This window comes from Wolffia australiana, chromosome 1 (assembly GCF_029677425.1).
Source record: "Wolffia australiana isolate 7733 chromosome 1, ASM2967742v1".
In the NCBI taxonomy this organism is placed as follows: domain Eukaryota; kingdom Viridiplantae; phylum Streptophyta; class Magnoliopsida; order Alismatales; family Araceae; genus Wolffia; species Wolffia australiana.
The window spans coordinates 23579848-23651936 of NC_135835.1; the positions used below are offsets into that span (position 1 = coordinate 23579848).

At 39.8% G+C, this 72089-nt stretch overlaps 4 protein-coding genes, 2 non-coding genes and 2 pseudogenes across 8 annotated transcripts; 6 read left to right on the top strand and 2 right to left on the bottom strand.

Annotated features, from left to right (window-relative positions):
• The first annotated feature begins 365 nt into the window (after nt 1–365).
• On the top strand, nt 366–743 carry LOC144709755 (14 kDa proline-rich protein DC2.15-like). Its single transcript, XM_078583425.1, has one exon. The coding sequence runs from the start codon at nt 366–368 to the stop codon at nt 741–743; it is 378 nt and encodes a 125-aa protein (XP_078439551.1).
• Nucleotides 744–40370: 39627 nt separating this feature from the next.
• LOC144711662 (uncharacterized) lies at nt 40371–44476 on the top strand. The gene is made up of 9 exons (XM_078585664.1): nt 40371–40756; nt 41707–41768; nt 41889–41943; nt 42273–42371; nt 42497–42583; nt 42773–42889; nt 43030–43122; nt 43992–44022; nt 44137–44476. The coding sequence occupies exons 1-9, from the start codon at nt 40661–40663 to the stop codon at nt 44316–44318; spliced, it is 822 nt and encodes a 273-aa protein (XP_078441790.1). The 5' UTR covers nt 40371–40660; the 3' UTR covers nt 44319–44476.
• LOC144711641 (uncharacterized) lies at nt 44311–46874 on the bottom strand. Of its 3 annotated transcripts, XM_078585653.1 has the most exons (9): nt 46702–46874; nt 46578–46616; nt 46232–46507; nt 46110–46168; nt 45858–45995; nt 45650–45715; nt 45444–45509; nt 45309–45368; nt 44311–45233 (listed from the first exon to the last, which is right to left on the bottom strand). In XM_078585653.1, the coding sequence occupies exons 3-9, from the start codon at nt 46500–46502 to the stop codon at nt 45036–45038; spliced, it is 858 nt and encodes a 285-aa protein (XP_078441779.1). In that variant the 5' UTR covers nt 46503–46507; nt 46578–46616; nt 46702–46874; the 3' UTR covers nt 44311–45035. The 3 variants fall into 3 exon arrangements, with proteins under 3 accessions (XP_078441779.1, XP_078441771.1, XP_078441763.1); XM_078585645.1 differs by having other exon boundaries at nt 46232–46616; nt 46702–46873; XM_078585637.1 differs by lacking the exon at nt 46578–46616 and having other exon boundaries at nt 46667–46872.
• Nucleotides 46875–48013: 1139 nt separating this feature from the next.
• LOC144711631 (uncharacterized) lies at nt 48014–49852 on the top strand. Its single transcript, XM_078585626.1, has 3 exons — nt 48014–48313; nt 48386–48461; nt 48535–49852. The coding sequence occupies exons 1-3, from the start codon at nt 48275–48277 to the stop codon at nt 49707–49709; spliced, it is 1290 nt and encodes a 429-aa protein (XP_078441752.1). The 5' UTR covers nt 48014–48274; the 3' UTR covers nt 49710–49852.
• Nucleotides 49853–51521: 1669 nt separating this feature from the next.
• On the top strand, nt 51522–52952 carry LOC144711673 (putative aspartic proteinase GIP2 pseudogene; annotated as a pseudogene).
• Nucleotides 52953–63688: 10736 nt separating this feature from the next.
• Nucleotides 63689–64956, top strand: LOC144709846 (putative aspartic proteinase GIP2 pseudogene; annotated as a pseudogene).
• A 2912-nt stretch (nt 64957–67868) lies between these two features.
• Nucleotides 67869–67939, bottom strand: TRNAG-GCC (transfer RNA glycine (anticodon GCC)). Its single transcript has one exon. It is a non-coding gene; the product is annotated as a tRNA-Gly (tRNA).
• Nucleotides 67940–68769: 830 nt separating this feature from the next.
• Nucleotides 68770–68858, top strand: TRNAS-UGA (transfer RNA serine (anticodon UGA)). Its single transcript has one exon. It is a non-coding gene; the product is annotated as a tRNA-Ser (tRNA).
• The last annotated feature ends 3231 nt before the right edge of the window (nt 68859–72089 follow it).

Sequence of the window (72089 nt, forward strand, 5' to 3'; positions counted from 1 at the left end):
AGCTATCCGAACATCGACAACATGTCTGAAGGAGGTATTTTGAGCGCTAGGGATAGTTTCGTGACTGCCCTTCTGTGGAACCTATTGGCATAGAGCACTTACCTTCGTCTGATAAGCTTGCGTCTAATTCCTCCCGCTACGTATGAAAGCCTCCGTTCACCTGCTCATTTCACAAGATTTCTTTACCTGCCGAAACAGCGCCCACATACCCCGCTGTAATGATCTCTGTTGGCGTCCACCAATCCATTGCTTTTAAAAAAACCACCATAGTTTGTCTATAAATGCACGTCGCAACGTCTGTGTTGAGACAGGTTAAGCAAGCTTTCTCTCCTCATCATTCAACTTGCGCACCAAATTTCAGTTCAATGGCGTTAAAGTGCTGGGCTATCGGCGCTATCCTGTTGCTGACGCTGATAAGCGAAGCAACTGCAGCGGAACAACCACAAGGACGTCGTCCCCCTCCGCCTCCCCCCCCACCGCCTCCACAGGCCCGTTGCCCCACTATGCCGAGCAGGCTGCGCGCGTGCGGACCTGTTCTGGATAGGCTTAAGCGCGGCTTGAGGGCGCCGCGGTTCCCGTGCTGTATTGTGCTTGATACGTTTTCTGCTAGGGAAGGTGCTGCTTGCGTGTGCCTTGCGGCTAGGCGGGGCATCCTGGGTAACAGGGTCAGGATTCCACAGGACGTCTCGCAGATTGTCTCCTTCTGCGGTCGCCGCATGCCTTTCCCCTTCTCGTGCCCTTAACTCTTTGCGAAGAGCACTTTTGCCTGCTGAACCAGCTGCGCCCGTCACATGGACGGCTTGGTTCTCTGTTTATGTTTTGTCAATAGTGTATGAATAAAGCAGGCGGCTGCGTTATTGAATAAGAGTGATAAATACTTTACGTTATCTCCGTTAGACCAGGCAGAATATTGAATAATGAGTTCACATAAAAATGTTTTCTGGATGTTTCTTCGGCTGTCGAACAGCGTGCTTGTCCTCAGATCAGTCCAAGAAAAGACAAGGATGGACCGTTTCCCTACTTGTGAAAGAAAGCAGCGGGATTCCTTGTCCAAATGCGTTTACATGTTGTCGTGGATGATAGCCAATTCAGCACTGTCAGAAGATAAGTCTCAGGAACGTAACCAATTTTTTTACCAGTATAGCGAAGCGATGGTAGTTAACGAAGACTTGCTTATGATCCGAAATCACAGGGGGCTTTGGCTTAGTCTAGAATTACGATTTGACTTTAAGCCCGCCTTGGTTTCTACATACTTACAGTCGGATTTCCTGGCAGCCGCCATCCCCGTTTGCCGCCGTCTTCCCATCACGCCACCCAGTGCTCTCTATCTGATTTCATCCAAGTGTGTTTTGCTTCTATTTCTATTTCCTTCTTTCAAAGACCTGTAATATTAATCCCAGATACAATGATTCATGTGACCGTTCTTGATGGTAATCCGCTTCGGGAGAGCATTCTAACTCTCGTTGCGCCGAGATAAGGTTATGTTTAGGGCATCCTGGTTAATGTGATTAGCACGTGACTCCAGCAATTTTTTATTGTCATAATTTCTATTTTGAGAAAAATACGTGGATAATTTGACGACAGGCGCATACCTTTGAACATTTCCTGTTTATATAGAGGTCAAGAAAACCTTTGGTTAACTTTTGTTATATTTCTGACCAATTATGTTCAATTATAGGATTTAGTTACTCCATAATGATTGATTGTAGCTCGAATCTTGCATAAAGACACTAATAAAACAGAGTCTCTAATTTAGGGACGCAAAGCCCAATTCACTGTTGCTAACTCATCCGCGATCATCAAGCATCTGAGAAGGTTGATGGCCATACAAGGCAGCACGAGTGGATCAAACAATTTTGAAGGAGATGTACTTTTGACATAAATCATCGTAAATCTTAAAGTTTTTCATTAGAATCTGTAAATCAGGTTATCAAATTGAATACAAATACATATTAATAAAAAGTCAATAGATAGTGGTATGATAATATGGGCAGTGATAAGTAAATATATATTATAATGAAAGGAAATAGGGTCTAGTCATTTAAAACGATGTAGAAAAATGCAGCATGTGTATGTGTTGTGCCTCCTAGATGTTATTGAAAGTTCAAGTTTTAGATACTAATAACAAGGATGTAACTGAAGATATATATATATATATACCTAAAGGAGGTTGTAGAAATGGAAATCAATCCTAATTTTATACTTGTTACTCAGATATCACCAAAGACGTCTACTAAAGGAGATAGAGTTCATGGAAATTGTTGGGTCCTAGAGACCTTGACCTGTATGAACATAAGGATTCCATGCTGCGGAAGACTTATAACAGAATCATAATGACATCAATAACATTATGAAACAAATCACATAAGCACGGATTGCATCTGTGATTTCTTAGATCCTAGAGTGAGACGAGTTGAGCTTCTCATGTGTGCAGTCTCTAGACATATCCATCCAATCCAGGGCATGTAGAATCTCCTCCTTCGCCTTGAGGAGCTCCGTTGACCTTCCATCATCGTCGTTATGCCATCCCGGTCACATCAAGAATGGAGACGAGCTATGGGGAGAAGAGAGAAGAAGGGGATGACCCATGAAAAATTCTGGCCTGGGAGAATTTCATTTAGAGCCTTCCCCTTTTTATACTAAATGGGTATTTTTTGACTGAAACCCCCCAAACTTAACTATATCTTTTGACGTCCAAAGGACCATTTGCATGTGACCCTCTAGGTCCATGTATTGGTCTAGTAAATGACTCCCACAACCCAATAACCTTTATTCACCTTCAAAATTAATTAACTATATCATCATATATATTTATTATTGTCTGATTAATTAACCTAATCAATAGGTTGTATCCAGCCCGTGCGGTGCCAAGCTACACCTCCTGCTCTAGAATATACAAAGGTGTGTGTATCAACTCATACATGGAACTTGTTCGCCATTGATTACTTAGGGTATGGTCAACTGCCAAACCCCAATTGGTCATCTGAGTTAGTACTGATGTGTTTAGAAATCGTCAGCAAACTTTTCTCCCATATTTCATTGCTTTGGCCAAGGACGTCATCGCATCATCTTGATTGAATTGTCTCATCTTATACCGAGGGTGGATGATCCCATCTTGATCACTCCATGATTTTCGTAAACTTCTTGATGCTCCCAAACTAAGACTATTTAAAATCCTCTGTTTAGAGACTTGTAGGTCATAGTCAAAGTATAACTATCCATCCGCAAGACATCTTTGTTGTCTCAAGCCTAAGGATCACTTACACAATTATGATGTGAATAAACCTGGTTGATAATTTGGTATAATACCAGTTAGGGATTCATATGGATCGATTCAGTGAATTATTTCCACTAAAGATAACCCATTATCTATCCTTAGTGTCTCCACACTGATGGCTGCGAGACTCGAAATACTGTAAAAATCATATAGTTGATGTGCACATGTCATCATGGCAAGTCCTGAGTTGACAAAAATCAAAATTTGATGACTAAGGGTGTGCCCCTATGCAATTTAATTTAATCGACATAAAAATAATTAGAAAATTTATAAAATCACCAAGGAGTTTTTAATCACTTATTTAACCTTCATTCTTTAGTACCCCTTTTTATTATTTTGTATAATTTTTTTTAATATGTTCATTACAAGAATTCAATTTTATATAATTACTTTATATTTCTCCAATTTTTCAATCGTAGAAACATAATCATAGGTCTTCGTGAAAATTAGCTTCCCTTCATGTGAGCTCCATACTATGATATAGTTATGTTCTATTGATCATATGTCTAAGTAAAACTAGCAGGTAAGCTACAACGGGAGAAAGAGTATCAGTTAATACATCAAATGCTTTGGGTCGCTCATGTTATAGCCCTAATGTTAACTAGGTTTACAGTTATATACATTTTGAGGTATTATAAACATTATGATATGATCCCAAAAGACATCATAGGAAAAAAGGATGATAGAGAATAATATTTGAGAAGAAAGAGGAAGATAAGGAACTGAAATATCATAAATGTCCCCAATCCTATACAATTAAATTTATATCATTTTCAACCTGGAAAACAATTAGAGTGTTCCCCTACCAAACACGTATCTATCATTCATTCCCTTGTTATCACTAGCTTGTCCTCAAATCTGATTTGTATGCCTTGTGGGCCCATTGGACGTGGCAATCCACCATTCGATTATTGTTAGGAGTTGAGTCGGGCCATGGCTAGTTTATCACCTGAGCCGTGGTTAGGTCATGATTATAAAAGCGCAAGACATGTGGTTTGACCATAGTTGCAATGCAGCTCAGACCCAACTGGAGCTCTATTTAAGATTTGGGTTGTCTGAAAGATAGTTTTTGTCAGTCTGGTTCTAGGCACACTAAAGGAGGCCTAGTATGGATGGCTAGATATGGATCAAGGGCATAGATATGATAATATAAATCAATTCATCCAGGCTTAAATTTCTATTCATGAATTAAAAGGGGTAACATCAATTATGAACCTCTATTGAAACACCTTTTTCTCATTTTTAGTTTTCATCATTGGATTTTGCTCCCAATTGTTGTTCAAATATTACTTCATCTTCGAATTGCTACTATTCTTGTCTGACAGGAGTGAGGGAGAAATTTTTAGAGAATTAATAAACTTATTTGAAGAAAAATCACCTCTCTGCCTTTTAGACATGTGACGAGAATCATCCTAATTTTCTCACCCTTTTTTCTAAGTTATTTTTCTGATAGATAACCTAGACCTTGGGCTTTCTAAAAAGATCAACTATGCCCAAAAACTCGATTTCTCGTTCTTCTACATCCATCCTGCTCAGCAACATTTCCTACAACGAAGTCGACCATTTGTGATATGTGTCCCTAGCCGATTCAAGCAAGATATTGGATAATTTAAATAACTGGATATTGTAAGGTTCTGTAATAAAATTATGGATTCATTTATGTTTAAGATTTAATGAATGATCATAATGCCCTTCTAGAATGGTTTTAATCATGATAGTAATGATGATCCATGAATCTGAATAAAGCGTCCATTGATCAATTATTTAAAAAATCATAGATGAAAAATGGTCGTTAAGAGCTAATCTCAAAATATTATTAAAAAGTTTTATGTTTCCCGCATTAAGATCAAAACAGTGAAAATCAGGACATGCTCTTTGGGCCTCATTTAAGTTGCAATAGCTTATAACCAATTATGACATTTGTGTGAAACATTGGGACCAGTGTTTTTTTCCCATATCAAAAACAATGGAAATTGGATTGCATATAAAATGTGGGTTTTCATAACATGCACAAAAAGAAATGCCTGGTATCCTCTCTCCATGTTTTTGAATATACCCTCCACTTGGAACAATATGGAAGGCTTGTAGTTTGCCTGGCTTCCTTGGGGGTCTTGCCATGGGACTTTGATAGCCCATGTAAGTAGCGATGGCAAATGATGATTGAACAGTCACTTTTTGATCTGGTTCTAGGGTGGTTACATGCTGACAGTCCTAGATTTTCGCATCCTCCTACAGCCCTTATATAAAAGTTTGACAAATTATTCTCAATCCATGTACTGACATTTCAAAAAAGATAAGCATTATTGTTCTAAAGTTTTAGAAACGTAAAAAAGCAAAACATTGTGAAATATTTTACATAAATATAATCTCAACATTTGGACAAGTCCCTCTCATTTTTTATTCTGGAAATATACAAAAAGCAGAGGATTAGGCCTCTCAAGATTCTGATAACTAGAAATTGGGGTCAATTTAGGCCATTTAGGGGTTGATATGTACATATCAATATTTATAGTTTTTCTTAAAGTCAGAAAGTGTGTAAAGGGTCAAATTCACAAGGAGTATGTATTCAATCATTGAATTTTAATTTTAATTCGTTTTTAAAATTATCAGTTCAAAATAATTTAGTAAAAATGGTGGAAATTAATTAAAACAATTCTAAAACATTGAAAATATATTTTCCCAATTAAAATATTACTAGGAATTTCAATGGATTTTAAAGCCGTAAAATTTTGATTAATTGTAAATAAATAACTTGCCCAACACTTCACTATTGTCAAGTGACGAGTGATGGCAGTGGTATTAACAGAATGGAATGAATGAAATCCGATGAATAATTGGGATGGAGATGATGTGGGTATATGAAGGCCAGTAGTGGAGAAGGGGAGTGGTATGGATTTACCATCTCTGATGGTGACAGAAATGGACGTGGATATGCCCCAGCGAGTGGCATAGTTCATGATGAAATCTGGGAAAAAAATGAAGATGTGAGTTTTTAAAAAAGAAGATGATGACGCTAACTTTATCGTCACGCGCCCTACATGCCAATAGTTGATTTCTCCTCATGGTTTTGATCAAGACATCACTCATTTAATCCTTCACTTTAGGAATCGAAGAATGGACCCATGCATGATTTTGAAAGAGAAAATCATTATGAGAATCATAACTTGGAGCATAATCAAAAGGTGATTAAAAGGATGGGAAGGGGTTCACAGCTATATTCAAAGTTTCACTTGGAGGTTTTTTTTGGATCATTAGATAGTATGATTTTAAGTTGAATCATTCTGAACAGTCCAATTTTCTCTCTCATTTACTCGTAGGAGTTGGACGAGCTCTGGCCATAGTCGAAGATGATCCACCTCTTAAATCCATGTGTCGTCGAATGACGGTCGACCCTGCCATTGCACAAGAAACTTCCCGTCCATCCGCTTCCCTACAACGTTAATTACCTCCGCCAGTACCGACTCGACATGCTCATGCCTCTCTAGGGACAATATGGTAGGGGGTAGATATGAACTCTCGCTCACATTACTACGAAGGCTCAAGGGGCTGTGACGCTGAACAATGGGTGGCATAGGATGATATCGGAACAGATCGCTAACGCTAAAGGTAGGACAGATCCCCCAATTTGGCAGGATACCCACGACGTAGGCGTTCTCGCCAACCACACGGACTTTTTGATCTGGTTCTAGGGTGGTTACATGCTGACAGTCCTAGATTTTTGCATCCTCCTACAGCCCTTATATAAAAGTTTGACAAATTATTCTCAATCCATGTACTGACATTTCTAAAAAGATAGGCACTATTGTTCTAAAGTTTTAGAAACGTAAAAAAGCAAAACATTGTGAAATATTTTACATAAATAAAATCTCAACATTTGGATAAGTCCCTCTCATTTTTAATACACGCGCCCCGTTCCTCGCATGCACTCCAGCCATACTGCCGCCGTCTGTGTGGGGAAAATCTTTCAGCTGGGAAAGGGGAGGAAAGTCCGCGTCATTTCCCGCGTTTGTAAACGATGAAGAAAGTCCACCAAAGTAAAATATTTCAATATTATCAGAAGTGAACTAGATAAAAAAAACGTAAATGGGGTCCGCAATATAGTGACCCTACCTGGTAGGAAGATAAACATAGAAACTAAACGTCTTAATCTTCGTTCACATATAGAGAAGAAGCACGCTTTGTCTAAATGTGATGCTGCCTACCTTGCACGTCAAACCTATCCAAACACAAACATTTCCTCTGGAGGATGTAACCTCTCGTGGTAATTTGAGGGGTAGGGATAGTACTTTCTCGACTGCCCTTGGGTGAACCTATGGGCATAGAGCAGTTACCTTCGCGTAATGAACTTGCGTCTAATAAACTTCCTCCCAGTACGTATGAAAGCTACCGTTCACCCGCTCTTTTCTCAAGATTTCTCTACCTGCCCAGCTCGCTATCCGCTTACCCCGATGAAATAATCTCTGTTGGCGTCCGCCGTCCCACTGCTTTTAGAGAAGGCGCCATTTCATCCCTATAAATGCCTCCTGCATCGTCTGTGTTGAGACAGGTTTAGCAAGCTTTCTCTCCTCATCATTCAACTTGCCCACCAAATTTCAGTTCAATGGCGTTAAAGAGCTGGGCTATCTGCGCTATCCTGTTGCTGACGCTGATAAGCGAAGCAACTGCAGCGGAACAACGACAGGGACGTCGTCCCCCTCCGCCTCCCCCGCCGCCGCCTCCACAGGCCCGTTGCCCCACTATGCCGAGCAGGCTGCGCGCGTGCGGACCCGTTCTGGATAGGCTTAAGCGCGGCTTGAGGGCGCCGCGGTTCCCGTGCTGTATTGTGCTTGATACGTTTTCTGCTAGGGAAGGTGCTGCTTGCGTGTGCCTTGCGGCTAGGCGGGGTATCCTGGGTAACAGGGTCAGGATTCCACAGGACGTCTCACGGATTGTCTCCTTCTGCGGTCGCCGCATGCCTTTCCCCTTCTCGTGCCCTTAACTCTTTGCGAAGAGCACTCTTGCCTGCTGAACCAGCTGCGCCTGTCACAGGGACGGCTTGGTTCTCTGTTTATGTTTTGTCAATAGTGTATGAATAAAGCAGGCGGCTGCGTAGTTATTGAATAAGAGTGATAAATACATTCCGTTATTTCCGTTAGACAAGGCAGAATATTGAGTAATGAGTTCACATAAGTATGTTTTCTGGATGTTTCCTCGCCTGTCAAACAGCGGGGTAGTCCTCAGATCCGTCCAAAGAAAGACAAGGATGGACCGCTTACCAACTTGTGAAAGAAAGCAGCGGGATTTCATGTCCGAAGGCGTTTACATGTTGTCGTGGATGATACCCAATTCACGGTGTTAGAAGAAACGTTTCTCAAACGCAACCAATTTTTTTACCAGTACAGCGAAACGATGGCAATTAACGATGACTCGCTTATGATCCGAAATTACAATGGGCTTTGGCTTAGTCTGGAATTACGATTTGACTTTAAACCCGCCTTGGCTTCTACATACTTACAGTCGGATTTCATGGCAGCCGTCATCCCCGTTTGCCGCCATTCTTTCTTCAAAGACCTGTAATATGAATCCTAGGGAATGATTCATGTGGCCGTTCTTGATGGTAATCCGCTTCGGGAGAGCATTCCTAACTCTCGTTGCGTCGAGATAAGGTTCTGTTTCGAACATCCAGGCTAATATGATTAGTACATGATTTCTGCAATATTTTATTGCCATAATTTCTATTTTGAGAAAACAATACGTGGTTAATTTGATGACATCCGCATACCTTTGAACATTTCCTGTTTATATAGACGTCAAGAAAACCTTTGGTTAACTTTTGTTATGTCTGATCAATTATGTTAAATTATAGGATTTAGTTACTCGTTACTGATTTATTGTAGCTTGAATCGTGCATAAAGATACTAATAAAATAGATTCTATAATTTAGGGACGCAAATCCAATTTACGGTTGCTAACTCATCCGCGATCATCAAGCATCTGAGAAGGTTGATGACCGTACAAGGCAGCATGAATGGATCAAAGAGTTTTTACGGAGATGTAGTTTTCACATAAATCATCATAAATCTTAAGGTTTTTAATTCGAATCTGTAGATCAGGTTCTCAAATTGAATACAAATACAGATTAATAAAAAGTCAATAGATAGTGGTATAATAATATGGGCAGTCATATGTAAATATATATATTATAATGAAAGGAAATAGAGACTATTTATCTAAACCGATGTGAAAAAAAGATGCAGCATGTGTATGTGTTGTGCTTCCTAGATGCTAGTGAAAGTTCAAGTTTATACCTATCTAGATACTAATAACAAGGAGGTAACTGAATATATTTATATATATAGGTGGTAGAAGAAATGGAAATAAATCCTAATTTTATGCTTACTAGTAGCTCAGATATTGCAGAAGACGTCTACTAAAGGAGATAGAAGACATGGATATTTTTGGGTTCTAGATACCTTGATCTAGATGAACACAACGATTCCCTGCAGCAGAAGACTTATCACAAAATCGTAACCACATCAATACAACCATGAAACAAATCACCAATGCACGGATCACATCCATCATTTCTTAGATCCTTGAGCCAGACGAGTTGACTTTCTCATGTGTGCAACCTCTAGATGTATCCATACGGTCCATGGCACGTAGAATCTCCTCCTTCGCCTTTAGGAGCTCCATTCACCCCCCGTCGTCATCGTTATGCCATCCTGATCACATCGCGAATGGAGAGGAGCTATGGGGAGAAGGGAGAAGAAGTGGAAGGCCCTTGAACAATTCTGGCCTAGGTGAATTTCATTCAGCGCCTTCCCTTATTTATACTAAATGGGTATTTTTCTTTAAAAAACTCCAAACTTAAGTATATGTTTCGACGTCCAAATTGTGTGTGACCCTCTAGGTCCATGTATTGGTCTAGTTAATAAATCCAACAACCCATTAGCCTTCATTGACCTTCAAAATTAATTAACTATATCATCATATTGATTAAATAATGTACGATTGATTTAACTCAAACCCTAGGGGTGCCAAGCTATACCGCTTGCTCTATAATATACAAAAGATTGTGTATCAACTCACTCATGGGACCTATTCGTCATCGATTACCTTGGGTATGGTCAACTATCAAACCCCAATCTGTCATCTGAGTTGGAACTGATGTGTTCAGAAAGCATCAACAATTTTTTCTCCCATATTTCACTACCTTGGGGAAGGACTTCATCATATCATCTTCCTTGAGTTGTCTCCTCTTATCCCTAGGGTGGATGATCCCATCTTGATCACTCGATCATCTTCGCGAACTTCTAGATGCACCAAAAATAAGACTATTTAGAAACTCATGATTAGAAACTCATAAGGCATAGTCAAAGTACAACTATTTGTCCACACGACGTCTTTGGTGTCTCAGGTCTAAGGACCAATTGCACAATTATGATCTGAATCAACCTGATTGACGGTTTGGTATCATATCATTTAGGGGTTCATATGGATCAATTCAGTGACATCTTTCCGCTAAAGATTACCTACTATCTATCCTTAGTGTCTCCACATTGGTGGCTATGAGACCAGCCATGCCTTAAAAATCATATAGTTGATGTGCACATGTCATCATGGCCAGTCCTAAGTTGACAAAAATCAAAATTTAATGACTAAGGGTGTACCCAAATGCTTTTTAATAATAGAAGCACAAAAATAAGTAGAAAATTATCAAATCACCAAGGAAGTTTTAGTTATTTAGCCTTCAATCTTTAGTATCCCTTTTTTGTTTCTTTAAAAAAATTAAATATTTTCATTACAAGAATTCAATTTTATGTAATACTTTATATTTCTCCCACTTTTTTCAATCGTAGAAACATAATCTTAGGTCTCCCAGAAAATTAGCTGCCCTTTATGTAAGCCCCGTACTTATGATATGGCATGTCTAATTAAAACTAATGTGTAACCTACAATTGGAGAAAAAATATCACAGAAGTTCTTCTAATATATCAAACTCTTTAGGTCACTTATGCAATAGTCCCAATTCTAACTAGGTTCATAGTTATTTACATTTGGAGGTATTATAAACATTATGATATGATCCCAAAAGACATCACAGGAAAAAGGATGATAGAGAATAATATTTGAGGAGAAATTGGAAGATAAGGAACTGAAAAAACATACATGTCCCCAATCCTGTATATTTAAAGTTTGTTATACCATTTTCAACCTAGCAAACAATTAGAACGTTTCCTCGCCAAAATCGTATCTATCATTTATTCCCTTATCCTCAAATCTGTTGTGTAGGCTTTGTGGGCCCACTGGACATGGTGATCCACCATCATATTATCATTAGGAGTTGAGCCGGGCCATGACTAGTTTATCACCTAAGCCATGGTAGGGTCTATTTGTGACTAGGGTTGCTAGACTTGTGGTTTGACGATAGGTGGAATGCAGTTGAAACCCAACTGAAGCTCTATTTATGATTGGGGTTGTATGAAAGATAAATTTTGTCAGTCTGGTGCTAAGCCCGCTAAAGGAGGCCATGGATGGCTTGATATGGATCATTAAGGACATAGATATGATATTACAAATCAATTCATCCTAGCTAATATTTCTATTTAAACACCTTTTTCTCATTTTTAGTTTTCATCATCGGATTTCACTCCCAACTGTTGTTCAAATATTACCTCATCTTTGCATTTCTTCTATTCTTGTCTAACAAGACTGAGGAGAGATGTTTAGACAATTAATAAAGGTTTTTGAAAAAAAATCACCACACCTGCCTGTTAGACGTGTGACAACAATCATCTTAATTTTCTCACCCTTTTTTTTAGGTTATTTTTCTGATGTATAAACTAGACCCTATGCTTTCTAAAAGGATCAAATATGCCCAAAAACTCAATTTCTCATTCCCTCTACATCCATTCACCCCTAGCCATCACACTTTGGCCTATAATTTCCATTCTGATCAGCAACACGGCCCATAGAATCCACCACCAACCAAGTAGACCACTTGTGATATGTGTCCCCAGACTATTCAAGCAAGATATTGGATAATCCAATATCCAAATATTTTAAGGTTATTTAATAGAATTAAGGATTCATTTAAGTTTTACATTTAATGAATGATCATGATACAATTTTAGAATGGTATCGATCATGAGAATAATGATGATCTGGGAATCTGAATATAGTATCCATTACTCGACTATTTCAAAAATCATAGATAAAAATGGTCGTTATGGGCTAATCTCAAAATATTGTTAAAAAGGTTTACATTACACTCATTAAGATCAAAACAGTGAAAAACACGACATGCTCTTTGCCCATCATTTAAGTGCCAATTGTTTATAGCCAATCATGGCATTTGTGTGAAACCTTGGGACCAGTGTTTTCTCCTATATCAAAAACAATGAAAATTGGATTGCATATAAAACATGGGTTTTCATAACATGAATAAAAATCAATGCCTGTTACCCTCTCTCCATGTTATTGAATAATCCCTCCACTTGGAAACAATATGGAAGGCCATGTAAGCAGCCATGGCTCATGATGATTGAAAATTCACATTTTGATCCGGTTTAAGGGTGGTTACTTGCTGAAGTTTTAGATTTTTTAATCCTCATCCAGCCCTTTTATAAAATTTTTAAATTTTATTTTCAATTCATGTACTGAAATTTTAGAAAATATATACATTATTGTTGTAAATATTTAGAAAATTAAAATACCAAAATGTCGTGAAAATATTTTACATAAATATAATCTCAAAATTTGGATGAGTCCCTCTCATTTTTTATTTAAAAATAAGTGGATTGAGCCTCTAAAGATTCTGATAATTTGGGCGTCAATTTATGCCATTTAAGGATTCAATATTTTTAGTTTTTCGTACAACCATACTGTGTGTAAAGGGACTAATTCACAAGGAGTAAGTATTCAATCATTCAATATTAATTTTATTTTTTTAAGTATTATATATATTTGGAACTAAATATAATTTAGTAAAAATAATTAAAATTAATTGAAAATAGTTCTAAAACATTGATAAGATATTTTCCTAATTAAAATATTAATGGGGACTTGCATGAATATTGAGGCCATAAAATACTAATGAATATAAATAAATAGCTTGCCTGACTCTTTGCTATTGTTGAGTGATGATTGATGTCAGTGGTATTAACATGATAGAGTGAATGAATGAAATCCCATGTATATTTGGGATGGAGTTGATGTGGATATATGAAGACCAGTAGTGGAGAATGGGAGTGGTATGTATTTACCATCTCGGATGGTGACAGAGATGGAGGTGGATATGCCCTGGCAAGCGGTGTAGTTGGTGATGAAAATGTAGCCTATCAGTGATGATAACCTGGGAAAAATATGAAAGTGTGAGTTCTAAAAAAAGAAGATGAAAACACTAACTTTATCATAATGTGCCTGGCATGCGAGAATGGACCCATGCATGACTTTGAAAGGGCATATCACTATGAGAATCATTACTAGGAATATAACCAAAGGGTGATTAAAAGGATGGAAAGGGGTTCATAGCTAGCCTAAAAGTTTCAGTTCAAGGTTCTTTTCATATCATTACATAGTATGATTTAAATTTGAATCCTTCTCAACCATCCAATTTTCTATCTCATTTACTTGGACGACAGAAAAAGGAAAAAACACCTTAAATTTTTTAATCAATATATAATTACACTATCTGACTTTTGAAACACTTTCTAAATTAATTTGACATTAGAAAAATGTATATGAAATTACAGAGATCATGATTTTCAGTTTTAAAATTGTATCTCATATTTTTTTAACTACCAAAGTTTTCACAAAATATTCTGATACATTCTATTATCTTACAGACCAACTTACTAATGGATGAGGTGATGATTAATTGACAAAAATGGAGAGTCATATTTTATTCATGAAAAAATTATGAATGTTTTATACAATATCTAACAGTTTATATTGTGTCATTGTTTATATTGGGCTCCTATCATGAAGCTACATATAGTAAATTTCCTAAGGTATTAGATGGTATGTTGATTATGTATTTTTTTGTGATAATTAGAAATACATTTAAAACTTATATTTCATTTTAATGTTTAATAGTAATGGCATTGAATAGAAAAAATTTTCAATGGTCAACCATTTAAAATGTAAAATATTTAGTAATGGAATAATAGACTTTAAACAATAAAATATAATTCCACAAAAGTCTGAAGACTGTGGTCTGGTTTCAGGGACCTAGTGTAATGAGGGATGAACCCACATGTTTGCAAAAAATTAATCATCTACTATGGATTAAATATGTCTGAAGAAATTATTGATACTAGTGACTGTGAGCTTTTCAATCAAATCCTAATCAAAACTCAGATCTCTTAGAAAAGTTTCTAAAAAGGACCATAACCTGATCATCATATGATATCCAATTCTGAATTCACTATTATCAAAATTTAACTCTTACCAAGTATGAATCTACTAAAAGTTCAATATGATTAAAGTTATGATTTGATCGTAATTTATGTCCCAATCATCATTTGGCTCTTCTGAACACACGAATCTGATCAGGGTAATGTAAATGTAAAGTAGATATCATGATCATAATGTAAATAAAAAAATCATCCAAGGCAAGTTCCGATTGGATATTAATCAGATTTTAATATCTGATTAAAATATATAACCATAATAGGATCATGATCAGCCTTCAATATTGATTAGATAAATGTATTTGAATAAAATTTTATTAGTATTTGAATCTGGAAAAAGTTAACCCCTTATGAGAGTGAAATTTTCATGATTGTCAAATTGTATTCAGGTTTTGACAATTCTCTAAATCATTTATCATAGTCATTTTCTGACCAAAATGAAATTTATGATTACATAATATCTAACAGGTATATAACTATTATCATCATGAAATCCTAATTATAGAAAATCATCCAAATTTGAATATGATTGGATTCAATCTATGTCATAGACCAATCTGATGAGACTCAAATTCCAATCAAATATCAATCAGAACAACTTGCAACTTTAATCAAGATCTCATGTTAAAATCTGATTGGACTTAAGTTTTTACCAGAATATCGTATCAGGATCAAAGTATGCTCACTTTTCATTATGATTACACATCTGAATTAGTGTTTTACTTTGAGCAAAATGTAAATCGACTTAGACTAGTTCTGTTTAGAGACAGATTTTAATATGATTAGCGTCCAACTTTTATCAAAATCTTTCTTTGATGAAATCTAACTTGGATAAAATTTTGATCCACATCTGATTTTGATCGTATATTGTGATCCAATTTTGACTATGATCATGTACTCGAATCATAACTACATCATTAAAATTATAAAATGCGGAACTTGCACATGGATCACATACATGATTTCTTGGATACCAGATCAAGATGAGTTGAGCTGTTCAAGTGTGCAGGCTCTAGATGCATCCACGTGATCCTCGGCACATTGAGCTCGTCTTTCATCCATATGAACCCCGTTCATGCTCCGTCGTTGTCATGACACCATCTCGATAGCATCAAGAGCAAAGAGGAAGTGTGGGGAGAAAGGAGAAGAAGGGGAAGGTCCCTTAACAATTCGGGCATAGGTTAATTTTGTTTCAGGCCGTCCCCTATTCATACTAAGTGGGTATTTTTCATAAAAACCCACAAAACCTAAGTATATCTTACGACGTCCAAAAGACCATTTGCGTGTAGGGTTTGACGATCTCGGTCCGGTCTGGATTTTTGGCATGGACCTAAACCTTACCTAAAGTTTAGTATGGTTCTGGTCTGGTCTTGTTTGGTTCCGGTTAGGTCCCAGTCCAGTCATGCTGACTAGTCAAAGTCAAAGTCGAAGACGAAAAATTGGCAAGAAATTTTTGTAAAGAATATGTCATTACGAGGCAATTTAGAATGTCCATCTTGGAAAGTGAAAAACACCATTTAGATGATGCTTCCTAGATTTCTTCAGTTCAATTGTCTCACAACATCCAAAATTACATTGCTTTGGCACCACCTTTCCGCTACAACCTAAAAGAGCATAGACATACATCATGGTTAAAGAATCCCCAATAAGAAAAAGTACAACAAATTTTGAGTAACAATACTACTCTGAAATGATCACAAAAAATTTTAGTCTTCATCGTCATCCTCTACAATTTCCTCCACTCCCTCAACTTCACCATCTTCTTCTTTGTTCACCTCATCAGCTTTGTAAGCCCAACATTTTAAATTCATCAGTATTGATATAGATTCTGCAGATAGCCACCCTCTTTTGAAAGTGACAATCCCTCTTCCTGCTGAAAAAAGATGCTTTGATGGTGCACTCGAAGTACAAATAAAGAGGAACTCCTTTGAGACAACTACAAGCCGTGGATATTTTGCAAACTCAGGTTCAAACCACCATTTGAGTGGGTCTACACTAGGACCAGTACAATGCTCTTTTTAAGTATTCATCTTATTCATCTCTAGTAGATCTTTGACTTTGACTTGTGATTGTTTTTCCAGGCTCCATCGATGCATCCATTAATGTTGAGCACTTTGCAAGTATAGACGGTTGTTCTTCAATAATTTGTAGGTTGTTTGAAGTTGAAGAGCTGGACAATTTATTGAGCAATTGTACTAATGTAACACGAAGGACGCTGGGATGGAACAGTTCATGTTACACCACAAGGAGGGTGGGGCAATCATGTCATGCAATGGAGATTAGTAATGTCGATGATAATGCAAATGATAAAGCGACAATAAAATCAATGAGAAGTATTAATCTGGCGTCGATGGACACCAATGACAACTAGGTCACAGTAAGCATGACCTAGGAATGCCACCAGGCTCTTGATGAACTGGACAACAGGTTAAGGGCCAACGATGCGAGCACGACTATTGCCGATGGTGCGTGCACCTTTGACGCGCCAACTAAGGTTGTACGAATGGAAACCTATCCCACTTTACATTACTCCTATCTATCACTAACATCACCCTAGAAGTAAAAAAAACATCCGGAGGCAGTGAAAGAAATAATATAACACTGAAAGGGAGATTATGAGTGTACCAGTAGCGACGGGGCACGGGTGATGCATTACTCGGCAGTAATGGAAGGCGAGCAGCAGGTAGGCGCAACAGTGGCACCAGTAGGCATGACATCACAAGTAGGTAGGGCGGCGGGCGTAGCGGCAGTCACAAAAATGCGCGCGACAATGGGCGCAGCGGCGGCCGCAACAATAGGTGCAGCAGTGCTACATCGGCATGTTGTGGCAGTGGCGGACTCAACATCAGCGGGTACAAAGGTAACGGGCACGATGGCGACAGGGTGACAGTCATAGATGCAGCGACAGCGCGAGCGGTGGTGGGCATAGTGGCAAGGCGCAGTGGGGGGCATGGTGATGGATGCGTCAACAGGCATGGTGGCAGGCGTAGCAGCAATGCGCAGTGGAGGGCGCAGTGCAGGAAAGCGTGACAATGCTGCGGCGAGGTCGGCTGCATTTGGTGGAGGGCCAAACGACCGAATAAACTCCAACCTAGCTGGCGACCAGGTAGTGGGGCTGCGACTAGTAGTTGCGGCCCCCACTGGCAATTGCAACAACAATTGTCAACCGGACCGGCTATGGCTGCACATGGAGACTGGCGCTCATGCGAGGGCGGTGACGGCAATGGCAGCAACGACAGTAGTAGTGGCCTTAGCGAGTAAGGGTTTCTTTGTTTTCAAAATATCAGTGGCATTTTGTAAATATGTGGAAAACCTAAAAAACTAAATAAACACATAAATTAAAAGGAAAAATCCAATAATGTTCACATTTTTTCAAAAGGCTTTTTCTTTCTCCTCTGATGGGTGCCCCCCTCCTATAGGGGATAAATATGATCCTTTACCTTAGAAAAAAAGGGGAGAAAACCCAAATAACGGGGTCCTAGGGGCCCCTTATAGAAGAGAGGCCCACAAACATGCCCACACATGGGCTCGCACATGCACATGACACATACAAGACACGGAGGCCTAAACACGTGCGAACCGACACACACGACACGTACGTGTCCACACATAAAACCCCTACAAAATAAGAATGATAAGCAAATAATAAAGTCAAACCTTTGAGGCCTATTGACTAGGCCGAGTGCTTTGAAGGCAGAATTGTGCACGTCATCCGTCACTTGATGTATTGGTCGAGAGAGGATCTTTGAAGCTGGATGCTCGTCCATCATATCAAGTAGTGTGGATGATGAAAAGTTTTCATCATCGAGAATGAACTCAAGCTTCTTTCGTGGGTCTGAAATTGTAGCAACGGAGAACATAGGCTTCAACTTCAAGTGATGTTGACAATCTATCAATTTCTCCTTTCATTGTACCATGTGTAGTTTTAAGTGACCTTGTTTATTCCTTGCTTTGTGGCCTTTACAGATCAGGATGCATATTGTCCAGCATATGAATAGCAGAGTCTAGTTGATCTAATAGAAGTTGATGCGCACTTAAAACAATAAATGTTGTAATGGCTGTGAGAGTGAAAGGATGTTAGTAGCATCACGAAAACCTTCTTGTTCATCAGAAAAATTTCTCAATAGATCCCACTCTTTAGCCATAATGAATAGCTAACTTTGTTTGTGTTGAGATAATGATTTTCCATCTTGTCTAACACAATTCTCTTGTCATAAGTTGCTTCAACCATTTCATATGTAGAGTCCCACCTGGTGGGCACATCTTCAATGAGCAAGTTTTGATATTTCATGCCCAAATCATGGCATAAAGTATGATAACGCTGAACTCTCTGTGGTGAAGCTCTAGCTGCAATGATGAGTCTTCGAAGTCTGAATAGAATTTCTTTAAATGAAAGCTGGGTATTAACAAGGAGGATATTTTGGTTGTCAATGTCTTCACAAAGTAAGCTTGTTGCCCCTGTAATTTGAGTTAAATTATATGCTAAATGATTTTCAAAAGAAGGATTCATTACAAAAAGTTAAGAACCTTGAAACCTAGCTCCTTCAGGCCTCTTTTCACTGCTAAATTCAGAACATGGTCCATGATATTGGTCGGTAAAATCTGAGCCTGAAACCTTCTTGAACCTTTCTAAAGTTGAAACCATGGTTTTATTATCACTCGCATTGTCAGTTGTGATATCAAGCACCTGGGAAACAATGAAAAAATATTTCAAATCAGTAATTACTACATAATTGGTATTAATGATGACTTTCCTTGTTTGTGAGATTATAATCCTTTAACACAATGTGTAGTACCTCCACCAAGAAAGCATGTTAATGAGAACAAGTCGATTGGAAAACACTAAGAACTCGTTCACAAAGTATCCATGTTGTATCAATCCAATGTACAGTGATCCCAAGTATAGCTACATGGTTTGAGGTTGTCCAAGTGTCCATTCTGATTGACATTTTTTCTATTGGCCAGAGTACCTCTTTCGGCTTCAAATTTTCCTACGTAAAATTTTCAGCTGGCGTGTCATAAAGTATTAGAACTTCGAATATAAACGCCATCATTGTGTGCATAGAAGGTTAAAACATTCTTAAATATTGGATGGTCAATAAGTGAGAATGGTAGATCCACACTTACAATAAGGTCCAACAAAAGTGATTTTGCCTCCTTTGGAGATCTGCCTGAATACTTTGCAATATTTTCAAAATAACCTGAGATAGGTTTAGCAGCAGTAGGAGGCTTTAAGTCATTGTGTACCTTCATATGCCATGCTTTTAGGCGCTTCCATAACTTTGATGTGCTCCCTGTCTTATCCCTGGTCACTATTCAATTTTTTCTTTTACAAAGTTTGCATTTATAGTTACCATCACTATTTTTAATGTAGTACTGCAAGACAGGTGATGAATTTTGACGATGGGAAGTCGGGAGTCATCGATTATCTCTAAATCAGTTCTTGTAGTTTACAATAGATGCTCTTCGCCAAAATCCATGAATCCAAAGCTGGTTGGACTTGGAACTTAAAGAGAAGTAGTAAAAAAACTAATCAAGATGACATTGTGCAAGAGTATTACCCAGCATAATAAGAAAAAAGAGTACCACAACAAAAACAAGCGTAACATGAAGAAAAAAGATAATAACGAAAAAACTAGTAGAAAGGAAGACAAAAAGAAGAATAAACGAAGAAAAAAATAAAATGAAAATGAAAAGAAACAGAAGAGAAGAACAAGAAAGAAAGAAGAAAGAACAGTGAAAAGGGAGGATGAAAAAAATAAGAATAAGAGAAGAAGAGAACAATAAAAATAAATGAAGATGAAAATAATATGATAAAAAAAAAGGAAGTAGAGAGCAATAAAAAGAAAGGGATATGAATAAAAGAAGAAGAGAACAAGAAGAAAAGAAAGGAAGATGAAAATAAGAAGACTAAAACAAGAATAAAAGAAGGAGAAGAGAAGAAAAAAAATAAGAAGATAACAAAATGAAAAAACTAAAAAGAAATGTAGAGGAAAAGAAGAAGAAAATGAGAAGACGATAATATAAGAGATAAGAGGGAAAAAAAGGATGAAGATAAGAAGAGAAGGGAAGAAGAAAGAAAGAAGACAAGAAGTGAAGAGAAGAAGAATGGAAGGAAAATTAGAAGAAGAGAAGAAATGAAAATCACAAGAGAAGAAAAGGTAAAAGAGGAATACAACTAAGTATAAAATAACACAAAAAGGAAACGTAAAAAGAAGAAGAAGATAAGAACTAAGAAAGATGAAAAGAAGGAGATGAAAATAATAAAATATGAAAATAAGAAGAGAATAGGAATGGATGAAAAAAGAACCAGAAGGATAAGAAAGGAAGATTAAAAGATGAACAGAAGAAGAAAAAAATAAGAAAGCAAGAAGAGAATAAGAATGGAGGAAAAGGAAATCAAAAGGATAAGAAATGAAGATTAAAAGATAATCAAAAAAGAAAACAACATGAAGGAAAAATAGAAGAAGAAAATCACCTGATAGAAATGTAAACAAATAACTTACCACTGAGCTGCTGAATGGGACGTTGGCATGTCTGCGTAGGGAGGAGGGGGTTGACGCAACCGCGCGGCAGGCTGTCGACGAGCAGGCTGGCTGGCAGTGATCACACAGGGGCCGCAATCATGCGGGGCGTTGGCAACCGCACTAGGCATCCGGGAGCTAGCGTAAGCGAGGTGGCAGGCAAGCATGCGAGACAACGGCGTACCGGGAAGTGGCAGGCGGGCAGGGCATCAGCAACTGCGCAGGGGGGCGGTGATCAGGCGGGCCTTCCGTGATTGTAGGTGGTGGCAATGAGGCGGGGCGTCAGCAACTGTACGGGGTAGCGGCGAGCCCTGGGGTGACAGCGATCAGGCGGGGCAGCGCAAGCAAAGCGATGGGCACAAATGGCGTCAATGACTGCGTAGGGTACCACCAAGCCCAAGGAGCAGCGGCGTGCAAGCAAGGCATCGACAAGTTTGCGGGCGGCGGCAATCAGGCATAGTGGCGGTGATCACTCAGGGTGGCAACGATCAGGCTGGGTGGCTGCGATCAGGCGTAGTGGCGGATATTTCTCGGGGTGGCAATGATTAGGTGGGGGGTGGCGATAGCTTGGGGCTGCGGCAAGCCCTCAGGCGATGGAGTTATAGCAAGGCGGCAAGCAGGGCAGCGGTGACTGGGAAGGGCGTCGGCTAGTGCGTGGGACAGTAGGGTGCTCGCGGGCGATGGCGATCAGGTGGGCGATGCCAACACGTGTAGTAGGCGAGGCAGCGATTGAGGTGTTGGGCGGCAGCAAGTAGGCAGGGTGGTGGTGAGTGCATGGGGTGACAGCAAGCACGTGGGGCGGTGACGTTTGCACAATGGTGGTGATCGCACGATGTGGCAATAAGCGCGCAGGGCGGCACTGAGCATCGGGGGCGACGGCTAGCACGAGGGCGGTGGCAGTCGTGCAGCTAGCAAGGAACACATGGGATGGTGATGGTGAGGGCATGGTGATGATAAGCACACGGGATGGCAGTGGGGAGTGCGATGAGCGGAGGGTAGACATACATCGATCAGGAGAGTGTGCATGGGTTGGGGAGGATGATCAGACGCTAGATGCTTAGGGAGTGGAGTTGACCAAATAATATGTATTAAGAAATATTTAATATAAAGTGATAGCGGTCTGATTTGACCTTCAGACTGAATCCAGATGGACCGATCAGTCCCCCAAGAAATGGCATCGCGCTGGTCGTGGTTTGATCTAGTCTAGTCGGTCCCTTATCCCAATGTCTATCTCTATTTGCATGTGACCCTCTAGGCCCATGTAACAGTCTAGTTATCAACTCAAGCAGCTCAATAATCTTCATATGGATTAATTAACGTCGGATCAATTTAGCCCAATTGATAAGTTGACCCTCCAACACATGGGGTGCCAAGCTACACCTCGTACTCTAGAAGACACAAAGGAGTGTGTATGAAATCACTCATGGAACTTGTTCATCATCATTTATCGTATATGTATAATCCCTCATCCACTTGACATTCCAAGGACAATTTGGGGTATGGTCAACTATCAATCCCTAATCTGTTGTCCAAGTTAGTACAAATGCCTTCAGAAATCATCGGAGAACTCTTCTCGTATATTTCAGCGCCTTGACCAAGGACTTCATCGCATTGTCTTCCTTGAGTTGTAACCTCTTATAGCTGGGGAGGACGAACCCACCTTGACCACTCAATCATCCTCGTTGACTTCTTGATGTATCCGAACTAAAACTATTTAAAATCCCATGATTGGGGACATGATAGGTAAGAGTCAAAGTAAAATTGTCCATCCACAATACGTCTTTGGTGTCTCAGGTCTAAGGACCACTTACAAAACTGTGACATGAATCAATCCAATTCACAGTTCGATAAAAACCATTTAGGGATTCATGTATTCATGCACTATCAACCCCCCTCCAGCTCCAATCTACCCCAATCATGGAATGCAGCAAGGTCAGAATTTTAATTGTAACCCTCGAGACTCCATGATGCAGATGAAGGCTCAAATGACGGAGTAGTAGAGGAAGATGATAGTAGAAGAAATGGACAAGAGAGAGGCTCAAATGATGATTCACCATGCACAAACACCAATGGGCAGTGGAGGTAAGGGAGTTGAATCCAACTCCCACTCTAGCCAATTTCCAACTCAACTTTCTAGTAATCCAAGAAAACTAAGTTATATAGAAGAAAGGGAGAATAAGGACTTGTTTGCCATTTCAATACTAAGAAATGGCAAGGAACTCCAAGATCCCCAACAGAGAAATGCAAGTCAGGGTAAGGAGGAGGACCATGCACCTAGTGTTGATCCTCAACCTTAAACCTATAGGCCTCCTACCCCCTATCCTACATCAATTAAAATCCCCAAACCATCACCTGAGAATGAGGAAAGACTACTAGAGAATTTTAAGAAAGCCAACATAGCCGTACCAATAAATGACATGATCAAATGTGCCCCTTCCATTAAAAATATATCAAAGACTCTTGATATATGACGTACCATAAATCATGCATGCAAATAAACATTTTTAAAGTGTTTATGAAGTCATATAGTGAAATGAACAAGAATTTTTATGTTAAATTCCATTTTTTGAAATTATTCACTCATATTTTTAATGAGTTTTTGCATCGCAAAAAAAGACAAATAGTATGAAACTCTTTGATTAAGTAGAAAGAAAATAAACAAATAAAAAATAATAAAAGAAAAAAAATAATAATAATAATAAATATATATGATAATATATATACAAATAAGGAGGACTCCTAAGGAGTCGCTAAGGTGCACATCCAAGGCCACCGCACCGTAGGCACCACCCGCAGCCACAGCCAAGGCTGCAACCGCAGGCAGAACCCGCAGGTGCAGCCAAGGCCGGCTCCTCAAAGTGCCCCCAAGGTAAAGTAGCCCGCGCCCAAGGTAAGTGGTGGTTTATTTCAATTCGTTTTGATATGGATTCAGAAATTTATATATCATTTTCCCTTTCTAAAACGGCATTATGGGATTGTAATAGAAGGTCATTTTTCAAAAGATCAGGATGGGCCATAAAGGTCAAGAGAGTGATCGTGGCCCATCGAGCTATGATCATAAGAAAAATAAAAGCAAAAACCAGACCGGGCTTCAAGCCAATCCAGCCCGAAGCCCATGTTGTTTTGAGCTTTTCTTAAAGATGATGATATAATGTTGATCGTCGATCTTCTTTTTCAAGATCGACTGGTCAAGATCATCTCCTTATATGTTTTCTTGTTTTTCTTTTATTTCCAGGCGACGACTCAACGAGGGGTGCCGAAGTGGACGAATCAGACATGGACATGTGGAATCAGCGCTGACATGGCACAGCTGACTGTGCAGGGCCCACAGGAGATAAAGAGGGTCCACAACTATGATTTAATCTCAAACCCTCTTCTCTATAATCAGACAATCGAGAATAACTCAACTGACTTTTTTCCTCCCACCACCATCTCCATCGCCGGAGACTTCACTCCGGCGACGAGGTGGATTTCCGTCGATTCATTGCGAGCGACGGCACCAGAATTGTCCCATATCGGTTAGGAAGGTAATTGGACTCTTACTGACCTATAAAGATGTTGTAAATCACGAGAAAAAGGATTTTTTCAACGCTGAAACTCTAAGTTAACCTTTTGAAATAAAAACGACGGAGGGGAAGATCCTCCGTCTTCTTCTTGTTTCTCCTTGGTCTCTCAGTCAAAGGCAGTGACAGAGCCATGATCTGAAGGGGGATTAACGAGGGAGAAGAGTAGAAGACGGAGAAGGAGACTTACCTGAAGGACGATGCGGCTGGAACGGGATCTGGAGCCATCGACGACCCTGAGCTGCTGCGGAAATCTGGTAAGTAATCCACCATCAAATCACTTTCATACACATTTCTTGAAAAAAAATTGAAAGATCCTGAGATTTTCGAGAAGTTTGCAGTGCAGATTCGTTGAATCATTTCATCGAACACGTCTTGTGTTCGATGATTATTTTCTGATTTTCCTAAATTTCATTTTATCAATCTTATAAATTTTAAAAATATATTCATTCAACATAATCTGATTTCTCTCTGGCATTCTGTCGAACACCTCATGGTTGTTCGATAGAAACACCCCTTTTATCTTGGTTTTCTACTTAAAAAATCTAAAAATATACTATCGAATTCGATCAGGCATTATGTTGAACATTTCACTGGCGTTCCACAGAAATACCCTTTTATCCCTGATTGTGTTTTATAAAAACTATATAAAACTTCATAAAAATCATATAAATATATATAAGTCATATCTCTCTTCAGTATTGGATTCCCTTTCGGGCATTTTGCCGAACACCTTCATACTGTTCGACTTTATTAACCCCTTATCTCCGAAAATCAGTGTGTATATATATATATATACACACACTGCTTTTCGGAGATAAGGGGTTAATTTACATAGTTCTATTAACTATAAAATTAATAATTAACTATATACCCTCTTATTTCAACCCTCTGTTAGGAATTTGGTTGAACACCTCAAAGGTGTTCGATTAAATTGCCGCTATAGCTTCCTAAATCGACTCTTAAAAATCTATAAAATACATAAAAATATCAAAACATACGAAAAAAAACATCTTACAATACATATAGCACTTATATAATAAATAGTTCACCTATATAAGTAGTATTCTATAAGTACAGGTGATATTATATTAATATAACTATCCTTTACCCCTTAGCATATTACAATTTCATATCACTCTCCTATTATATATACATTTTTAGTATATATCTATATAAATAGTTCTCCAACCCCTTTTCTTCTCTCTTAGTATATATACCCATACACCTAACTCCTTTTCTTTCTTCTATCCTCTACCTACTAATTACATATCTCTTCTTATACTTACTATCTTTGGTATTATTATTATCATATCTTATTTTTACATCTAATCTTATATCTTAATAATCAACAATTCACTCATTGAATCATTCCTAAACGCTAGTCCCTGTGGAGACGACCTTACTCTACCCTATGCATATCTGAGTAAGTTCACAATATAAAATTTTATTTGATCGAAGCGAAAATAAAAGCAACTGCACAATTTAACACCCAATTTTTGCCTTCATCACTCTAGTAGGAGGCCTAAAGAAGCAGTTAAACTATCATAAAATGCTCTATATCTTAAATGCCATACATTTGAAAAAAACTGATCCTAGAGCTCCATTTATTACATGTGAGATTGGTGGAAAGATTTATTTCGGAGTACTTTTAGATACGGGAGCCAGCATTAGCATCTTACCAAAAGAATTATTTGATCATCACAACTTTGAAGAATTAGAAGAAATTTGTATGGATGTACTACTGGCTGAAGGGATAATTAGACTACAGGAAGGGAAATTAGAAGATATTATAATCATTGTAGAAAATTGTGAGATTCCGGTTGAATTTATTGTGACAGACGTTAAAGTGAAAGAAGATATTAGCCTAACACCCATTATCCTAGGAAGACCCTTCCCAGTAACTGCTATGAATATCAAGCATTGGGAGGAGGGTACGGTAGAATTTAAAGTAGGGAATGAAAGAGTCAAAATAGATATATCAAGGATGATCAAGTACCCTTGAGGAAGTGGTAAGGACTTTAAAATGTGTGAAGAGGAACAAGATGTAGAATCAGTTAAGGCTTACCTTTTAGAAGTGGAAGATATTGACCATGAGGTTCTAGAGCCTAATCCACCTGAATTTTCTTCACCTGAGCTACCTCCAAGTTCTCCTTAAACTGAAACCACTTACAACAACTCTAAAATATGTATTTATGGGCTCTTGGAAGAGTTTACCTATAATTATTTATGCACACCTTACTCAACCCCAAGAAGATCAATTACTAGAAGTATTAAGGGAGCATAAGATGGCTTTAGGATGGACATTTGAGGATATTAGAGGGATCCCTGCTTCAATATGTGAGCTTAGGATTTTTTTTAGAAGAAAGCTCAAAACCCACTAGAGAACCTCAACATTGGCTGAACCCACACATGAGAGAAGTTTTAGAGAAAGAAATCCATAAATGGCTGGATGCAAGAATGATATATGCAATATCTGATAGCTAGTGGGTTAGCCCAGTCCACATGGTCCCTAAGAAATTAGGAATAATCGAGATGGAGAGTTAATGATAAAGATGAAGAGATGCAGAAAAGATTAACCACTAGATGGAGAGTCTGCATTGGTTATAGAAAGTTGAACAAAGCAACCAAGAAAGACCATTACCCTATCCCACTTATTGACCACATTTTAGGAACATTATCAGGACAAAACATATTTTGTTTTCTGGATGGATATTAAGGATACAATTAAATAAACATCCATCATGAAGTTCAAGAAAGGACTACATTCACTAGTCTAGTAGGCACATATGTACTTGGATGCATGCCATTTGGTCTATGCAAGGCTCCCGCCACCTTCCAAAGATGCATGAATGCATTATTTTCTGATTTAGTAGGTGAATTTTTGGAGATTATTATGGATGAGTTCTCTGTTTTTGGAAAGAAATCTGAAAAATGCCTACTAAGTGACAGAGCAAAAATGGGGTGTTCATTTTGTCGTTGTTGTTATTTTTGCTTAGATCAAATAAAATTTTTATTTTGTAAACTTACTCAAAATTGTATAGGGTTGAGCAAGGTCGTCTCCACAGGGATTTCCTAGTTGAGTTGGAATGAACTATTGACTTAGAGAGCAAAGAAACAAAGATACTCAAGATGATACTTGAAAAGGGACTTCAATTATTGTTTGTAATTGGATTCAACATAGGATAAGGAGATAAGTTTTAGCAGAAGATTGATGAAATTTTATGTACGAGTAAAGAATTTGCCACAATAGTACTTATCAAACACCACTAGGTCTTTGTTATCATGTCTAAGGGAGACAAAGAGAGAATTTGAGAATGATTTTATAAAGGAAGACTCACCTAGTAATTTTATCTCAACTATAATTTTATAGAGAGGAAGTGGAGCTGAATTAGTGATTTTAGGATTTTTTGTGAAATTTTTAGAGGTTTTTTGGTAGGAGAAATCGGAGGTTGAATGCACGAATGCACGGTGTTTGATGAAATGCCTCAATGAAGTAAATGGATATTTATATTTTTAATATTATTTTTATTTTATTATTATTTTATTTCCTTTCTATTTAATCAAAAAATTTCACACAACTTTTTATTAATGCAAAAACTCATTAAAAACATGCTTACATCATGACTGAATAATTGCATGAAAATGGAATTTAACATAAAAATGCATGTCCATTTCATTATATGACTTCATAAACCCTTAAGAAATGTCAATTTGGAAGCATGATTAATGACTCGTCACTAAGTCTCACCAAAGTACTTGAAAGCTCTCTCTACTGAAAATGAACTTTTAGCAGTCATTTTTGCTCTAGAAAAGTTTCATCCTTTTATTCTTTACATCTATAAAAACTATCTATACTGATCATGCTGCCCTTAAATATTTGATGTATAAAATAGAAGCTAAACTTAGGCTCATTAGATGGATATTACTAATACAATAATTTCACTCAGAAATAAAAGATAAAGAGGGGTGTGAAAATGTTGTGGCAGATAACCTCTCTGGGATTACTTGTAATGACTCCTTACCTATCCAAAAGTCATTCCCTGATGAGCAAATATTAGTCATCCAAACAGGGAATGTGCCTTGGTATGCAAATATTGTAAATTTTTTGGTGACAGGGAAAGTACCTTCTGATTGGAAATGCAACGAGAGAAAGAAATTCTTCAAGGATATCAGACATTACTTCTGGGATGAGCCACAATATTTTCATCAAGGGGTCGATCAAATTCTTAGGAGATATATGCCAAAAGAAGAGCAACTCAGCATCCTGACATTCTGCCATTCCAAACCAGGAAGAGGATATTATTCTGCTAAGGTAACAACCCATAAGGTAGTAGAATGTGGGTTTTACTTGCCAACTCTCTTTAATAATGAACGAGTTCTATTTAAATTTCTTTCATCTCAAGCTTTTACAAATATAAATTATAGAGATCATGTGCCCCTTAAGCCCATCTTAGAGGTCTAAAATTTTGATTTATGGGGAGTCAATTTTATGGGTCCATTTCCTGACTAAAATAGATATGAATTTATTTTGATGGTTGTTTATTATATTTCAAAATGGGTAGAAGCCATTGCCACTAGAACAACTAGTAATTAAATTGTGATTGATTTTGCAGCAACGCATATTTTCTGTAGATTTGGATCATCAAGGGAAATCATTAGTGATGGAGGCTCTCATTTCAATAATTTTTTTTTGTCGTATTTTGAAAAAGCATGGGGTTCATCATAGAGTCACCACACCATATCATCCTCAGGCCAATGGTCAAGTCGAACTATGCAATAGTTAAAAAGATTCTCCTAAGGATAGTTAAACCCAATGGAAAAGACTGGCCACTTAAGTTAAATGAAACATTATAGCAATATAGGACTGCTTGTAAACACCACTAGAAATTTCTCCTTTTATGCTTGTATTTGGGAAACAATGTCATCTACCACTAGAGTTAGATCATTTCAAAAGAAGAAATTTTGAGGTCAGCCAAAAGGTATGGCTTTATAATTTAAGGTTAAAATTATTTCCTGAAAAGCTTGAGTAGATGGGATGGTCCTTATATCATCCAAGATATTTTTGAAAATGGGGTCATTCTTATTTCTGACACTAAGTCTCTGAAAAGCTTCACGGTTAATGGGCAAAGACAAAAGCCCTATCTTCAGCAACAAACAAATACTAATAGACTGGTCAATTTCCCTTTCCCTTTTTGTTTTTGTTTTATTCTCTTCTGTGTTTTCTATTACAGGTAACTAGGGTACACTTCCATCAAAATAAGACGACAAGGATAATCTAAAATCATAACAACCTACTTGACGAAAAGGCGACACCCACTATTTGTTATCCCTCAACATTTTCCTTTTCTTATTTAAATAAGCATTGAGGACTATGCATTAACTAGGTAGGGGGAAGTGTTTTTCACATTGCATTATTCATGTCATAAACTTAAAATTCTTTATAAAATTTTAAAGCCTCATTCTTTTTGAATTAAGAACCAAACTATGGACAGTTCATTCTTTCCTTATTTATAGGAAAAACTGTATGAAGTATAAGCCTCTAGAGCACCTCACTATCTCATCATAGATGGATACCAACAACAATTTTGGATGATATGTGATAAATTTTCAAAATGTTTGGGTAACCCCCACCATACAATAGTCACATTTAGTCGAACCTACTTTGGGGTGGCCAACTCTAGCTGAATCTTATTTCAAATAGGCTTATGCTTATCTTCAAGTCCTGAGCACAAAATCCATTACTTTATTCATACCACATTTCAAATTTTTTATTCTTTAATAACATCTGCCATTTTTTCAAACTTGATCCTCCTTTTCACCAAGCCCCACATCAAATGACTAGTAGGGAAACTATTCTTTAGACTTACCCTTCTACTTAAGAAATGTCTCAACTCATAAGTATCTATCTTCTTTTAAAAAAAAAAAATGAGCATACCACTCATGCTTTCCTCTTTAAATGTCATTACAATAAATATTCAGACTGCATACTCTTAATATGTTCATCTGTTTGATCCTCTAGAAGTGATCGTACGTAGAATGATCATGATTGATGGAAACATTTAAGTGTGTCAAATGATAACTAGGAAGTTCAGCTCATAATCATTTTCCCTCTTACTTACCCCTCAAAAAAAATTCAAAAAAAAATTGAATAAGAATAAAAAACTTTTAATTAGCACTGGGTGGTTTGTTTCTATGAGCTGCCTCATAATCTGAAGTACAAGTTAATTAGTTGAATGGAGGTTAAAAAAGAACACACCGGTTGGAAATTGATTACGATACTTTAAAGGATCTATCATCTCCTTCTATCCTCCACCTTTCATTCCAAAATCTTGGGAGTTAGTCTTTCTAAGTAGAAAAATCTTTACATTCATTTTTCCCTACAGCTACCCTCGTCCCTTCTCTTGAGCTGTCCCTTCCATTGACTTCTCTCTTGCACTTGGAGTAGATAGATGGTGTTCATTTTCCTATTTTTTATTGATCAGCCATTTGAAATTTTGTGCTCATTAATGGAGGAGAAGTAAGTGTAATGTCTATCTTGGGTAGGAGAAAAGTTAGTAGGGAAGACACTCTTGACGTTGTCGCCACCCAAGGGACAGAGTGTAACTAAGAAATGAGTGGTTTGAGGCCCAGTTCAAATATATGAAGTGAGGAAACCCCTGGTTCATGATGTTGAACCTAGAAATTGTTGGTTTGGTGCCTTGGTTAGTCCATGTAAAGCGTGTCAATAGATTCACAATCAATCTTTAAAATAAACCATATTGAAAGTACCTTTTGGGGAACTCGTTCCACCCTTGACTTTGCTGCTCCGAGATCATTCTGAAGCAATTCACATGTCCGGCCTCTAGAAGTATCCACGCGATCCCTTGGCGCTTGGACCTCCACCTCTTGTTCTTCAACTCTTCTTAGAGACTCTCTCCTTAGTTGATCTAGAGAATGAAGAAAGGAGGGGGCTCTCAAATCAGGTTTGCATGGGTACTTAAAATGAAGCCCCTCTCCCTCTTTATATTTCACTTAAGGTTTTTCTCAAAAACCCTCCAAAGTAAAATATATATCCACCAATGCCCTTATGACCTTGTGCATGTGACCCTCTAGGCCCATGTATCATTCTAGCTAATAACGTTAACGGCCCAATAACATTTATTGACCAACCTTATTAATTAACTATATCAACTTGTAGATTAATTAAATAAGGATTGATTTAACCCAATCGATAGGTTAAGTTTCCAACGCGTGGGGTGCAAGCTACACCTCGTGCTCTAGAAGATACTGAGTAGTCTCAAACTCTCTCATGGAACCTTTACCATCATCGGCTATAGTATATGTATAATCCATCATCCGCGCGAGACTCTCAAATGACTTAGGGTATGGTTTATCGTCAAACCCTAATCTATCATTCGATTAGTACTAATGCATAACGGGGATCATTGAAGAACGCCTTTTCCAATATCCTCACTACCCTGGCCAGGGATTTTTCTGCATCATCTTCCTCGAGTCAATCTCTTCTTATACCAAGGGCGGATGATCCCGTCTTGACCACTTAATCATCTCCGTAAGCTTCTTACTACATCAAATCTATAAATTATTTGAATCGCATGATTAGAGTCTCTTATGTCATAGTTAAAATGTAGTTGTCTGCTCAGAGATGTCCTTGGTGTCTCAGGTCAGTGTATCTCTTATATAACCGTTACTTGAATCAACCTGATTGACATTTAGGTATAATAACATTCAGGGATTCATGTGGATCAATGCAGTGAACTCTTTCTCCAAAGAGCATCCACTATCTGTCCTCAGTGTCGCCACACTAATAGCTACAAGATCAACTATACTTATCGTATAAGTAGGATCAGCTAGTGCTATTCTATCCGGATAATTCGATGTCCATCTTGACTATCCATCGAATAAAAATATTTAGAATACATGTTTAAAGACTAGTGATCACGGTATTATGATTTCATCATAATTCACTAAGTCATTTCACTTATTCATGGACTTCATTATAAACATCACACGAAATAATAATGAACGCAAGTATTTTATTCAATGAACTTAAATAAACATGGTAGTGTGATTGGCTTTGATGGCCATATAATATCCATCAGAGATAAGTAAAACTGTCACTCTCATGACCTCCATCTCTGTCCACACCACTAGAAGTTGGCTATGCATTTTTGCGAACATTTAAATTCAAATTGTTTTAGGGAAGTATTCATACTTGATGAATAGTAGCATTCTAGCACTTCATACAAAATACCTCCGAGTAGTTAAAAATAGCTGAACTGTATAAAGTTAAACTTTAGGGGCATTGCTAAGGGACTAGCAATAATTTAAGTTGGGGGTTATTTGATGAATCAAATAGTAGGTGCTAAATGACATATTTGAGTGAACTGTTTAATGACTATTAATGTTTAAATTTATCATTTTTAACATCATTTCGCACTTAGTTCATTAAATTGGCCTAAATTAGTAATTGTGTATTTTAAATATTTTTTAAGACTAACCCCACCTGACCCATAAGGGTTATGTGGAATGAATCTCACTTCTCTTTTAGAGTTTTGATATTTTCAGGTTTAGGTCTCATTTGAGGGTTATTGGGCTATGGAAAAGAGGTCCAAGAAGGCCCAACCACATTCAGAGCTCTAGGAGTTGCCCAAAGTTCCAGATTGCATGACTTTAATGAGCCCTTAATGAGCATTTAATCTCAAAAAGGTCAAATATTTTTTTAAAAAGCAAGCCAAGTGAGCTACCATAATGAGGGAAAATCAGATGACTCAAACCTGATTGGAGGAAACCTCTTCACCAGGATTGAGGATGGAGAAAAGATCTGGACCATTCAAGGCCTTGGCAGATCCAAGAGTGATCGTTTCCCTCTCTTCCCTATATAAACCCCTCACAATCCAATGTAATACTCACTCTTGTTTCAATCTAAATCAAAGATTTAGTGGCCTGTGTGAAATTGTTCTTGAGTCCTCTTACCTTTATTGAGAGTTGGATAGAGCATGGGCGTTCTAGAGCAAAAGCTTCTAGAGAACTCGAAGAGTCTTGATCACCTTGGGCCTTCTCTGGTTCAATCATTATTTCTTCCCCTCATCTATATATGTTCACCTTTGTCTCCAAGTTAGCCTCGGAGCAACTAGCCAACAGCCATATGGTTCCAATGCCTCCAACATCCACACAGTTAATTCTATTTTATTATAAATTTAAAATAATTCTAATTATTTTGTAAAAAAGTCCCAAAAATCATACTTTATCTAATGTTTCCTTTTAGGATTAATTTTAATATAGATAAAATTTATTAATTATAATTATACTAAATCTAGTTACTTTTCTTTATAGGAAATAAATTATAAGTACAAATCTACCAAAAAAAAATTAACTGAAAATTCACTATCTATTACTTTGCTCTTTGAGGATCGACCCTCACTCTCCTTAGGCTAGTAATGTTTATAAATATTTTTTTTTAATTCAGATTACATTAAAAACTATAATTCATGATTATATTATCACTAATACACCCCAACCTGAGTTATCAGATAGCATTATCCTTCATGAAGTATGTGCAGTAGTTGTTTCCTCAAATGTCGTTAAAAGATTTAAATACTATTTTATGTATATAGACACATACATCAGCATTTACGTGTCTATATACCCTTGGCATGTTCTATGTGGCTGAAGTGAGCAAGGAGGGTATTTACCCACAAGGCATCATTTGTGAGCTAAAAAACATTCAAAATCAAGTCCATTAGATATGCATCTTCACAAGTTAATGTTGATCTCAAGAGATGTTCATGGTTCAATACAGATGAAGCAAATTAAGGATTGTAATTTTTATTTTGTTGTGGTTTATATTGCTTTACTCAAATAAATTATATATACATATGTACTCACTCAAGATGTATAGAAGTGAGTGATGTCCTCACTATAAGGATGAGCGCTTAGAGATATATCCAATTTGGAGGTAGAAGAGAGGAAGAATAAATATTAGGATAATTATAATTAATATGATAACTATATAAAAAGGATAATTTTAAGAGTAATTAGCTTATATATTTATGAAATGGGAAAATCAGATTAAATGTGGATAAATAATATACAGATAAAATAGAGAAATGTTTTTTGTATTATGTATATATCATAGGTGGGTAAGAAGTGTGAAGAAAATAATCATTACTATTATTATAAGAAGGATTGAGATTTGGATAGATATCATAAAGGGTTAATTTAATTTTGCTAATATATATATCATCATAGAATCGGATTCACATGTGTTAGTTGATATGCTCTATGCAAGTACATGCTCCTAGTGGCGCCTACAAAGCGTGGGACAGGACATCATGCAGTGTCGCCCCCCGTTGACTAGTATCCACCACCAATTATGCAAGGGCAACCAGACAACGGATGCCCTTACCAACCATGCATTATGCACATGAGCCCCTTCCTCTCTTTACCTCTCTTGGCTGGACCTTCCTCAAGAAGCGCGAGGATACCATCGCATAGAGTGCCTCAGCCTCTTGGCTCTTCATACGTGTCACTCCCTACCAAAGGATGGCCCTGTGACTCGCGTATTGCATGGAGCACTGGAGGTCGAAGCGCTCGCCCTCTCGCCTGATTGTTGTACCCACCATGCACCTCCATGCTGACACCTAATGAAGGCGGGAAGAGCTCCACACACTTCATGTACCACCACTACGGCCGGGGCCCAACATGCTGCAAGTATGAGTAAACTTCTCTAGGCAAGTCCTAGGTATCACTCATGTATTTTATCTTTTATTGCTCCCTGGGCATGGGCGAGCAGGGTCCGTGTGTAAGTCGGACATTTACGCTCGCTCAACACATATAAACACTGATGAAAAATCTACTTAATAAATAAAAAGCCCCTGGGCCGCATCCAGGGCATGATTGGATCAGTCTACTCGCACAACCTTGGGGTTGGCCGTAGGCGAGACCGTGTTTTTTGCCAATAAAAAAGGCTAATATGTAACAGCAAATAATTATAAATTAAAATAAATTGAAGGGGAGAGGAATTATATGGAATTAATAGACAATGGAGATAAGAACATGGAAAAGTGTAGACTATCTTAACAAAATGAAAGTATTGGTATATCTATATATTCATGCAGTTATTAAAGAAAATAGTAATTTCACAATAGAAAAAATCTACTAAAAATCAGAAATTGAAAGTATAATCACATGTTCAATGAAATGCCTCAAATACATTATTCTTAGAAATTTGATTCAAACACTGATTCAATCTAAATATACCTGATTCAATAAAAAAAAAACACTATGTTTCAATCAAAAAAGTCTAGAAACCATGATATAACAATGATTTTGTTGAGCACGGGACATGTGCACCGATCGTTGGCCCCTAGCCTTAGTGTGCTTTCCAAGTTCACATCCTCTGTGTTGGCCTATTGTAGCTTTTTCTTAAACTTCTCTAACAATTCCTTAAGCTTCTTAAATGTTCTCAAGAGCTATCACCATCTTGATTGTGCTCTGTAAACTTCAAGGAGGGTCTTATGCCAGTTTCAGAGGTCTTGAACATAAGATGCTTTAATAATGATGGAAATTGATTTTATGGCTCTAGAAAAGGCTCTATGTGTCATAGATTCCATGACATACCTCTAGGAGATATTTTGATGGCTCTAGGATCAGATTTTCATTGTTCCCACATGTGGAATACATCGCCTAGTTGATAGGAACGAAGGCCAAGGGAGGAGATTAACAACCCTGTCCCCAGCAGTCTAATCTTCATATAGACGGGGTCAAATGACTGTACTTTAATTACAACTGCATGCCCCTTCTAATTTGATATACCTTCTTGCCGACATTGGCATTCCTTGTCCCATTCAGCATCCTTGATTTAGTGGGCCACATTGTCCTTGTCAGCTCTTACAGCCTCTGATTTGCCCATCAAAAGAGAGAGAGAGATGGAGAGAGAAATAGATATGAAGGCAGTACATATTGGCACACAATCTTCTTTTAGAATTTTGTGTGGTAGAGATCATAACATAGAATTTGAAACATATCCGTTATGACACAGGCGTCAGGCCGGTTCTCCTCAAATCCCAATCTCATTTTTATTTTCTTATTTCTTCAAGTTTTCAGATTGTTCGGACATGATCCTTTCCACTTCTTTGTTTGGCTCAGCCCATGCTGCAAGTTAAAACATAAAATTTTAGTCCCATATCGAAAGAATAAAAAAAATCATCACAATTTAAATCTCACCTAAGAGCATAGCACCATGGCTGAGCCTTGGGAAGATAGGCCCAACTCCCTTGTCAACCCCTCCAATGGGCTTTGCCATGTGGGTCACCAGATATGAAAATTGACCTCCCTGGATATCTGTAGAAGCCTGTGACTGATAGCTTCTCTTTAGGCTTTCCTGATGTGCAAAATGATATATGTTCCATTGCTTTGGTTTAATCACACAGTTCTTCAAAGTCCCCCTAGTATTGAACCTTTTACATTCTATGTACCTCAAAAGTAACTACTTATATATCCACTCTTATCTCGTTCATCACTTCAATCCTTAAAATACTATTAACCCTAGGGAATAGTTATATCAAAATCTTTTCATGTCAACTACTTTGATGATGGTCCTGTTTTTGTTTGGCCACATCTGTTGGTATTGAAAATTAGCTCCTCTCCTTTTCGAGGTCTGTCTTCAGTTCCTTTATTCACTACCCACCTACTCTGATCAAAGACAATATTGGAAAAATCTTTCACCTTACTTAACTATTAATACATAGGCTAATATGCCACTTAGGAAAATGGAGCATGCTAACCCATTATCTACCTATCTGTCTGTATATCTATGTACATGCCTATCTTCCTATATATACCTACCTACCTTACTACTTATATGTATGCATGTGTATCTATTTATCTATCATTAAAATTGGATTCCATGAAGATGTTCATCTCTGTGTATAAATTTTACATTTTATGTGACATTAATATGTTTTGTGCTCTATATTTTTGGCCTGGTGGAGTTTTATTTGTCAACTTCTCATATGGTCACTGATATCCTCAAATTAGATCAATACATATGCTTTTATACTTTATTTTTACCTTTTATTTTAGATTTTCACTTGCACTATTCACCATTTAAGGATAAAATCACAACTTTATGATTTATTTTGCTTAGTTCTTATATATGTATTTTATTGGTTTTTTAGACTAAGCGAACTTAAGTCCTTATAGTCATGTGGATTTCTCACATCTTTTAGGAGTTTAATTTTAAATAGAGGAGTTAGGAAAATAAAATGGTGAATTTGGGGTAAAAATGGGAGGAAAGTAGAAACCCAATCCCTCTCTTAGATAATAAGAAGAGGCTCTATATAGAAGTTCACTTTTAAATAACATTCAAACCTGTTTAAAACTAGGTCAACTAAATGCAAGAATTGTGGAAGTAACCCAAAATTTGATTTGAAATATATATTTTCAAATCTGGGAAAAAGAGGGAAAGTGGATGTAGGCTAGAAATAAAGGAATCCTAGACCTCCAAATCTTTGGAATTAGATCCAATGGCTGAGAGAGTTAGGGCACTTTTATTTAAACTCTTATCCCCTCTCTTTGTATATCATCCTGGATTTATGTTCCAAACATGTTGTTGAAGGCCTAGTGCATCAGTTTCTTGATTCATTATTACTCTATAAGAGTGTGGGAGAGAGACTTCAAGTGTGATCAAGATACTTTGAGGGAAAACACCACTTGGCCCTTGGGGGAACTGACAAGAAGGTTAGTATGATCTCCTGAATGTTTGATCTCAATAATCTCATTTTTTTCTCTTACTAAATATTCTAGTGCTTATAATAGACTTCTATTTGAATTGCAATCTACTCTCTTAATACTTGCTTCTTGGGGATTTGACCCTTACTTACGCTTTACTGAGGAAAATTTTATAAATATTGTGGCACTAACCAGAGCCTTAAAATGACTAATTTAATAAAAAAGTCTGGTTAACAGTCACCCATGCCAAATTTTCTACCACCACAGGACATTTAACTTTGGAATTTCAACAAACATGCATTCTTTTTTGTCAAACTTCATTTTATTTCATAGGGTTTAGGGTTTAGGGTTTAGGGTTGATAACACACATCAATATCATTGCTTTAATTTTGATTGATCATTTTATGCATTTGAGTGATATACTACATAATATCATTTATTTATGCATATTCCCATTATTCATGCATAACATTATTAAATCTTCTTTTTACAATATTATATTGAATAATAAATTGAAAATATTATGCTTTGCAATTTTGCCCGAAGTATTCTGGAATTCTTTCGACTTATTGTAGTTAAAAAATTTACAGAAAATGGTTTTTTTCAGATAGAAAATGTGGAATGTGGTTTTTTCATGTGGAATGTGACATGCATAACATCTTCTTGTTTCATATAGAAAATGGTTTTTTCAGATAAATACCAAAGGAGTGGAATGTGGGCTCGCCAGGCTGAAAATTTTAGTTTTAAGCTGAAAAATCACACCTCAAGGCTGAAAATTTTAATTTTAGTTTTAATGAACTGTGTAGACTCTATCTGGACTAAGTTAGCTCAGATTTTTAGCATGTGTAGTACTTGGGCGCATGGAGAATGGACCACACTGACCACGTTTACCTAAGAAAATGCAATATCTGGGTCATTTGATTCTAACATATGGCCAGATTCTTTTGCCTATTTAAGAATTCTACCATTCTAATATGTTTGGTGATTGACTATGCTTTTTGGTACTATGTGAAAATGTATGAGGTGATCTAGTGAAAGTTATTGTTTGCAGAAAGACAAATATCTAGATGCTTCTTATAAGCATAAGTTATCACATCTTGATCTAGAGAGGAGTGAGAATATGCTTCCAAATAAAAGGATATATTTTTTAGAGTTATTTGTAAAAAGTCAAGGATCCGATGCATGTAGGATCAATCTAGTGGGAAACCAGGTTAGCAAGTAGTTTCTAACTCAATTGCAATCGAAGGAGCGTAGGAATTTCACATAAAACACAATACTTTGGTTGATAAATTCCCACATTCCCATTACCCATCGGGATTTTAATGTTATTATGTCTTCAGTTTTTTTATTGGATTAACTTCCTGTTTCATCCATGTATAGTCCCACCTAAAAATATTGCACAAAAAACAACAATTTGAAGCTGAAAATCTCTATGGATGATGACATTGGACTTACAGTGGTAAGTAATAGAAAATACAAACTTTCCTAAAGTGGTTTGAAGATTAAAATTTTTTATGCATGATTCAATATAATTTACAAAGGCACAAACATATATCGATTGTCAATGGTGCACCTCGGATCTCCTGAAAGCGATAGTTTAATTTTACTCATCAAAATGCGTCTCCTTCTCTTTATCAAGGAATACACCAATTTCCCTAATGTTCTAAAAATCTTCACAGTTATTTCTCGTAACTTCGTAAGTTTCCAAGAGAATTCAATATCTTTGTGTTAGTCAAAGCTTCTCTGTCCATAAATCAAAGAACCACAGGGTGGTAGAAGAAGATAAAGTTTCAGCAAGGTCTAATTGCAAGAAGTCTATAACAAGAGGGTTTCACGACAAAATACCTAATTTATTTCAGACAACGCGCTCCGTGTAAGAGAAAAGGGAAGAAAGGGTAAGAAGGAAGCAAGAACAGGGAAGAAACGGGGAAGTGGGCAGAGGTCACCGCCATGAAGATCACAGCTTTCGAGGATGCTGTGAAGATCGATCTTTAGGGCGAACGGTGTATTCATCTGCAGAGTATTTGGTTCTCCGAGAATTCTCAAATCCTGGCAAACGCGGAGGGTCTGAGGGCCCGCTGGTCGTGGAGGCAGGACGATAGAGGAAGACCAGGCGAGGAGGTCTGCAGCGGGAGGCCTTGGCGGAGAAGGCTTGTGGATGCTTCCATGGCCGTTTCATCTGGTGCTCTGATCAGGGTCTCGCTTCTTCTCCTGCTGCTAGTCGCCATTATTTCTGCTTGTGTCATCTTTCCGGTGGAAAAGGTACCCAGGATTTTAAATGGGTTTGTGTTGCACAATTATTTGCATTTTCCCTTTGTTGCAGTTCTCCTGTGAAGTGCATTTGAATGCTTTGTGTGTTTGCGGTTTAAATCTTTTGATTTAATGGGAATGTGCTTTGGTACGACTATTTATCCTCGAGTAGATTTTGACTCTATGAAGCTTTTTTTGTCTAATTTCATTCTGTATCTCAGTTTTACATTCACCTTTGCTTGTCTAGGAGAAATCTGCAGATTTCTTTGGGTTGCTTCGGTATCACCCCGTGGTTAATTTTCCAATATGAAATATTTAGGGAGACGCCTGTAATCTTGGAGTTTATCTTTTGGATTGCATCCTATCCTCCCTCTCATGATGATTAAATCAGGAAAGAAGAACTTCACAGCAAGACGTTTTCTCTCTATATCTCTAAATCAGAGTCTGGTTGGACCTGACTCATCTCAATTAACGCTAGCACAAGCAAATCGTAACTGGGATAATTTCGTTAGTAATTTACCAAAGCATTGACTCTTTAGCTTGCAGTCACGTTTTGTCTATTGGCAATATCATAAAGATATTTATGAATGTCCGTGATGACTTAGAGATATAGGGAAAAAAGGGTTAAGAACCAAATACAACATTGTCCTTGATGGCCAATGCTGCTTGTTAGTCGACTAAATACTTGCTTCTCGGATAACAACAGTGCAATTAGATAATTGCGTTGGTTCTCCAGACATACAAAGTTGTAACCTTTCGACAATGTGTGGATTTTGCAACGTGATTTTCTTAGTTTATGCCAGAATAATATCTTTGAACCTCAAAGAGAAAATTCCTTTTCTTTATTTATACGGATTTATTTTATAGATTTTATGATATGCTGTCCGTTTAATAAATTTATCTGCTAGGCTGTACTTGTTACTTCATTCTGTAGCTCCTAACGTCAGTGTACTCGTCTACAGATCCTGAAGGACTTTTTGCTTTGGATTGACGAAAACCTTGGGCCATGGGGTCCTGTCGTCCTGTGAGTACTTTTTTCTGAATTTTGCGACATTCTATATCTTGCATTAATTCGAAGAGTATTGTGATATTTTTGAAGATTTTAATCACCCGCAATAATTTAGTCATTTTAATTGAATTTCAGGGCCATTGCCTACATTCCCCTCACAATCCTAGCTGTTCCTGCTTCCATACTTACCGTAAGATTTCTTTTTTCCTCTTATGCATTGGGGAATCTATATGAATTGTTCTAGTGTTATCTTTTTTTTTTTTGTAAAGAAACTTTTATTTTTGTTTTGATGTGGGTCTAGACCTAAACGTTCGTTAACAGATCAGTAATTGCCCGAAATCAAGAATAAAGATTGATTAAGTAGACGTGCTGAGTACATATTTGGGTACATTTTACCACGTAATAATCAAAAGGCTGTGGTAAAGAGATAGGATTAATGTTTAGCCATTTTTGTTTGCCAAAGCATTAGATATAGGTTCATTATAATGTACTATTATTTAATTTCACGGTATATGTCAGCTTGGAGGCGGTTATCTCTTCGGACTCCCGTTGGGTTTTATTGCTGATTCTATTGGTGCCACAATTGGAGCCACAGCGGCCTTCATCCTCGGGAGAACAGTAAGTTTAAGAAGTCTCAATTTTAAGCAATTATTATTAAACATTCCTCATGGGAGCGAATAAAGGAGTTTTTTTTCTATTGATTCTTTCAAATTTGAGGCGCTGATCCATTTCTCAATATTTAGATTGGGAGGTCTTATGTTCTTTCCAAGCTGAAGGACTATCCGAAGTTCCAGGCTGTTGCTATAGCAATTCAGAGATCTGGGTTCAAGGTTATGTTCCTTCATGCGACTTTATTTTCTTTTTTCTGATGATTCATGAACAAGCAAGCCTCTTATCAAGAGTACCCGTTTTATTTCAAAGATGGTTTTCTCCGAAATTATACCGGAAAATGCACCTTTTACTTACAAATGCTTATTTCTTGGGTTTTCTTTTCTAAAGTTTTTGCTGACCTTGGGCAGATTGTTTTGCTTCTCCGCCTTGTTCCTCTGCTACCATTCAACATGCTAAACTATCTCCTCTCCGTGACTCCCATCAGCATTGGAGAATACATGATGGCATCTTGGTTGGGCATGATGGTAATATTAAGTGGACGTTTTTTCTTCCATTTTCTCCATCTTGAGTTAATAGTACTGAATATATGCGTAGAACTAATTCTATTTTTATTAATTAAATAATGTTTTTTTCGCATTTGGAAATAATGATCATTAACTTGCAGCCTATCACGCTGGCTCTGGTGTACATTGGAACAACTTTAAAGGATCTTTCTGATGTGACCCACGGTTGGTGTGAGTTTTCAACAACACGTTGGGTAAGATTCCCTCTTGCCTTTTACCTTTTGTTCTTCTTCTTCTTAAATCCTATCCATATTTCTTTCCTCCATGGGGATAAGTTCAACATCAGAAGTACCATGTCATTGATCATGAATGCAGCTCTATCTACGAATTCGCTCTGCTCTATTGGAAAGAAACATGAACATTGCATATGATCCCTACATGGACATGGATGACATAGTACCTTCCCTTTTCTCTATTCTGCTGTATGAAAGAAGTATGGAGATGGATGGCATGATGCTGTATGAAAGAAACTGGGCCATGGTCTCATGTCATTATCCTGCCGTATGAACGAAACACACGCATGTTATTCGCCCATTATTCTGAGATGAAAGAAACTCATGCAAAGAAGAACCTTAGATAGGATGGCTTGGTATATCTACCCTTTATATTACGGTATGATAAATAAACTGTTACGATCCCCATGGAGATCTAACAAAATCAAGAAATAGGATGAGGGATAGAGAGGATAATAGGAGAGATGGAAGAGGTAAGATAGAAGAAGAGAGAGCGATAGGTAAACAAACTCTTGCCCTCACGAAAGCCGGATACAGCTACTCGTGTCAAGAAAACACAGGGTAATCATTCGTCAAAAGTCCCTCTAATGACCTTACAAGGGGGTATATATAACCCTACAATTTCAATAATCCTTTATCTCATCAGGACTCTTTACATAAACATGGACTGTACTACCCTTTGCCGTGGGATACGGACATACTTGGATCACATATTATACTATCTGGGGCTAATTTTTTCCCAAAACACGTGTTATTTGCCCAGTAAGACATTTTTTCTTCTCTTTATGGTTCTGGTTTATGTCTCTTACATTATCCTGGTATATGCGCAGGTGATTCTGATAGCGGGTCTTACTGTATCTGGTGAGAGAAGCCACTGACATGTTCATCAATTCAATTGCATTTTACTCATCAGGAAGAAATCTAATTATTGTTTTATTTTTCTCTCTTGTTTTTGAATTGGGCCTGGGGTGGCAGCTGTGCTGATGGTCTGTGTAACTAAGGTGGCCAAGGGGGCTCTGGAGAAGGCGTTGGCGGAGGGCAGCGGCTTTGCCGACGGCGCTGGCCTGCCAACTGTTGCCTGTGAACCCGCCTCCGGCCTGGTCCAGCCCCTTGTGATCAAGATTGAGCCTTGCCAGGAAGACACACATGAGAAGTGAAATGACCAAAATAACCCCTCTTCTCTGGGTTCTCCCACATAAATAGGTTTCCCTCAATGAAGAGGAAAAGAAAGGGGCTGTGAACTTTTATCAGCTCCGAAAATTATATGAACACAAGCCCCTTGGGAGAGAAAGATAAGTGATGATGATGTTGATAATGTTGATGATCGTCGTCCAGCTTCAGAAATTAAATATAAGCACCTCTCTAGGCAGTAGAGAGAGACGAAAGGATGACGATGATGTGAAACTGGGTTTAAAAAGGTTCGGATGCTGCAAGCTTGGAGAGAGATGGAGACGATAATGATGACCATCATGATGATGATGTTGATGTTCATATCACTTACTGAAGTGTATGAACTTTCTGAAGTGTATAAATGTTGCAAGATAAGATAGCCGGCGATGATGATGATGATACGAAACTAGATTTTGAAATGTATTGAGTATAGGAACTCTCTGACTGACCCTTCAGATGTTGCAAGATAAGAGAGAGGGAGATAATATGATCATGACCATGATGATAATGATAATTATGAGGGTGATGATGATGACGAAGATAGGAAACTGGGTACAAAGAGGTACTGAAGTGTAGGAACCCTCTGACTGACCCTTCAGATGTTGCGAGGTAAGAGATGTAGATGATAATGATGATGGTGACGAGGATGATGACAATGCCACAAACGATGATGACATGATGATTTTGATGATGGTCGAGTAGGGTTAATGATGATAGGTATTGTTGGGGAAGGAAGCGCCGGCTCGGAGGATGAGATCAGCGGAGGATACGGGGAGCAGCTCGAGGCCCTTGCTCTCCAGAAGCCGGATAGCGGCGGGCATGTTGGAGTCCATGAGATGACCCATCATCTCTTCCAGGGACTCGCTCCCCATCTCATCGTGCACCACGTAATGCCCGAATCCCTATAATTACATCACCCATCATCATCATCATCATCATTATCATCTCTATATTTGTGCCAATTGCCAAATGGGTACCTCCAGATGGACGAACGGATAGTGCCCCGGGTCACCGCCTAGCCGGCTCTGGCCCAGGGCCTGCATGAAAGAATTGGAGAGAGAGATATATTCATCTCTGATCTATCATGTTAGTGATAGGAGAGAGATATATACCAGGAGTTGTAGTTTCAAGTACTTGATGTAGTCGATGGCATCGTCAAGAACCGACTCCCTCGTGCCCTGCAGGCAACGGTAAGTCGACAGTGACTCATTGATTACTATGCAGATCGACGGTGTACAAGTATAAAGAAAGCAGATAAAAGTGATGATTCAATGAGATCTACGGAACCCAAATCAGCTCTAATTATTAGGCCCCAAACCTTTCCAGATTGCGGGGTGTTCTCTTCCAAGGCTCTGATTCCTTCCGCAATCTTTGCCCTTCTCCTCTGATGAAAGAAAACCCATCAAAAGACATACAGAGATAGAGAGAGAGATGGATATGAAGATAGAGAGAGAGATGGATATAAAGATAGAGAGAGAGGTCAGAAAGAAAGCAGAGGTCGTTGCTGAAGTATGATATTGTCTTACCCGACTCTCCATGGCATTACTGGAGGTCGATTCATTGGAGCGAAAACCTCGCGCGGCAACCGTTACTGGTGTTGCTTCAGCATGTACGGCAGCGTTGTAGCTCTCCCCGAAGAGCTGTTGCGCTCCTGGACAGGGGCACTGTTTCGAATTTTCAGAAATTCTTTTAAGATTCTTCCTAGTTCCAGAAGATTCTCCCATCAATGGAGCTCATCAAACCCACTGAGAACAGCTAAATTTGGGTGGTGACTGTACCAGAGAAACGAAGCAATCCTCAAAGCTCGCCATTCCTTGTTGATCTTGGACATGATACCCTGCAGAGATCGAAACTTCAGCTCTACAGATGAATAAAAAGCCATGAATTCTGCCATTGTCACCTGAAAAAACGGGGGTCGTCTTCATTCTTTTTCCTCGGACAAGTCTCGATGCATCGGGATCGTCATCGCTCCAAACGAACTCCTGAACGCCGTCGCATTGGAATTGCATCCCAGAGAGTAAACCGATGTCATCATTGCGCGGTAGCGGGTCATAGAACAGAGAAGAAGATCCGAAGCTAGTCTTCTGAGCTTCAATTTCGTCCACCGTTGCGTCATCTCCGTCCTCGCGTCCGCATTCAATGTCCAGTGTCACTTGCCCATTTGCTTCCATCGTATCTATACATCAAAAATCTTTGTCGCTACCGAGGTTTCCATTCGAAAGAGATAGAGATCGACAAACAATTACGGATGGAAGCAGAGAATTCGGCCAATAAAAGAGTTGAATCTGTCACAAAATCAGAAAGAAATCCACAAGCAATGTTAATAATAACTCACAAACAAACAAAAAGATCGGAGAGAGCGGATCAGACTGGAGAACTTGTCGAGATCAAGCGGGATCAGCTCGAAGAATTGAAGATTGGTCGAGAATTGACGACATTAAAGAGAAAAAGAAAGAACATCGTCTCCCAATCGAGCGTTCCGTTTACGGACTCTGCACGACTGCAACGGCGTACACCCACAGCCGAGAAACAGAGACCTGAAATACCGGAAATACCCCTGCAGTTAGCCTCCTGGACGAGGATAAATCAGCCGGAAATCGTCAATTCCTCTCCTGATTCCCCCAGGCCGTTACACTAGTCCAGCAAATTGCATCCACGCTGTCAACCCTTGATCCAGCGGTCAGAAATTTCATTGCATCGGAATTACCCATAATAGCCCTGAACGACTGTCACACGCCAGCTGGTTCTCCGAACCGTAAACCTCCCATCCAACGGCTATACCTCCGGCGCTGCCGACAATTTTAAATCCATTTATTAAATTATACAATATTATTTTGTGGGTATTTTTTCACCCGACAAAATTCTTTTCCGCAGTAAAGAGACTTAAACTGCCGTCTTGTCCGCAGCGCGACGCGACGGACGCCGTGCGCGGCGGCGGAATAGACTACTCAGCCGCGACATGACTCTCCGCCGCCGCCGCCGGCAGCCCTCCGTCGCCGCCGTACGCTAGAGAGAGAAACAGGCCGGTCCGTTTCTCTCTCTAAAACCCCGCCGGAGATCTCTCGCCGGCGGTGGCGCTGCCGGTCAACGGCGGCGCGGTCTTCGGCCCTGCCCGTTAACAGCCTTTTTCAGACCCTACCCCCCCGGTTTGACCGTAGCGATAGGGAAGAGAGAGAAAGACCGAGCTAGAGATAGAGAGAGAAAACATTGACCACGGCGTTGCAGCCGAGGCGATCTCCCCGATCTCTCTCTCTCTCTCTCTCAACAAGAGGGTAAAAAAATAGAGAGAGAAAGTAGAGAGGGAATCTCTGAACTCCAGTAGAAGGACGGGCGCTCCTGCCGTTCACGTGCCGTCAGGGCTAGAGAGAGAAAGCATGGGTGGAGAGAGAGGCTACAAATGGTACCCGAAACGAGAGATAATTAAACGGTCCTGACAGGATCGAGGCGGGCCCGAGGTGGCACGGGCCCGGCTAGAGCCCGGTCCGGTCCCGGCCCACGCCTAGCTCGTGAGCCGGCCCTGCCTCCGTTGCCCGCCACGTACCCCTCTGGTAATTACCCCCCCTCGATGCGTGCTGCGTGCGCGTCGGGATTTTTATTACCCCCCCCAAATCGACACGTCTCTATCGCCTCCCCGCCTCTTTTTTCAGTGACCTGCTCAGTTTAGAGAGAGACAGACACAGATAGAATGAGATAGAGAGACAGGGACAGATTAATCGGCGAAAATTGGAAAAAAATGAATAAAGGGCAAAAGAGTGAGCGAGGTTAGAGTACAGCCGCAGGCGCCGTCTTGAGGAAAACCTTCCCCCTTCACTCTCCCTTCTCGCTCTTCCCTCCTCCCACGCTAGAAGAAGAAGAAGAAGAAGAAGAAGAAGAAGAAGAAGAAGAAGAAGAAGAGAAGAAGAAGAAGAGTAGTTTCCTTCTCTCTCTAGTCTCCCCCGCAGGCATGAATAAGGACGAGGACGTGAAGCTGCTGAAGATACAGGTCCGTCTCTCTTCCCCCCTGTCTTCGATTCTTCTTGAGAGATCTGATTTCTTCGTTTTTTTTTTTCCTCAGACATGGGTCCTGAAGGTGAACATACACTGCGACGGCTGCAAGCAGAAGGTGAAGAAGCTGCTCCAGAAGATCGACGGTGGGTGGTTATTCTCCCGATCCCCAATCTGCAGATCCGACGGCCAGCTGGGGTTTAATATTGTAATCTGCAGGGGTTTACACCACCGTGATCGACGCCGAAAAGGGGACGGTGACCGTCTCCGGCGACGTCGACGCCGAGACTCTTCTCAGGAAGCTGAACAAGGCCGGCAAGCCGGCGGAGCTTCTCTCTCCCAAGCTCTCCGGTGCTAACTTTGGGCAGCTCGCCAGCCAGTTTCAGAAGCTTCAGCTTAACGGCAAGGGCGGCGGCGGCGGTAAGGCGGCGAGCGGCGGCGGAAATGTGAAGCACAAGGGCCAGCTGCCGCCGCCTCCGCCCCAACATCACAACATTATCAAGGGTTTCAAAGATCTCAACTTCCCTCTCAAAGACGTGAAAATGCCCTTCGGGAAGAACCAGAAGACGGTCAAGTTCAACATGCCGGACGGCGGCAGCGAGGAGGACGACGACGACTTCGACGACGACGACTACGACGACGACTTCGACGACCTCGACTGCTTCGACGACGACTTCGACGACGACGTGAAGGCCGTCAAGGCCAAGCCGATGAACGCGCCGCCGCCGTTCTTGATGGGCGGTAAGAAGGCCGCCGCCGGCGGGAAGAAGTCCGGCGCCGCCGGGGGCAACCCGCCGGGGAAGGCGGCGGCGCCGGGCGGCGGCGGCGCGTTGGATAAGAAGGTTGTCGGCGGGGGAAAGCCCGGCGGGCAGCATGACTGTAGAAGCAATAAGAGCGGCGGCGGCAAGAATAACGGTAATAACCATGGAAACGGGAAGCTCGGCGGCGGTGGCGGCGGTGGCGGCGGCGGCGGCGGCGGCGGCGGCGGTCAGAAGAACGGGCAGGCGATGGGTCCGAATGCTATGATGGCTCAGATGGGTGGGATGAACATGCCACGCGGCGGCGGGCACATGATGAACATGGCGGCGGCGGCGGCGGCGCCGGCAGCGGCGGTGCAGGGGCTGCCTGCGGGCGGCGCGCCGCCGGGGTACTTCCCGGCGATCACGCCGGAGATGTTCGCGGCGGCGAACCCGTACCAGCAGCAGTATCTAGCGGCCATGATGCAACAGCAGAGGATGGCGATCAACGGCCAGGATCGTGCGTTCCAGCCGATGATGCCGTACATGGCACGGCCGGCGCCGCCGCCGCCGCCGGTGTCTTACTTCCCTCCGCCGCCGCCCGAGTACACCCACCTCTTCAGCGACGAGAACACCCAGAGCTGCCACGTCATGTGAAAATCGCCGCCGCATGTCTATGTATCTCTCTCTCTTTTCCCCCTCTTATCTCTCTCTCTTCTCCTCCTTAGGCAGGAGGAGGAGATCTCGCCGGAGGAAGGTCCTTCCCCGCCATTACACATGAACTAAGCTTCCTTCCCACACTCGCACTCTCTCTCTCTAACTCTCCGGATATTTTCTCTCTCTAGAACTCTGTGCGTGGATATTTGTGTGCAGGTCCTTCGTTTTCTGCCCCCCACGAGGCCGGCGCACTCGGCAACCAGTCAGATCTACGCTTCAATCTCTCTTTCAGGCGTTTTGTTTGGCGACTAGAGAGAGAGATAAGAGAGAGAAAGAAAGCCGGCGCGAGGCTCCAACATTATTCCCTCTCCTCCCGTGAACCTCCAAACCTTATCTCTCTCTCTCTACCTCTATCTCTATCTCTATCTCTCTCTCCATGCATCTGTCGTTATCGCTCTTTGCTGTCCCCCCTACAACTCGTCGCACAGTGGTCGGTACACAGACAGCAAGTCTCCATTATTGCGCTCGCCCTCCGTCTTCTCTCCTGCTGTCATTGTGAACAGTCTTCGTCTGACTCTTCTGAGTCTCTCGCTCTCTCTATCGCTCCTACTCTTTCTCTCTCTACTGTGGCAGAGGGCAGATTGTGGGCAGGTATAAATGAAGGTGCAAGGCCGTGGCCGGTCGCTGCACTTCAGCTCTAAATGACGCCCCTTCTCTCTGCATTTCCCTGTCCAGAAACTCTAGAGATAGAGAGAGAAAGGCATAGAGAGAGAAGGATAGAGAGACAGAGCTAGATGGACAGAGAGAGACAGCGAGAGACAGATAGAGAGAAGGATAGAGAGACACAGAAAGAGAGAGTGAAGATCAGAAAGAGAGAGAGAGAGATGTGCCGCGATATCCCCGCCGTGGTACGGCAGCTGACCAAGCCGGGTCCCCGTCTCTTACTTTCTCAGTTCTCTCATTTTATTTCTCTCTCTGTCTGTCACTTTCTCTCTCTAAGAAGCTCGGGGTAGCGAGTTGACTCGGTCTCGGGGGGTCCGAGTCACCGGATACCGGGGGGCGACTGAGCGGTAACTAACGCTGACGTCTGGCGGGCCCCACGTCGACTTATTAGCAAGGCTAGGCGAGGCTGACCTGGACAGGCCCACGAGGCCTGTCTGCCACGTGCGCGGCATATGGCCCCTCTCTTCTCCCTTTCTCTCTTACTTTTTCCCATCACGTGATCTCGGAACTCGATATGAACGTTATGGACACGTGATTTCAACGGTTTGACCAGACTTTTTTTAACCGGATTTGCTCAAAAATCAAAACCCACCGACTGTAATTTTCCAGTTTCAGTGTAAATCCCGAGAAAAGCTGAAAAATCGAAAAAATTATAAATCAGAAACCAAATATGAATATCGGTGACTAATATTAGAATATAAATTCTAATCGTCCAAGTGGTTGAGCCCCATAAAGAAGAAAAAAGTATTAAGCTTTCTCTATCTGTCAATTTCGTATCCCAAAATACATTTCTATGTAGTTATAATAAAGCAAAAACCTTGGTCAAATGATGGTTTACACAAAGGAGTATCTAATCTGTTGACTTATAGGTTAACCACAAAAAAATCAAGCATAGTCAATGACAGGCAAGAAATGTGCGACTCGACGATAGGTATTTTTCTAATTCTCGGAGATGACATGGGCGGATAAGGTCGGTGACTCAGACACAAGGGGGAATATCCGTCGGCAAGTCCCCACGTCCGGGAATCGAGTCCACATGGCGGCCTCTGATTCGCCCGAATCCCACCGACCTAAATAAACGCTCTCCCCGCCACCGGCAACGACCATGGCCTATCTCGCGCTACTCTTCCTCCTCCTCGGCGTCTCCGCCGCCGACCGGCCCAAACCCCTCGTGGTCGCGGTCACCAAGGACGCGCCCACGGGCCAGTACGTGGCTCAGCTCCGGCAGCGGACCCCCCTCGTGCCGGTCCCGGTCGTGCTCGACCTCGGCGGCTCCTTCCTCTGGGTCGACTGCGACCGCGGGTTCGCCTCCTCCTCAGCCCGGCCGGTCCGGTGCAAGTCCGTCCAGTGCGCCGCCTCCGGGTCCGGCGCCTGCGTCAACGGCACGACCTGCGGCTTCCTCCCGGTCAACCCCTTCATCCGGACCACCTCCATCGGCGAGCTAGCCGAGGACGTCCTCGTCGTGCCCACCACCGACGGCGCCAGCCCCGGACCGCCGGCGACCGCAGCGCGCACCCTCTTCGGCTGCGGCCCGACCGCCCTGCTCGCGGGGCTCGCCGGTGGGGCCAAAGGCGTAGCCGGCCTCGGTCGCGACCCCGCCGCCCTTCCCTCCCAGCTCGCCGCCAAGTTCGGCCTCCGCCGCCGCTTCGCCGTCTGCCTCTCCAGCACCGCCGGCGCCGTCTTCTTCGGCGGCGGGCCCTACCGCCTCCTCCCCGGCGTCGACGTGGCCGCCTCCCTGACCTACACGCCGCTCCTGGTCAACCCGAAGCCCGCCACAGGGTACTTCATCGGCGTGACCGCGATCCGAGTCAACGGGAAGCGCGTCGCGGGGGTCGACGGGATCGACAGGAGGACCGGCCGGGGCGGGACGAGGATCTCGACCGCGGTGCCGTACGCGGTCCTGGAGGGCTCGATCTTCCGGGCCGTGGCGGCGGGGTTCGCCAAGGAAGGCGGGCTCCGGCGCGCGCCGCCGGTCGAGCCGTTCGGGTTCTGCTTCGACTCGAGCAAGGTCGGGTCGGCGGTGCCGCGGGTCGAGCTGGTGCTGCAGAGCGAGCTGGTGGTCTGGACCGTGGCCGGGGCCGGCGCGGTCGTGGGGGTGCGCCCAGGGGTCTCCTGCTTAGCCTTCGTCGACGGCGGTCCGGACGCGACGAGCGCCGTCGTTATCGGCGGGCACCAGCTCGAGGACAAACTTCTCGAGTTCGATCTCGCCTCGTCCAGACTGGGTTTCAGTTCTTCTCCCCGCTCGCTCAAGACGAACTGCGCCAACTTCAACTTCACCTCCACCTCGCCTTAGAATGACGCCGGGCTGTGCCAGTTTTTTGTGCCCAAAAGGCTAGTCAGTGCTGTTCTTCCTGCTAGCCACGGCTGTCAGTGTAAAGAGAGTTTCACCTATACTACGTTATCTGTGGATGGGTTTGTGCCAATTGAGTTTTTTTTTTTTTTGGGTGTCTTTATGTTTGAGTATTAGTGTCTAACTGCCCTGTCTAATATCCAGGTATTGGTCTTGATGTGTTTTTTTAATACGTGTACGCCACATTTTTTCAACTTGTTTGCATAACAAAATGTTAGAGTTGTATTATCAGAGCTACTTATTGAAGGGTTAGTGGCGTTAACATATTGGTTATGATGTGTTTTGGTGAATGTTAACATGGTGAAATATTGCTCTTTAGGACTAGATGGGTGGTCGCTTACTGCGACATGGTTGGGTGTCAGTCAACCCTGATAAAGTATGGTAGATTTATTTTAGAGCCCAACATCAAGCTTCTAATGATCAAGGATATTTAGAGTAATTAAATAATTCTATATCCAAGAAAAAATGAGGGAAATACTTGTACTTACATATTCATCAAAATAAGGTAATTTTACTTCAGTTCTTGAAAGTAAGATTTTTGTAAAATTTGTGAATATTTGCCACATTAATCAGCAAGCTTAAGCGTTTTAATAAAAGTTTGTGTCGCAAAGATCTGATGAACAAGGTCTTATATCTATACAGATCTGCAAATGTGAAGACGAACATAATCTGGAAAATAAAACTTTGAGAAATTCAAGCGTTTTGTTTGATGCAAACATATTATTTCTCGTTATACTAACTACATATAATAATAGAAAATATGGGATATACCCATGTATTAAATTATTTACATGACTAAGTGTTCATCATTTTATCATTCAGCAATTTACCAAGAAAATTTGTGATATTGTGTCATATAATATAGTACATTGAACAAACTACTAGGAAAAAAATCATAATAGTTTGACAAGTCAAAAGGCAAGCCCGTAATTACCCTTTATACTTTGACAAAAAAAAAAAAACTAGGCAAAAATAAGATCTGGAGCCCTTTAACTAGGCAAGGAACTTTTAAATAGGATGTTGAATTCTTTAAGGGGATGTAAATTTTGCATTGAGAAAGGATTTCCCGTTGAAACCGTATGGATGTCGAGTTTGTCTAAAATATATATAGATGTTGACCTTTAGAGACGAGATTTGTGCATCAGACGAAATACAAATTGTATCAAACCTCAAAAACAAAACATTTTGATGATTGAATCACCTTCAGTAGCATTGATTCTGCCATCATTTGGTTAATGGAATCAGTCAACTCAACCGCATGTTATTTCAAATGTGTCCATAGTATAGAAATATCAATATGGTCGTCAGTACATCTCATGTCCTCATTTTCTTCTCAATCAGTGCTGCTAGACATCTGGGAAGAACTTTTCACCATTCTAGTTCCACTAGGAAGGGAGGGCACTAGAGAATAAAGTGAGAAACGAGGTGGAAAACCCAAGGAGAGACTTGCATGGGTGTTTCTCACTTGGGATTTAGGTCATTATATACAAGGCCAAGTTTTCGTAAAAAATATTTACATTTTGAGTATATCCTCGGGCTTCCCATAAATCCTATGTTTTTACCTTCTAGGCCAATGTACTAGTCTACTGAATGAATCCCGAAGCCCATTAACTCTTTATTATCTTAACCCAATTAATTAATCACATTTTGAGTATATCCTCGGGCTTCCCATAAATCCTATGTTTTTACCTTCTAGGCCAATGTACTAGTCTACTAAATAGGCCAAGTCGCCACACATGACGTGAAAATCAACACCTTGTGTTCCAAAATGTAAAAAGGACTTTGTCAACTCCTTCATGGATCCTATCTATCATCACTTACCATGTATGTATAACCCCTAATCTGAGAATATGCCTATGACGATGTAGAGTATGCTTAATTCTAAAACTCTAATTGGTCATCCTAGTTAGGATTGATGCACTAGAAAATAAATAAATTCCTCTTATGATATTTCTAGTCCCTTGGCTAATGGTTTGGTGGCATCATTTTCCTATAGTTAGTCTCTTTGCATAATAAGGGTTGATTATCCTACCTTGACCACACAAACACATTTGTCAACTTGTTACTCTATCCGAGTTAATATTGTTTGGAAACATATGATCGAGAACTTGTAGTTCAAATTTAAAACATAATTTCCCATATGCAAGATGTCTTTGGTGTCTCAGGTATAAAGACCACTTACACAACTTTTACATGAACTCAATTGGTTAATAATGACGTATAAAATCATCCGATGGTTCATATAGATTAGCTCATTTAAAACACAAGAATCCATTCATATTATGTCTTTGGTATCCCTGATCTAAGAACCATGACATGAATCACCCTATTCATAGTTTGGTATTATACCTTCTAGGAATTCATATTAATCAGTTTTTGTGAATTGTATCTCTAACAAACATCTACTATCTCTATGAGGATATTTTAAGACCTTCCTCAATATCCTCTGAATATGACAAGTAATGACTATATTATGATCTCATCATAATTCACTTATCATTGCACATATCCTTGGAATTTATTATAAGTGTCAGACATGCAAATGCTGAACTAGATGTGAAATGTGTGATGAGCTCGCATGCCACAAATAGTTAAAATATTGGAAGATTAAAATACCCATTTGTACCTATTTCCTTTACTTTAACCCTGTTTTCTTCCATCCTACACAAGCTTGAGTTTCATTTAGGATATTGTTGTGATAGTAATTAGCTGATGATTATCATATCCTATACATTTCATATCTTAAATATTATCTTGAAAATTATTTTTATTATCTACATGTTAGAAGCATGTGTAACTCTATGAGATAATTAATTCCCTTCATAATGCCTGGGTTTGAGGCCATTCTGTTGGGTTCTAGAGGCCTTGACACGGATGAAGGAATCAAAACGACACGCAGCGGAAGACTTTTGCAAAATCGTATGGCATCGATAAAACCATGAAACGAAGTACCTTTGCACGGATCGCATCCGTGATTTCTTGGATCTCGGAGCGAGACTAGTTGAGCTACTCAAATGTGCAGCCTCTAGATGTATCCACGTGATCCTCGGCACGTCGGATCTCCCCTTTCTCATTGACGAGCCCCATTCTACCTCCATCGTCGACGTTATGCTGTCCCAATCACGTCGGGCATGAAGAGGGTGTGTTTTGGAGAAGGGAGAAGAAGAGGAAGACCCCTGAACAATTCTGGCCTAGGTGAATTTAGTTCAGGGACTTCCCCTATTTATACTAAGCGGGTATTTTTCATAAAAACCCCAAAAACTTCTATATATCTTTCGACGTCCAAAAGACCATTTGCATGTGACCCTCTAGGCCCATGTATCAGTCTAGTTAACGACTCTGATGGCCCAATAACCTTTATTGACCTTCCAAATTAGTTAACTATATCATCATACAGATTAATTAACGTCGGATATATTTAACCCAATTGATAGATTGAGTCTCCTTGATCTACGTGATTTATTGTCAAATTGTTTTTTCTTAATGACTTTAATGTTATAAAAATCAATAAAATGCTACAAAATGGGGGGAAGTCATTGTTTCACTTTAAAATTATAATGAATCATTTTAAGCCTTACGAAAAAAACAATACATGAAGTTACTACCAAAATTTGCATGTTACTTGTGATTATCAATGAATGAACAGATTGTTACAGATAGTTAATCATGCCTTCCCTCACATTAGATATACTTATTTTTTTCAAAAAATCTTTCAAATTTTTTCGTCTTCACTACTGTTGTCACATTTCATCAACATGCCATTCAAATGACCCCATCAAGTTTTGCCATCCCTCCTCTGATGTCCTTAGTGAACGAAAACATTGATGTAATGATGAGTGTAGAAGTTTATGATAGTGACTGTGGGATGGAGATGGGATCAAATGAATATGACTTACTTGTACACTATTATCTGGATGAGACAGCCACCAAAGTAAGAACTGTTTTACGCACCATAGTCTATCAATAAAGTGATGTCTACACTATGCATATATGTGTAGGGAACCAAAACTAACGTCAAACATAATTCAGCTTGATCGCCTGAGGTACTAGAGTAGCACACACAAGATGCATAAGGGAGCCATTATGAAATGGAATGTGATTGATTCAAGGGCTGCCTTTTCCACACCTAGACTGAAGCAAACTAAGATCTCTCACAAAGAGAGGGAGCTTCTTAAAGAGCTTTCATTCCTCTTGGATTTTTTGCAAAAAGCAAATGACATAAGCTGGTCAATTGAATTAATTTTTGTAGATGTTCTCCTTTTAGTTCGCACCAACAAATCAGACGGAGAATGTCATGACACAGGTCACCAAATTGACATTTTTCACCCGAAGGAGGCTGCCTTAAGAGGAACATTCACCTTTAATGGTAGCATGAAACACCATGGAGTCAATACTTGGCCACTATGATAAACTGCTTAAGAGGAATGACCCTATCCTAGATACAATGGTATTATACTAATTCTAAAATTTCAGAATATTTGATTAATAGTTAAACTTGAGGCTAATGTCTTAAATGAGGATTTTCCTCCTAAACACACCACCAGATGTAGATAGATGTGACACAAACACATACCATCAGCAAGAGTCATTAGTGGCTTGGGTCAATCAATAACTTATGACTGACAACTAGAATGGCATTGATAATACACATCTTTAGCAGCTTAATCTGGCCATATTTATATGCTAATTTAAATTAAATTGATTATATGTGCAGGCTACCAAGCTTAAAATGATTAAATTCATTTTTAAAATAATATTATGAATTTTATATATTTTTACATATTCTGACATCAAATTCTGAAAGAATATGATTTTTTGGGTCAGAATTTGATTTTTCTAGATTTCTTTGAGATTAAATTTGTAAATATATTATTTTTCTATGTCAAAAAGCATATTTATTTATAATTTTTGGGCCTTTAGTTAATTTAGTATGAATTTTAGAATATTTTTAACCCTTGCGCTTCGCCATGTGTCATCGTCCAATTCGTCGAATGGTGAGCAAACAAAGTGATAATCACTGGTCACAGTCATTCAGTAAACCTGGTTGATGATTGGCATCAACCAATCATTTACCTAAATTCTTATGGCATTTAATGCTAATGTTTTTCTTTATACTTTTTCTAATGCAGGGTGACGCTGCCCAATAGAGAAAGAGGCCCTTTTTAATGAATGCAACACTGGGATTGAGGCACTACTATTTACAATAATGTTTTCTATTTCTTTTTCACAAGTCAAAAATGATGTCCGCGCCGAAGTGTCATGCGACACATAGCACCACGTGTGCACATGGCATGCAGGTGTACACGTGGGGCACATGTGTCATTTTCTAAGTGGCCATTTAAGAGAATGCAATGATGGGTGCACATTGGCGTGCTGCCACACCACAACCATCTTTAGGTGTTTAATTATTTTATTCCTTTTGTATTCTTTTTGTCTTTTCCCAGGGTGACATGTGGTGTGATGAGAGACGTTGATCGCCGATGATGAGGAAGAATCTGAACCAATCATTGCATTAAATACCAAGATGAGACAAAATCCTAACCGAATGATGTGATGACGCAGGCGAGGATGAGGAGAAAGAAATCTTTTGATTAAATCAACATCTAGGAATTTTCCAACTTCCATGCTTGATATCTAAGAATCCATAACTTGATATAAGGGTAGCTTTGTCTTTATGTCCTCTTTATCCAATCGTCGAATCTATAAATTGGTTCCCAATCTGTTAAAAAAATCTTTAAGCTCACTTCCTCCTAGAGAGGCAGATTAAAAGAAAGTGAAGTTTTTAACGTTCATCAAGAGTTTCTTGGTGTCTCTAGAGCTTGGAGAAGGTCAATAGAGAAGTGGGGAGGTTGATCTGCATCAAGAAGATGCCTTGATCCTGGCAGAACATAGGGATCTAAGGTTAGCCTCTTGCCTTACATCAATTCTTCATCGACACATTTAGGTAGTTCTACTATCATTTTTATCTATCCCATTCATCATCATCACTCCATCCTCATCTATCACTCATTTCACGTGTCCCAACAACGTTACAATCTCATCACCTACCCCTATCCTTTTGTTTAAGAAAACATACATAATTATCTCTCCCATTTTTATCATCATTCTACCTTGTTGTCATTACCTCTTATCACTACATCCATTATTGTCTACGTCACTACCACCAACGCCATCACAATCCCGACTCATCTTCCCATATCATATATTATAAACCGTACTTCATAAAACCCAAACTTGGATACCTTTTACCATTCACTCCCATCTTGTCTCAAGTCACAATATCACATCTTCTCACCCTTTAGCTTTGGCTCAATTGAAAGCAACTTATTACTAATTCAATACTTGTTTCATATTCTTAAGTCACTACTCCTATCATTATTACAATCTTCAGCCATTCACTACCTCGTATGTTATAAGTAACTCTTGTCACCTTCTTGAATTCACCTGTTAGAGAGAGCTCTTTACCTAATATCCATTCCCTATGGAGACGACCCTTGCTCATCACTTACTAATTACATTATTTTAGGAGTAAATGTTATAAATGTAAGTGATTGAACTCAATTTCACTATGACATAATTTAACCCCTAATTTTGAGTTTATCAGATATCACCATCTCCGTTGGAGAAATCAGGCAACATTATTATGTACTATATACTATGCACCAGACGAGGGATGAAATTATGCTCACATGGTGCAGTTGTAAAGACATTTTCATTTACCTTGCTTTACTAAATATTGTACATAAATTTATAGTGGTGTCTGTTATGAGTGCTTTTTCGGAACTGTTGTTTCTTTCCGACCAAGAAATCCTCACCTACAAGTGATCTTGAGAAGAGGTGCTAAGTATAAAGGCAAGTGTTGAGAATATTACACAATATGGTATGATGATGGTATAAAAGGTGACCAGAATCATTAGATACTTGTCAACTTTAAATATCATTTATTTTGAGATTATAGAAACTATTCTAAAATCACATATTTGCATTGTTTTCACTTCACTCAAATTGCAGCTCTCATGACGTCTTGGTGGGAAATGGGAAATCCAATGGGGGAAGATACTTCCTAACATACACCGGGAATCTCAATTCAGAGAAACATCATCATTTCCAATTCCTATTTTTTATCACTCCTAAAATGCCTTAAAATATTATCTCCTATTTGTTGCATTGTGTCATAACATTTGCTAAGATTCCAGGCTTTTTGATTATAGAGTTTTCATGTAAAACACATTATCAAAATTTAAATGTCTGAGAGTTTTTTTGAATTCCTTACTATATTAATTTTGACCATGGTAGGAGGAATCTTATTGGTATCATGGAGCATTATATGGTCAGTCAGGATGCCCTGCCCTTGTGCGTTGATGTCGTCATATCCCCGTCTATTTAAGTTTAGCCCCAGCTTTGATGCATCAACAACATACCACACCAAAGTGTATGACTCTTATGGTGCCTGGACAAAAAGTCCAATGACCCTAGTCTTCCTATCTCCAGCTCAGATTCTGAATTTGATGACAATGATGGCAGGCCACATGCAATGCCCTTCAAGAGTTGGATGTTGGCATGTTGAATACGACCACAGAATAGAGGATGAGGACTGATGCCATCACAAGCGAAGTACTTTCGTTCTCAATGGAGAAAATTGCCCTCATCTAGGTGAGTACTAAACAGTTCCCCATCAACATTCACCTGGCTCCAACTAAAACCACGATTGAGGCCCACATCCCTGTCAGGTAAAACATAACTTCTAGCCCGTGAAGTGATTTCCTCTATTGGACCCACCAAAACACCTCATTGATGGATTGTGGAGATCCATCATCAAATCACCCCCATCCTATCAAGCAGGGAGCCCCCACCACCTATCCATCTTGGCCCAACAATGGATTGCTCATGGAATAAACTAATATGTAGTGTCAGTTGCTGCTAGATGCCCATGTACTGCTGCCTGATCTTTCCTGTCCTCTTTAATTACTGTCCTTAGTTTTATTCCCACCTTTTATGATCTATAGTTTTGGTTAAGTTTCCTAGAACCATCACCTAACCTTTGTGGAGTGAAATTGCCTTTGTGGGTTAAAAACCCTAACCTTCTTTTTTCTTAGCTCTCTACCATATCTTCCTCTCCTCCTTCCAAACTATAATTTTCACCTACATTTTTTTTCCAAACACCTCAGCCTCCATCGTTAGTGAGCCCTATCATTTTATTTCCAATTTCCAACCACCCTTGCGTCACGTTGTTGCTGTTAGAGAGAGAATTCATGATGTCAGGATAAGAGTGGCTGCTTTAAACTCTCTAAAAACATTAAAAAGTATACACTAAAGTGGTTGTATCACTTGAATCTTGATCATTGATTTAGAATGGGAAGTAAATTTGGCAATTCAGCAAATGGTTGAATCTTTAATCATCTCTAATGAATCTTTCATCTGTAGATTCATATTTTTAATTTTTGATCCTATTGGTAGTAAGATATTATTTAGTTTTAGCATAATGAGATGAAGAAAAATTGGAAATCAAAATTTTCAAATTTAGTATTCAGATAAAATTTTTTCACGTTTTCCGTTATCTATTCCATTATCGATATAGTGACTGTACTTTTCTAAATGATATCGTTGATCTGATTTTGCATATTTCCCTGGTATAGAAGCAATATCCGATACTAATATCGATCATACATATTGGTAACAATTTTGTTTTTTCAGGACACGTCATCTATATTGGTAGCAATCTTATTTATCAAGGATAACATATCTCGGATATGTTAGTAATACCCAACCCATCTAGAAATTGGCTATCACTATCTGGACAGGGATGTGAAACCAAAAACTCCAATAGGATGCACCTAGGGAATGTCAAACATCAACCATTACATCATTCAATAGGGTAATGGATCCATGGAGGATGAGATGACAGTGACATATGACATTTTTTAGCCCTGTGATGGTGACAGATGATGTGACAAAATCCTGTGATGAGTGACCTGACGATAATGGAGGATTTTGGATGGGTCATGTGATGGGCCGGCCATTAGAGATAATTATGGCTACAGATTTTTGAATGATGAGGAAGGGGAAATAAAATTATTTTATGTTTAGAATAAATTGATATATGATGGTCAAAATACAAACATTTAAAACTAATAAATTTTTTTAAATATATTATATATCTGTACAAGTAGAGGGAGAAACAAAGAATCATTGATTATCAATAGAATCGGTCTTATTTAGTGTAGAATGATGCGAAACGGAATATAAAGTATTGTTGTGTGATAAAATTATGGAAAATAAAACTGTTTTAGGTTAAGAATAAAAGAACAGGGAGTGTGAGTGTGTGTGTGTGTGTGTGTGTGTGTGTGTGTGTGTGTGAGAGAGAGAGAGAGAGAGAGAGAGAGAGAGAGAGAGAGAGAGAGAGAGAGAGAGAGAGAGAGAGAGAGAGAGAGAGAGAGAGAGAGAGAGAGAGAGAGAGAGAGAGAGAGAGAGAGAGAGAGAGAGAGAGAGAGAGAGAGAGAGAGAGAGAGAGAGAGAGATGTTCTTTCATTCCCAATGGCGGGTCGCTGTTTGGTGACGGGACGGGGATAGGATGATGGATCTGGTATGGGTGACGAAGATGTGAACGATTTTTATAAAATACAGGGATGCATGATTGGACAAGAGATGTTACAAACTTCCCGTCATGCTTCCATCCAACACTATTATCTATCCATCCCATCACATCTGAGCCGTCACTTAGCTGACGTCTGTTTCCCTACTTGCGTCCACATCCTTGACTTTGCAAACTCTGCATAAAGCCAAAAGAAATTGACCTCCAGACGCGGACTTTAGTCAATCGTTAATGGCAATGAAATGTATCGTTGTCACAGTATAATATGACATAACTCAATACAGGCTACAGACCGTTGAGCCGTATAGAGGACTCGTTCTGATTGTCGGCACTAGTGATCGGCCGTTCAATATTCGTACGATATCGGCTATCAGACAACCGATATCTGATATCTGGTAAATGACAAGACTGTTTCTGATACCGGATATCGTATATCGAACAGTTATCGAAGTTCCAATCTATAATGGATATCGAGACAGATATCGATTAGGCAGGGACGAGGCGAATCTCGAATACCGGATACCAGAATCCGATGTCCGGATATCTGAACGGACATCCGGATATGTAGCTGTAATTTTAATCTCTGAAGCCTATTATCCCATATGGAAGAAAACAAAACTTTTGAAGTGTATATATAATATGAAGACTTTTGAAGTGTAAACTTTTGGTAATATATTAAAAAATTTAGGGCACTGTTTACGTTTAAAATCTAAATGCAGGTTCACTGTTGGCTTTATCTCTCTGATCTTTGTCCTGTTGACCGACACTTTCTCTTATTTCCTGTTGATCGAAGGATTTCCTCTAAGTCTCTAACCTGTGGACTGACCTTTCCTCTCCAACCCATTGCCGATGACAGCTTCCAAGTTCCAACTTACAAGTTTCATCGAACACCCTATTTTTACAAGGAATAATTTGTTGGATATCGAAATCCGATATCCAAATGCGAGATCCGATATCGTCATCCATTACGAGAGACGGAGACATTGAGGATATCGAAACAGATAACCATATCAGATATCGGTAAAAACAGGTATCAGAAGAGTACTGTCCAATACCCGATTCAGATAACCATATCAGATACCGTCATCCAATACCTGGTACTGGACTGGCAAACACTAGACGACTCCGTCAAGCGAACATATGTGGGTAGGGATGGACGGTCTCCCTTCCGTGGTTTGGGTCGAGTTTGCGGGCGCTCGCGCAAGTCTGCGGCATGCAAGTTGGGGGTTGCTGGAAGGGCAGTTTATTATTTTATAAACTTCTTAGTATATCTCCGTGTCATAAATAACGGGTACCGCTTGTAAGCGCGAGTGCATGGCTCAGTACGACTGGCAGCGCCGCCTGGCCTCTTTCGCGCTTCTCCTCCTCCTCTCCGTCTCCGACGCTGGCGCTCAACGGTCCGAAACACTCGCTGTAGTGATCTCCAAGGACAAGGCAACGCTTCAGTACGTGGCCCACCTCCGGCAGCGGACCCCCCTGGTCCCGGTCCCAGCTGTGGTCGACCTCGACGGCTCGTTCTTCTGGGTCGACTGCAACCGGGGGTTCGTCTCCTCCTCCAAGCTGGTCCGGTGCAACTCGGCTCAGTGCGCCACTGCCCGGTCCGGCGCCTGCATCAACCGCACGACCTGCGGCTTCTTCCTGAACAACCCCTTCATCCGGACCAGCTCCGTTGGCGAGGTTGTAGAGGACGTGCTCGTCGTGTCCTCCACCAACCGCTCCAAACTTGGGCCGCCGGTCTCTGCCGCTCGAACCATCTTCGGCTGCGGCTCGATGGCCTTGCTACGGGGCTTGGCTCAGGGTGCCAACGGCATCGCTGTGCTCGGCCGCAACCGCGTCGCCCTTCCTTCCCAGCTCGCCGCCAAGTTCAGCCTCCACCGCCGCTTCGCGATCTGTCTCTCCTCCTCCGTCGGCGGTGTGTTCTTCGGCGGCGGTCCTTACTGCTTTCTCTTCCCCATCTTCGCCTCCTCCCTGACCTACACGCCGCTCCTCGTCAACCCGGTGCCCACAACCGGGGCCTCCTTCTCGGGCCAGCAGCCCTCCGAGTACTTCATCGGCGTGACCTCGATCCAAGTCAACGGGAAGCGTGTCGCTGGGTTCAACACCGAACTCCTCACGATCGACAAGAAGACAGGGCGGGGCGGGATGAGGATCTCTACCGTGGAGCTGTACATGGTCTTGGAGAGCTCGATCTTCCGGGCCGTGGCATCGGCGTTTGCCAAGGAGAGCGGGCTCCGGTCCATGCCACCCGTCGAGCCGTTTGGTTTCTGGTTCGACTCCAACGAGGTCTTTTACTCGAGGTTGGGGATGGTGGTGCCGCAGATCAACCTGGTGCTGCAGAGTGAGAAGGTGTTTTGGCCAGTGTGGGGGGGGAACTCGGTGGTGGAGGTGCGCGCGGGGGTCTCCTGCCTCGCCTTCGTCAACAACGGTCTGGACGTGAGAGCGCCATCGTTATCGGCGGGTACCAGCTCAAGGACAACCTCCACGCGTTCGATCTCATCGCGTCTAGGATGGGGTTCAGCAGTTACCTCAGCTTCTACCGGATGGGCTGCTCCAGCTTCAACTTCACCGCGGCGTCGATCTAATCTCCCATCCTCGACTGTCCTCCGTGTTCAACCCTTTCCTCTTCGTAGGCCGACAGTTCATATCCTGCATGAATGGACCTTACACCTTACACCTCACACCTTACACCTTACACCTCACACCTTACACCTCACACTTCATACACTTCATACACTTCACACTTCACACCTTACACTTCACACTTCACACTTCACACCTTACACTTCACACACTTCACACCTATTATAATAATACAGTATTGAAAATACACTTCACACCTTACACTTCACACACTTCACACCTATTATAATAATACAGTATTGAAAAAGACACATATAATAGTATACATGAGACATAACACATAACACATAACACATACACCTATAAAAAATCAAATACACCTATAAATCAAATACACCTATAACTCCACCAAAGATAAGTAAGTCGGAGTGATGAAAGGGGCTAGTCCCACCTTGTCGATCTTTCGGATTCAGTTTGAGCGGGGTTGTTCATTTGTCGGATTAAGTTAAAGGGTAGATTTATCAGGGCTTCTTCTTATTCTTAGTAAATAGCTCATATTTAAGAATAGTATTAGCATCTTGAGTTCTTAGGTCAACGACATTTATAGGGCGTGTGCCTACCCAGTCCTCATTTGCATCATAGACATTCTCTCTTTTCAAACTCTTTGGTAGTCCTAGTCTTATGTTCATATTCTTCTTTCCAATCTGTAGTTTTTTCCAATCTATTCAGAAATGGGCTTCAGTGGACATTTGCTTTGTTATAGATGGATCTTCATATTGCTTTTTAAACCAATCCGCAGTGATTAAATCTTTAGCAGGCCCCTTGTGTTTAAGAATAGTTCCCTCATCTTCTATTTCCAACATGTAGCTTTTAGGTGCTAAGAAGATACCTTTCTTTATATGGTTTTCTAGTTTAATATACTCATCACCAATACATCGCAGGGTTCATCATGACAGGAGCATTTTCTCATGGAGCTATATTCTTCATTAGAGATTATAATCCGGAACAGAATGAAGATAATGTATTGGCAAGAATGTTAGCCCATAAAGAAGCGATCATATCTCATTTAAGTTGGGCCAGCTTGTTTTTAGGATTCCATACTTTAGGCCTTTATGTTCATAACGACGTGATGCTTGCCTTTGGTACTCCGGAAAAACAAATCTTAATTGAACCTATATTTGCCCAATGGATACAATCCGCTCATGGTAAGACTTCATATGGTTTTGATGTACTCTTATCTTCAACGACTGGCCCCGCATTTAATGCCGGTAAAAGCATATGGTTACCTGGCTGGTTGAATGCTGTTAATGAGAGCAGTAATTCACTCTTCTTAACGATAGGTCCTGGAGATTTCTTGGTTCATCATGCTATTGCTCTAGGTTTGCATACAACTACCTTGATTTTAGTAAAAGGTGCTTTAGATGCACGTGGTTCTAAATTAATGCCGGATAAAAAGGATTTCGGTTATAGTTTTCCTTGCGACGGCCCGGGACGAGGTGGTACTTGTGATATTTCGGCTTGGGATGCTTTTTATTTGGCAGTTTTCTGGATGTTAAATACCATTGGATGGGTTACTTTTTATTGGCATTGGAAATACATTACACTATGGCAAGGTAATGTTTCACAATTTAATGAATCCTCCACTTATTTGATGGGATGGTTAAGAGATTATCTATGGTTAAACTCTTCACAACTTATCAACGGATATAACCCTTTTGGTATGAATAGTTTATCGGTTTGGGCCTGGATGTTCTTATTTGGACATCTTGTCCGGGCTACTGGCTTTATGTTTTTAATTTCCTGGCGCGGTTATTGGCAGGAATTAATTGAAACTTTAGCATGGGCTCATGAGCGCACACCTTTAGCAAATTTGATTCGATGGAGAGATAAACCAGTGGCCCTTTCTATTGTCCAAGCAAGATTGGTCGGATTGGCCCATTTTTCTGTAGGTTATATATTCACTTATGCGGCTTTCTTGATTGCCTCTACATCAGGAAAATTTGGTTAATTTAGTTATTCGTTTTATGTCCTGTATTGTATCGTCAAGAATTTCATTCCTTTTATTTTGATGAATAAGGGGAAGCCCCCTTATTATATTTCTACATCTAAGATCCGAACTATATTTTTGATAATAAAATAATAGGAACTGAAAATTATGGCAAGAAAAATTTTGATTCAGAGGGAGAGCAAGAGACAGAAATTGGAGCAGAAATATCATTTGATTCGTCAATCCTTAAAAAAAGAAATAAGCCAAATTCCGTCGTTGAGTGAAAAATGGGAAATTCATGGAAAATTGCAATCCCTACCACGTAATAGTGCACCCACACGGCTTCATCGACGTTGTTTTTTGACGGGACGCCCTAGGTAACTATCGACACTTTGGACTATCCGGACACATACTTGAGAAATGGTTAATACATGTTTGTTACCGGCGCTACAAGGTCTAGTTGGTAAGGATAAAAATACCGTTCACTTTTGTTTTTATAAATCTCTATGATCGATGATCATGGAGAGGCCCCTCTTTACCATTCTGTGTAAATGGACTATTCTAATTATATAGGTATGGTAAAGGGCGTATATTCTTTTGTCCACTTAGTTCTTCAACGGAGTAGAGCAGTTTGGTAGCGCAAGGCTCATAACCTTGAGGTCACGGGTTCAAATCCTGTCTCCATAACATTGTTTTTTGATCAAATCAAAATAGATAAAAGAAATATACATATCTAGATAATCTCACTATTTTCTTATTTTAGGTGTGGTATTATTCTAGTATCTAGTTCTTAATAAGCTTTTTGTTTTTGGATGGTAGGTTTTGTTTTTCGATTGGCGGGTAGATAAAGAAACAGAATCATCTAACGACGACACTCTAGTAGTAAACTAGACTAAATTAGTAATCATAGTAAATGACTTCCCCATGGGCGGATAGCGGGAATCGAACCCGCGACTTCTCCTTGGCAAGGAGAAATTTTACCATTAAACCATATCCGCTTTTTTGATACGCACACATATGTCCACACATATATGACATATATGATATATCATATATGCGTTTGGATCATATTTGTGCAGGACCTGATACTATTTCTTCTTCTTCTTTCAGGAAGATTCCGATTCCAAAAAACCGATAGATACGATAAAATAAGTAATCAAAAAATGATATCAACGATATGATTGAAAATAAAACAAAAGAAATATCTTTCTTTTTGTTTTCAAACTTTAATTCAAATCTATCTCAAAAGAAGAATTTTATTAGAAGTAGCTGTGTTTTGGATGGAAGAAATGCCGGAGAAAAAGTTCAAGAGATGAGAGAATTGAGGATAGCTACCAAAAAAACTAATCCAATCCATAATGAAGTAGCAGAAAATACAATATTTTTGTTACTTGACCAACCATCAGAAGAAGCAAATACAACAGGTACACTAATCAGTAAGACTGATGAAGTCGCAATTAATGCAAAAACAGCCAATTGGAAAGCAATAGTCATGCTTGTAATCCTCCAAGCTACCAACAAATAAACTATACCATTTGATCCCTTATTTAGTTAAAATTTTGAGAAAATGCATCATGGCGGGATTTAACCATGAATCAATTCATTCATTAAAAGTTATTACCACTTTATTTAGTATTTGATTTAGTTTACTATATATTTAACTAACAAATAGATATACTAGATCCTGTATATACCTATCAATATACACACAAATGACATACAAATGAATACATATATAGACCCTATCTAGAATGTCACTTTAACAGGGTAGTGTATCAATTCATATGGCCATGTTCTATTTGTAGAAATAAAATAGAAATTTTCTTTTGGAGAGATGGCCGAGTGGTTGATAGCTCCGGTCTTGAAAACCGGTATAGTTCTAAAGAACTATCGAGGGTTCGAATCCCTCTCTCTCCTTTTTCTTGTTGAATCTTTTTTTATTGGCCTAATATACTGTTATAAATTGTTCTGGCTCGGCTAGACGTAGGATAGCCGAGCCAGAACAAAAAAAGATATATAAATCAAAAAATATCAATTCAATTAATTAAGAGGGGTCATGAATAGAACAGGTTCCAATTCACGATCGATTCCCTTTTCAAATCCTGCTGCAGCTGCACGGGCTCTTCCCGCATGCCACAAATGACCCACAAAAAAGAAGAAGCCTAGAACAAAATGAGAAGTAGCTAACCAACTTCTAGGAGATACATAATTGACTGCATTGATTTCGGTAGCTACGCCACCCACGGAATTTAAAGAACCTAGAGGAGCGTGAGTCATATATTCCGCTGAACGGCGTTCTTGCCAAGGTTGTATGTCTTTTTTCAGCCTGCTCAAGTCCAACCCATTTGGACCTCTTAGAGGTTCTAACCAAGGAGCTCGTAGATCCCAAAAACGCATGGTTTCCCCTCCAAAAATGATCTCTCCAGTTGGGGAACGCATTAGATATTTACCTAAACCAGTAGGTCCTTGAGCGGAGCCCACATTAGCCCCAAGGCGTTGGTCTCTAACTAGAAAAGTAAAAGCTTGAGCTTGAGAAGCTTCTGGTCCGGTTGGACCATAAAATCCACTAGGGTAAGCAGTATTATTGAACCAGACAAAACAACAAGCTATAAAACCAAATACAGATAAAGCAGCTAAACTATAAGACAAGTAAGCCTCTCCAGACCAGACAAATGCGCGGCGGGCCCATAAAAGGCTTGGTTAAGATATGCCAAATTCCACCAAGTATACAAGTGAAACCTAACCATACATGTCCGCCAATTATATCTTCTAAATCGTCCACACTAACAATCCAACCTTCTCCTCCAAAAGGAGATTTTAGTAAATAACCAAATATAACACTTGGGCTAAGGGTCAAGTTGGTAATTTTTCTTACATCTCCCCCTCCTGGAGCCCAGGTATCATATACACCACCAAAATAAACAGCTTTGAATACTAAAAGAAAAGCACCTAGACCTAACAAAATTAAGTGAATACCTAAAATTGTGGTCATTTTATTTCTATCTTTCCATACATAACCAAAGAATGGAAAAGATTCTTCAAGAGTTTCAGGTCCCAAAAGCGCATGATAAATGCCGCCAAAGCCTAAGACTGCAGAGGAAATTAAGTGAAGTACTCCAGACACAAAGTATGGAAAAGTATCTATAACTTCTCCTCCCGGACCTACCCCCCAACCTAAAGTAGCTAGATGGGGAAGTAAAATCAATCCTTGTTCATACATCGGCTTTTCCGGAACGAAATGAGCCACTTCAAATAGGTTCATTGCTCGCCCAAAATACAATTAATCCGGCATGGGCTACGTGAGCTCCAAGTAGTTTACCGGACAAATTGATAAGTCTGGCATTACCGGCCCACCAAGCAAAACCGGTGGTTTCTTGGTCACGACCTGCTAAAGCTAAAGTTCCATTAAAGAGCGTTTCCACGTGGTAGAACCTCCTCAGGGAATATAATATTTTCATGAGGCTGATCCTGAGCCGCCATCCAAGCACGAATACCTTCATTTAATAGAATATTTTTGGTGTAGAAAGTCTCAAATTCAGGATCTTCTGCTGCATGGATTTCTTGGGAAACGAAGTCATAGGCACGTAGGTTCAGAGCCAGACCGACTACTCCAAGAGCACTCATCCATAAACCAGTTACTGGTACAAATAACATAAAGAAATGTAACCAACGTTTGTTGGAAAAAGCAACCCCAAAGATTTGGGACCAGAAGCGGTTAGCAGTTACCATTGAATAAGTCTCTTCAGCCTGAGTTGGGTTAAAAGCACGGAATGTATTTGCACCGTCACCATCTTCGAATAAAGTATTTTCTACAGTAGCACCATGAATAGCGCATAGCAAAGCAGCGCCTAATACTCCAGCAACTCCCATCATATGAAATGGATTCAACGTCCAATTATGAAACCCTTGGAAGAAAAGGATGAATCTAAAGATTGCTGCTACACCAAAACTAGGTGCAAAGAACCAACCAGACTGTCCGAGTGGATAAATCAAGAATACAGAAACAAAAACTGCAATTGGACCGGAAAAAGCGATTGCGTTATAAGGTCGCAATTGAACAGATCGAGCAAGTTCAAATTGACGTAACATGAAACCTATTAGCCCAAAAGCCCCATGAAGAGCAACAAAAGTCCACAGACCACCCAATTGACACCAACGAGTAAAATCTCCTTGAGCTTCTGGTCCCCACAGAAGCAATAAAGAGTGAGCTAAACTATTCACAGGAGTAGAAACTGCAGCAGTTAAAAAATTGCAACCTTCCAAATAGGAACTCGCCAATCCATGGGTATACCATGAAGTGACAAAAGTTGTACCTGTGAACCAACCGCCTACGGCGCAATAGGCACAAGGAAATAGCAATAGGCCGGACCAACCCACAAAAACGAAACGGTCCCTACGTAACCAGTCATCCATAATATCAAATAAATCATTTTCTTCTTTGGTAAATCTACCAAGGGCTATAGTCATAGTGATCCTCCTATTTAACTACTTCAACCATTTTCGAACACCTCATCTCATTTTATTTCCAGGGTATATCATATTTCGATTTTATATAGACGATACCAAGAATCGCCCAATACCCCTTAGAATGAGTTTCACAGATACAAACTCTTCCTTTAGTAAACTACTAATAGGAGACTCCAAATTAGTAGCATAAAAACCGACCTAGGAAAATACATCAGTTGGTTTGATTTGATTAGTCTTTACTATTACTTTTTTCTTAAAAACAACAATTTTGAACTGAACCCGAATTGTCCTCTAACTCGAATGCAGAGTACTTTTTAGCGGGCCTAACCAAGAAAAAAGAAACTTGAATATGTATCTTTTGACTTTACCTTTACTCGTTAGATCAAAAATATCGTATTGTAGTTTTTTTTTCTCCTAAATCTAAATTAAATTTGAAATACTAAACTCAATATTAAATAAAGGTAAACTAGAAATGAAAACCCCCTTATTGTATTTGTTCTCTATTGACTTGGCTCAAAAAAAATATCTTATTTTGTAATCAAAGAAAGAGATTGAAAAATTTATTAGTGAAATAAAGTTTTCTTTTTGGGGAAAAGGAATAGCAAATTATTCCTATGGAGCATCCAGTAAAAAGAAGATGAAAACGGGAGATATCGACAAATTCTTGGATGGTTAAAGTTA

Bases quoted from the DNA above. Each gene is read 5' to 3' on its own strand.
- LOC144709755 (XM_078583425.1), top strand. From the start codon at position 366: ATGGCGTTAAAGTGCTGGGCTATCGGCGCTATCCTGTTGCTGACGCTG.
- LOC144711662 (XM_078585664.1), top strand. From the start codon at position 40,661: ATGGCCGTTTCATCTGGTGCTCTGATCAGGGTCTCGCTTCTTCTCCTG. The intron at 40,757-41,706 runs GTACCCAGGATT...ACTCGTCTACAG, and splicing joins TCATCTTTCCGGTGGAAAAG to ATCCTGAAGGACTTTTTGCT. The intron at 42,372-42,496 runs GTAAGTTTAAGA...CTCAATATTTAG, and splicing joins CCTTCATCCTCGGGAGAACA to ATTGGGAGGTCTTATGTTCT.
- LOC144711641 (XM_078585653.1), bottom strand. From the start codon at position 46,502: ATGGAAGCAAATGGGCAAGTGACACTGGACATTGAATGCGGACGCGAG. The intron at 45,510-45,649 runs GTTTGGGGCCTA...CGTTGCCTGCAG, and splicing joins ACACCCCGCAATCTGGAAAG to GGCACGAGGGAGTCGGTTCT. The intron at 45,234-45,308 runs GTACCCATTTGG...ATGTAATTATAG, and splicing joins ATCCGTTCGTCCATCTGGAG to GGATTCGGGCATTACGTGGT.
- LOC144711631 (XM_078585626.1), top strand. From the start codon at position 48,275: ATGAATAAGGACGAGGACGTGAAGCTGCTGAAGATACAG. The intron at 48,314-48,385 runs GTCCGTCTCTCT...TTTTTTCCTCAG, and splicing joins TGAAGCTGCTGAAGATACAG to ACATGGGTCCTGAAGGTGAA. The intron at 48,462-48,534 runs GTGGGTGGTTAT...TGTAATCTGCAG, and splicing joins GCTGCTCCAGAAGATCGACG to GGGTTTACACCACCGTGATC.